The 72,089-nt window shown below is 32.6% G+C and overlaps 2 protein-coding genes across 2 annotated transcripts in view; both read right to left on the bottom strand.

The window, feature by feature from the left end:
• LOC143241769 (trypsin-1-like) overlaps positions 1–23,085 on the bottom strand; it is a 39,830-nt gene extending 16,745 nt beyond the window's left edge. The window contains exons 1-3 of the mRNA XM_076484995.1: positions 22,826–23,085; positions 18,139–18,555; positions 16,802–16,876 (exon numbers count right to left, since the gene is read on the bottom strand). Of these exons, the coding sequence (XP_076341110.1) occupies positions 16,802–16,876; positions 18,139–18,555; positions 22,826–22,970 (637 nt within the window). The 5' untranslated portion in view covers positions 22,971–23,085. The remainder of the gene's footprint in view (positions 1–16,801; positions 16,877–18,138; positions 18,556–22,825) is intronic.
• Positions 23,086–29,290: 6,205 nt separating this feature from the next.
• On the bottom strand, positions 29,291–68,577 carry LOC143241709 (ovochymase-2-like). Its single transcript, XM_076484938.1, has 16 exons — positions 68,457–68,577; positions 61,889–63,268; positions 61,387–61,499; positions 61,198–61,289; positions 57,752–58,029; positions 53,459–53,613; positions 47,699–47,860; positions 45,035–45,099; positions 42,009–42,094; positions 38,961–39,151; positions 35,436–35,553; positions 34,348–34,421; positions 33,612–33,727; positions 32,599–32,879; positions 30,094–30,233; positions 29,291–29,640 (listed from the first exon to the last, which is right to left on the bottom strand). The coding sequence occupies exons 1-16, from the start codon at positions 68,563–68,565 to the stop codon at positions 29,479–29,481; spliced, it is 3,522 nt and encodes a 1,173-aa protein (XP_076341053.1). The 5' UTR covers positions 68,566–68,577; the 3' UTR covers positions 29,291–29,478.
• Positions 68,578–72,089: the final 3,512 nt, after the last annotated feature.

Here is a 72,089-nt window from a genome sequence, read left to right as displayed (position 1 = left end):
TAAAATAACAATGTTGTACAGAAGTAAAGTAACTATGTTGTACAGAAGTAAAGTAACTATGTTGTACAGAAGTAAAGTAACTAAGTTTATACAAGTAACTATGTTATACAGAAGTAAAGTAACTATGTTGTACAGAGTAAAGTAACTATGTTCTACAGAAATAAAGTAACTATGTTGTACAGAGTAAAGTAACTATGTTCTACAGAAGTAAAGTAACTAAGTTTATAGAAGTAACTTTGTTGTACAGAAGTAAAATAACTAAGTTGACAAAAGTAAAGTAACTATGTTGTACAGAAGTAAAGTAACAACGTTGTGCAGAAATAAAGTAACTATGTTTATACAGAAGTAAAGTAACTATGTTGTACAGAAGTAAAGTAACTATGTTTATACAGAAGTAAAATAACTGTGTTGTACAGAAGTAAAGTAACTACGTTTATACAAGTAACTATGCTGTACAGAAGTAAAGTAACTAAGTTTATACAAATAACTATGTTCTACAGAAGTAAAGTAACTATGTTGTACAGAGTAAAGTAACTATGTTGTACAGAAGTAAAATAACCATGTTGTACAGAAGTAAAATAACTATGTTGTACAGAGTAAAGTAACTATGTTGTACAGAGTAAAGTAACTATGTTGCACAGAAGTAAAGTAACTATGTTGTACAGAAGTAAAGTAACTATGTTGTACAGAAGTAAAGTAACTATGTTGTACAGAAGTAAAGTAACTAAGTTTATACAAGTAACTATGTTATACAGAAGTAAAGTAACTATGTTGTACAGAAGTAAAGTAACTATGTTGTACAGAAATAAAGTAACTATGTTGTACAGAAGTAAAGTAACTATGTTCTACAGAAGTAAAGTAACTAAGTTTATAGAAGTAACTTTGTTGTACAGAAGTAAAGTAACTATGTTGTACAGAAGTAAAATAACCATGTTTTACAGAAGTAAAGTAACTATGTTGTACAGAAGTAAAATAACAATGTTGTACAGAAGTAAAGTAACTATGTTGTACAGAAGTAAAGTAACTAAGTTTATACAAGTAACTATGTTATACAGAAGTAAAGTAACTATGTTGTACAGAAGTAAAGTAACTATGTTCTACAGAAATAAAGTAACTATGTTGTACAGAAGTAAAGTAACTATGTTCTACATAAGTAAAGTAACTAAGTTTATAGAAGTAACTTTGTTGTACAGAAGTAAAATAACTAAGTTGACAAAAGTAAAGTAACTATGTTGTACAGAAGTAAAATAACTAAGTTTATACAAGTAACTATGTTGTACAGAAGTAAAGTACCTATGTTTATACAGAAGTAAAGTAACTAAGTTTATACAAGTAACTATGTTGTACAGAAGCAAAGTAACCATGTTGTACAGAAGTAAAGTAACTAAGTTGTACAGAAGTAAAATAACTAAGTTTATACAAGTAACTATGTTGTACAGAAGTAAAGTAACTATGTTCTACAGAGTAAAGTAACTATGTTGTACAGAAGTAAAGTACCTATGTTTATACAGAAGTAAAGTAACTAAGTTTATACAAGTAACTATGTTGTACAGAAGTAAAATAACTATGCTGTACAGAAGTAAAATAACTAAGTTGAACAAAAGTAAAGTAACTATGTTGTACAGAAGTAAAGTAACTATGTTATACAGAAGTAAAATAACTAAGTTGTACAAAAGTAAATAAAAGTAACTATGTTGTACAGAAGTAAAGTAACTAAGTTTATACAAGTAACTATATGTTGTACAGAGTAAAGTAACTAACTTTATACAAGTAACTATGTTGTACAGAGTAAAGTAACTAAGTTTATACAAGTAACTATGTTGTACAGAAGTAAAGTAACTAAGTTTATACAAGTAACTATGTTGTACAGAAGTAAAGTAACTAAGTTTATACAAGTAACTATGTTGTACAGAGTAAAGTAACTAAGTTTATACAAGTAACTATGTTGTACAGAGTAAAGTAACTAAGTTTATACAAGTAACTATGTTGTACAAGTAAAGTAACTAAGTTTATACAAGTAACTATGTTGTACAGAGTAAAGTAACTAAGTTTATACAAGTAACTATGTTGTACAGAAGTAAAGTAACTATGCTGTACAGAAGTAAAATAACTATGTTGTACAGAAGTAAAGTAACTAAGTTTATACAAGTAACTATGTTGTACAGAAGTAAAATAACTAAGTTGTACAAAAGTAAAGTAACTATGTTGTACAGAAGTAAAGTAACTAAGTTTATACAAATAACTATGTTCTACAGAAGTAAAGTAACTAAGTTTATACAGAGTAAAGTAACTATGTTGTACAGAAGTAAAGTAACTATGTTGTACAGAAGTAAAGTAACTATGTTGTACAGAAGTAAAGTAACTATGTTGTACAGAAGTAAAATAACCATGTTTTACAGAAGTAAAGTAACTATGTTGTACAGAAGTAAAATAACAATGTTGTACAGAAGTAAAGTAACTATGTTGTACAGAAGTAAAGTAACTAAGTTTATACAAGTAACTATGTTATACAGAAGTAAAGTAACTATGTTGTACAGAAGTAAAGTAACTATGTTCTACAGAAATAAAGTAACTATGTTGTACAGAAGTAAAGTAACTATGTTCTACAGAAGTAAAGTAACTAAGTTTATAGAAGTAACTTTGTTGTACAGAAGTAAAGTAACAACGTTGTGCAGAAATAAAGTAACTATGTTTATACAGAAGTAAAGTAACTATGTTGTACAGAAGTAAAGTAACTATGTTTATACAGAAGTAAAATAACTGTGTTGTACAGAAGTAAAGTAACTACGTTTATACAAGTAACTATGCTGTACAGAAGTAAAGTAACTAAGTTTATACAAATAACTATGTTCTACAGAAGTAAAGTAACTATGTTGTACAGAAGTAAAGTAACTATGTTGTACAGAAGTAAAATAACCATGTTGTACAGAAGTAAAATAACTATGTTGTACAGAAGTAAAGTAACTATGTTGTACAGAAGTAAAGTAACTATGTTGCACAGAAGTAAAGTAACTATGTTGTACAGAAGTAAAGTAACTATGTTGTACAGAAGTAAAGTAACTACGTTTATACAAGTAACTATGCTGTACAGAAGTAAAGTAACTAAGTTTATACAAGTAACTATGTTATACAGAAGTAAAGTAACTATGTTGTACAGAAGTAAAGTAACTATGTTGTACAGAAATAAAGTAACTATGTTGTACAGAAGTAAAGTAACTATGTTCTACAGAAGTAAAGTAACTAAGTTTATAGAAGTAACTTTGTTGTACAGAAGTAAAGTAATTATGTTGTACAGAAGTAAAATAACTAAGTTGACAAAAGTAAAGTAACTATGTTGTACAGAAGTAAAATAACTAAGTTGTGCAAAAGTAAAGTAACTATGTTGTACAGAAGTAAAGTAACTATGTTGTACAGAAGTAAAGTAACTAAGTTTATACAAGTAACTATGTTGTACAGAAGTAAAATAACTATGCTGTACAGAAGTAAAATAACTAAGTTGTACAAAAGTAAAGTAACTATGTTGTACAGAAGTAAAGTAACTAAGTTTATACAAGTAACTATGTTATACAGAAGTAAAGTAACTATGTTGTACAGAAGTAAAGTAACTATGTTGTACAGAAATAAAGTAACTATGTTGTACAGAAGTAAAGTAACTATGTTCTACAGAAGTAAAGTAACTAAGTTTATAGAAGTAACTTTGTTTTACAGAAGTAAAATAACTAAGTTGTACAAAAGTAAAGTAACTATGTTGTACAGAAGTAAAATAACTAAGTTGTACAAAAGTAAAGTAACTATGTTGTACAGAAGTAAAGTAACTATGTTGTACAGAGTAAAAGTAACTAAGTTTATACAAGTAACTATGTTGTACAGAGTAAAATAACTATGCTGTACAGAAGTAAAATAACTAAGTTGTACAAAGTAAAAGTAACTATGTTGTACAGAGTAAAGTAACTAAGTTTATACAAGTAACTATGTTGTACAGAAGTAAAGTAACTAAGTTTATACAAGTAACTATGTTGTACAGAAGTAAAGTAACTAAGTTTATACAAGTAATTATGTTGTACAGAAGTAAAGTAACTAAGTTTATACAAGTAACTATGTTGTACAGAAGTAAAGTAACTATGCTGTACAGAGTAAAATAACTAAGTTGTACAAAGTAAAGTAACTATGTTGTACAGAGTAAAGTAACTAAGTTTATACAAGTAACTATGTTGTACAGAAGTAAAGTAACTAAGTTTATACAAGTAACTATGTTGTACAAAGTAAAGTAACTATGTTGTACAGAAGTAAAGTAACTATGTTGTACAGAAGTAAAGTAACTATGTTATACAGAAGTAAAATAACTAAGTTGTACAAAAGTAAAAGTAACTATGTTGTACAGAAGTAAAGTAACTAAGTTTATACAAGTAACTATGTTGTACAGAGTAAAGTAACTAAGTTTATACAAGTAACTATGTTGTACAGAAGTAAAATAACTAAGTTTATACAAGTAACTATGTTGTACAGAAGTAAAGTAACTATGTTCTACAGAAGTAAAGTAACTATGTTGTACAGAAGTAAAGTACCTATGTTTATACAGAAGTAAAGTAACTAAGTTTATACAAGTAACTATGTTGTACAGAAGTAAAGTAACCATGTTGTACAGAAGTAAAGTAACTAAGTTGTACAGAAGTAAAATAACTAAGTTGTACAAAAAAGTAAAAGTAACTATGTTGTACAGAAGTAAAGTAACTATGTTGTACAGAAGTAAAGTAACTATAATGTACAGAAGTAAAGTAACTAAGTTTATACAAGTAACTATGTTGTACAGAAGTAAAGTAACTAAGTTTATACAAGTAACTATGTTGTACAGAAGTAAAGTAACTATGTTGTACAGAAGTAAAGTAACTATGTTATACAGAAGTAAAATAACTAAGTTGTACAAAAGTAAAGTAACTATGTTGTACAGAAGTAAAGTAACTAAGTTTATACAAGTAACTATGTTGTACAGAAGTAAAGTAACTATGTTTATACAGAAGTAAAGTAACTAAGTTTATACAAGTAACTATGTTGTAGAGAAGTAAAGTAACTATGTTGTACAGAAGTAAAATAACTAAGTTTATACAAGTAACTATGTTGTACAGAAGTAAAGTAACTATGTTCTACAGAAGTAAAGTAACTATGTTGTACAGAAGTAAAGTACCTATGTTTATACAGAAGTAAAGTAACTAAGTTTATACAAGTAACTATGTTGTACAGAAGTAAAATAACTATGTTGTACAGAAGTAAAATAACTAAGTTGTACAGAAGTAAAATAACTAAGTTGTACAAAAGTAAAGTAACTATGTTGTACAGAAGTAAAGTAACTATGTTGTACAGAGTAAAGTAACTAAGTTTATACAAGTAACTATGTTGTACAGAAGTAAAGTAACTATGTTGTACAGAAGTAAAGTAACTATGTTGTACAGTAGTAAAGTAAGTAAGTTTATACAAGTAACTATGTTGTACAGAAGTAAAGTAACTAAGTTTATACAAGTAACTATGTTGTAGAGAAGTAAAGTAACTATGTTGTACAGAGTAAAATAACTAAGTTTATACAAGTAACTATGTTGTACAGAAGTAAAATAACTAAGTTTATACAAGTAACTATGTTGTACAGAGTAAAAGTACCTATGTTTATACAGAGTAAAGTAACTAAGTTTATACAAGTAACTATGTTGTACAGAGTAAAGTAACCATGTTGTACAGAAGTAAAGTAACTAAGTTGTACAGAGAGTAAAATAACTAAGTTTATACAAGTAACTATGTTGTACAGAGTAAAAGTAACTATGTTGTAGAGAAGTAAAGTAACTATGTTGTACAGAGTAAAGTACCTATGTTTATACAGAGTAAAGTAACTAAGTTTATACAAGTAACTATGTTGTACAGAGTAAAATAACTATGCTGTACAGAGTAAAATAACTAAGTTGAACAAAAAGTAAAGTAACTATGTTTGTACAGAAGTAAAGTAACTATGTTATACAGAAGTAAAATAACTAAGTTGTACAAAAGTAAAGTAACTATGTTGTACAGAAGTAAAGTAACTAAGTTTATACAAGTAACTATGTTGTACAGAAGTAAAAGTAACTAAGTTTATACAAGTAACTATGTTGTACAAGTAAAGTAACTAACTTTATACAAGTAACTATGTTGTACAGAAGTAAAGTAACTAAGTTTATACAAGTAACTATGTTGTACAGAAGTAAAGTAACTAAGTTTATAAAAGTAACTATGTTGTACAGAAGTAAAGTAACTAAGTTTATACAAGTAACTATGTTGTACAGAAGTAAAGTAACTAAGTTTATACAAGTAACTATGTTGTACAGAAGTAAAGTAACTAAGTTTATACAAGTAACTATGTTGTACAGAAGTAAAGTAACTAAGTTTATACAAGTAACTATGTTGTACAGAAGTAAAGTAACTATGCTGTACAGAAGTAAAATAACTATGTTGTACAGAAGTAAAGTAACTAAGTTTATACAAGTAACTATGTTGTACAGATGTAAAATAACTAAGTTGTACAAAAGTAAAATAACTATGTTGTACAGAAGTAAAGTAACTATGTTGTACAGAAGTAAAGTAACTAAGTTTATACAAATAACTATGTTCTACAGAAGTAAAGTAACTAAGTTTATACAGAAGTAAAGTAACTATGTTGTACAGAAGTAAAGTAACTATGTTGTACAGAAGTAAAGTAACTATGTTGTACAGAAGTAAAGTAACTATGTTGTACAGAAGTAAAGTAACTATGTTGTACAGAAGTAAAATAACCATGTTTTACAGAAGTAAAGTAACTATGTTGTACAGAAGTAAAATAACAATGTTGTACAGAAGTAAAGTAACTATGTTGTACAGAAGTAAATTAACTAAGTTTATACAAGTAACTATGTTATACAGAAGTAAAGTAACTATGTTGTACAGAAGTAAAGTAACTATGTTCTACAGAAATAAAGTAACTATGTTGTACAGAAGTAAAGTAACTATGTTCTACAGAAGTAAAGTAACTAAGTTTATAGAAGTAACTTTGTTGTACAGAAGTAAAATAACTAAGTTGACAAAAGTAAAGTAACTATGTTGTACAGAAGTAAAGTAACAACGTTGTGCAGAAATAAAGTAACTATGTTTATACAGAAGTAAAGTAACTATGTTGTACAGAAGTAAAGTAACTATGTTTATACAGAAGTAAAATAACTGTGTTGTACAGAAGTAAAGTAACTACGTTTATACAAGTAACTATGCTGTACAGAAGTAAAGTAACTAAGTTTATACAAATAACTATGTTCTACAGAAGTAAAGTAACTATGTTGTACAGAAGTAAAGTAACTATGTTGTACAGAAGTAAAATAACCATGTTGTACAGAAGTAAAATAACTATGTTGTACAGAAGTAAAGTAACTATGTTGTACAGAAGTAAAGTAACTATGTTGCACAGAAGTAAAGTAACTATGTTGTACAGAAGTAAAGTAACTATGTTGTACAGAAGTAAAGTAACTATGTTGTACAGAAGTAAAGTAACTAAGTTTATACAAGTAACTATGTTATACAGAAGTAAAGTAACTATGTTGTACAGAAGTAAAGTAACTATGTTGTACAGAAATAAAGTAACTATGTTGTACAGAAGTAAAGTAACTATGTTCTACAGAAGTAAAGTAACTAAGTTTATAGAAGTAACTTTGTTGTACAGAAGTAAAGTAATTATGTTGTACAGAAGTAAAATAACTAAGTTGACAAAAGTAAAGTAACTATGTTGTACAGAAGTAAAATAACTAAGTTGTACAAAAGTAAAGTAACTATGTTGTACAGAAGTAAAGTAACTATGTTGTACAGAAGTAAAGTAACTAAGTTTATACAAGTAACTATGTTGTACAGAAGTAAAATAACTATGCTGTACAGAAGTAAAATAACTAAGTTGTACAAAAGTAAAGTAACTATGTTGTACAGAAGTAAAGTAACTAAGTTTATACAAGTAACTATGTTATACAGAAGTAAAGTAACTATGTTGTACAGAAGTAAAGTAACTATGTTGTACAGAAATAAAGTAACTATGTTGTACAGAAGTAAAGTAACTATGTTCTACAGAAGTAAAGTAACTAAGTTTATAGAAGTAACTTTGTTTTACAGAAGTAAAATAACTAAGTTGTACAAAAGTAAAGTAACTATGTTGTACAGAAGTAAATTAACTAAGTTGTACAAAAGTAAAGTAACTATGTTGTACAGAAGTAAAGTAACTATGTTGTACAGAAGTAAAGTAACTAAGTTTATACAAGTAACTATGTTGTACAGAAGTAAAATAACTATGCTGTACAGAAGTAAAAATAACTAAGTTGTACAAAAGTAAAGTAACTATGTTGTACAGAGTAAAGTAACTAAGTTTATACAAGTAACTATGTTGTACAGAAGTAAAGTAACTATGTTGTACAGAAGTAAAGTAACTAAGTTTATACAAGTAACTATGTTGTACAGAAGTAAAGTAACTAAGTTTATACAAGTAACTATGTTGTACAGAAGTAAAGTAACTAAGTTTATACAAGTAACTATGTTGTACAGAAGTAAAGTAACTAAGTTTATACAAGTAACTGTGTTGTACAGAAGTAAAGTAACTAAGTTTATACAAGTAACTATGTTGTACAGAGTAAAGTAACTAAGTTTATACAAGTAACTATGTTGTACAGAAGTAAAGTAACTAAGTTTATACAAGTAACTATGTTGTACAGAAGTAAAGTAACTAAGTTTATAAAAGTAACTATGTTGTACAGAAGTAAAGTAACTAAGTTTATACAAGTAACTATGTTGTACAGAAGTAAAGTAACTAAGTTTATACAAGTAACTATGTTGTACAAGTAAAGTAACTAAGTTTATACAAGTAACTATGTTGTACAGAAGTAAAGTAACTAAGTTTATACAAGTAACTATGTTGTACAGAAGTAAAGTAACTATGCTGTACAGAAGTAAAATAACTATGTTGTACAGAAGTAAAATAACTAAGTTTATACAAGTAACTATGTTGTACAGATGTAAAATAACTAAGTTGTACAAAAGTAAAGTAACTATGTTGTACAGAAGTAAAGTAACTAAGTTTATACAAATAACTATGTTCTACAGAAGTAAAGTAACTAAGTTTATACAGAAGTAAAGTAACTATGTTGTACAGAAGTAAAGTAACTATGTTGTACAGAAGTAAAGTAACTATGTTGTACAGAAGTAAAGTAACTATGTTGTACAGAAGTAAAGTAACTATGTTGTACAGAAGTAAAATAACCATGTTTTACAGAAGTAAAGTAACTATGTTGTACAGAAGTAAAATAACAATGTTGTACAGAAGTAAAGTAACTATGTTGTACAGAAGTAAATTAACTAAGTTTATACAAGTAACTATGTTATACAGAAGTAAAGTAACTATGTTGTACAGAAGTAAAGTAACTATGTTCTACAGAAATAAAGTAACTATGTTGTACAGAAGTAAAGTAACTATGTTCTACAGAAGTAAAGTAACTAAGTTTATAGAAGTAACTTTGTTGTACAGAAGTAAAATAACTAAGTTGACAAAAGTAAAGTAACTATGTTGTACAGAAGTAAAGTAACAACGTTGTGCAGAAATAAAGTAACTATGTTTATACAGAAGTAAAGTAACTATGTTGTACAGAAGTAAAGTAACTATGTTTATACAGAAGTAAAATAACTGTGTTGTACAGAAGTAAAGTAACTACGTTTATACAAGTAACTATGCTGTACAGAAGTAAAGTAACTAAGTTTATACAAATAACTATGTTCTACAGAAGTAAAGTAACTATGTTGTACAGAAGTAAAATAACTAAGTTGTACAAAAGTAAAGTAACTACGTTGTACAGAAGTAAAGTAACTATGTTGTACAGAAGTAAAGTAACTAAGTTTATACAAGTAACTATGTTGTACAGAAGTAAAATAACTATGCTGTACAGAAGTAAAATAACTAAGTTGTACAAAAGTAAAGTAACTATGTTGTACAGAGTAAAGTAACTAAGTTTATACAAGTAACTATGTTATACAGAAGTAAAGTAACTATGTTGTACAGAGTAAAAGTAACTATGTTGTACAGAAATAAAGTAACTATGTTGTACAGAAGTAAAGTAACTATGTTCTACAGAAGTAAAGTAACTAAGTTTATAGAAGTAACTTTGTTTTACAGAAGTAAAATAACTAAGTTGTACAAAAGTAAAGTAACTATGTTGTACAGAAGTAAAATAACTAAGTTGTACAAAAGTAAAGTAACTATGTTGTACAGAAGTAAAGTAACTATGTTGTACAGAAGTAAAGTAACTAAGTTTATACAAGTAACTATGTTGTACAGAAGTAAAATAACTATGCTGTACAGAAGTAAAATAACTAAGTTGTACAAAAGTAAAGTAACTATGTTGTACAGAAGTAAAGTAACTAAGTTTATACAAGTAACTATGTTGTACAGAAGTAAAGTAACTATGTTGTACAGAAGTAAAGTAACTAAGTTTATACAAGTAACTATGTTGTACAGAAGTAAAGTAACTAAGTTTATACAAGTAACTATGTTGTACAGAAGTAAAGTAACTAAGTTTATATAAGTAACTATGTTGTACAGAAGTAAAGTAACTAAGTTTATACAAGTAACTGTGTTGTACAGAAGTAAAGTAACTAAGTTTATACAAGTAACTATGTTGTACAGAAGTAAAGTAACTAAGTTTATACAAGTAACTATGTTGTACAGAAGTAAAGTAACTATGCTGTACAGAAGTAAAATAACTAAGTTGTACAAAAGTAAAGTAACTATGTTGTACAGAAGTAAAGTAACTAAGTTTATACAAGTAACTATGTTGTACAGAAGTAAAGTAACTAAGTTTATACAAGTAACTATGTTGTACAAAGTAAAGTAACTATGTTGTACAGAAGTAAAGTAACTATGTTGTACAGAAGTAAAGTAACTATGTTATACAGAAGTAAAATAACTAAGTTGTACAAAAGTAAAGTAACTATGTTGTACAGAAGTAAAGTAACTAAGTTTATACAAGTAACTATGTTGTACAGAAGTAAAGTAACTAAGTTTATACAAGTAACTATGTTGTACAGAAGTAAAATAACTAAGTTTATACAAGTAACTATGTTGTACAGAAGTAAAGTAACTATGTTCTACAGAAGTAAAGTAACTATGTTGTACAGAAGTAAAGTACCTATGTTTATACAGAAGTAAAGTAACTAAGTTTATACAAGTAACTATGTTGTACAGAAGTAAAGTAACCATGTTGTACAGAAGTAAAGTAACTAAGTTGTACAGAAGTAAAATAACTAAGTTGTACAAAAGTAAAGTAACTATGTTGTACAGAAGTAAAGTAACTATGTTGTACAGAAGTAAAGTAACTATAATGTACAGAAGTAAAGTAACTAAGTTTATACAAGTAACTATGTTGTACAGAAGTAAAGTAACTAAGTTTATACAAGTAACTATGTTGTACAGAAGTAAAGTAACTATGTTGTACAGAAGTAAAGTAACTATGTTATACAGAAGTAAAATAACTAAGTTGTACAAAAGTAAAGTAACTATGTTGTACAGAAGTAAAGTAACTAAGTTTATACAAGTAACTATGTTGTACAGAAGTAAAGTAACTATGTTTATACAGAAGTAAAGTAACTAAGTTTATACAAGTAACTATGTTGTAGAGAAGTAAAGTAACTATGATGTACAGAAGTAAAATAACTAAGTTTATACAAGTAACTATGTTGTACAGAAGTAAAGTAACTATGTTCTACAGAAGTAAAGTAACTATGTTGTACAGAAGTAAAGTACCTATGTTTATACAGAAGTAAAGTAACTAAGTTTATACAAGTAACTATGTTGTACAGAAGTAAAATAACTATGTTGTACAGAAGTAAAATAACTAAGTTGTACAGAAGTAAAATAACTAAGTTGTACAAAAGTAAAGTAACTATGTTGTACAGAAGTAAAGTAACTATGTTGTACAGAAGTAAAGTAACTATGTTGTACAGAAGTAAAGTAACTAAGTTTATACAAGTAACTATGTTGTACAGAAGTAAAGTAACTATGTTGTACAGAAGTAAAGTAACTATGTTGTACAGTAGTAAAGTAAGTAAGTTTATACAAGTAACTATGTTGTACAGAAGTAAAGTAACTAAGTTTATACAAGTAACTATGTTGTAGAGAAGTAAAGTAACTATGTTGTACAGAAGTAAAATAACTAAGTTTATACAAGTAACTATGTTGTACAGAAGTAAAATAACTAAGTTTATACAAGTAACTATGTTGTACAGAAGTAAAGTACCTATGTTTATACAGAAGTAAAGTAACTAAGTTTATACAAGTAACTATGTTGTACAGAAGTAAAGTAACCATGTTGTACAGAAGTAAAGTAACTAAGTTGTACAGAAGTAAAATAACTAAGTTTATACAAGTAACTATGTTGTACAGAAGTAAAGTAACTATGTTCTACAGAAGTAAAGTAACTATGTTGTACAGAAGTAAAGTACCTATGTTTATACAGAAGTAAAGTAACTAAGTTTATACAAGTAACTATGTTGTACAGAAGTAAAATAACTATGCTGTACAGAAGTAAAATAACTAAGTTGAACAAAAGTAAAGTAACTATGTTGTACAGAAGTAAAGTAACTATGTTATACAGAAGTAAAATAACTAAGTTGTACAAAAGTAAAGTAACTATGTTGTACAGAAGTAAAGTAACTAAGTTTATACAAGTAACTATGTTGTACAGAAGTAAAGTAACTAAGTTTATACAAGTAACTATGTTGTACAGAAGTAAAGTAACTAACTTTATACAAGTAACTATGTTGTACAGAAGTAAAGTAACTAAGTTTATAAAAGTAACTATGTTGTACAGAAGTAAAGTAACTAAGTTTATACAAGTAACTATGTTGTACAGAAGTAAAGTAACTAAGTTTATAAAAGTAACTATGTTGTACAGAAGTAAAGTAACTAAGTTTATACAAGTAACTATGTTGTACAGAGTAAAGTAACTAAGTTTATACAAGTAACTATGTTGTACAGAAGTAAAGTAACTATGCTGTACAGAAGTAAAATAACTATGTTGTACAGAAGTAAAGTAACTAAGTTTATACAAGTAACTATGTTGTACAGAAGTAAAATAACTAAGTTGTACAAAAGTAAAGTAACTATGTTGTACAGAAGTAAAGTAACTATGTTGTACAGAAGTAAAGTAACTAAGTTTATACAAATAACTATGTTGTACTGAAGTAAAGTAACTATGTTCTACAGAAGTAAAGTAACTATGTTGTACAGAAGTAAAGTAACTATGTTGTACAGAAGTAAAGTAACTAAGTTTATACAAGTAACTATGTTGTACAGAAGTAAAGTAACTATGTTGTACAGAAGTAAAGTAACTATGTTATACAGAAGTAAAATAACTAAGTTGTACAAAAGTAAAGTAACTATGTTGTACAGAAGTAAAGTAACTAAGTTTATACAAGTAACTATGTTGTACAGAAGTAAAGTAACTATGTTGTACAGAAGTAAAGTAACTAAGTTTATACAAGTAACTATGTTGTAGAGAAGTAAAGTAACTATGTTGTACAGAAGTAAAATAACTAAGTTTATACAAGTAACTATGTTGTACAGAAGTAAAGTAACTATGTTCTACAGAAGTAAAGTAACTATGTTGTACAGAAGTAAAGTACCTATGTTTATACAGAAGTAAAGTAACTAAGTTTATACAAGTAACTATGTTGTACAGAAGTAAAGTAACCATGTTGTACAGAAGTAAAGTAACTAAGTTGTACAGAAGTAAAATAAGTAAGTTTATACAAGTAACTATGTTGTACAGAAGTAAAGTAACTATGTTCTACAGAAGTAAAGTAACTATGTTGTACAGAGAGTAAAATTACCTATGTTTATACAGAAGTAAAGTAACTAAGTTTATACAAGTAACTATGTTGTACAGAAGTAAAATAACTATGCTGTACAGAAGTAAAATAACTAAGTTGTACAAAAGTAAAGTAACTATGTTGTACAGAAGTAAAGTAACTATGTTATACAGAAGTAAAATAACTAAGTTGTACAAAAGTAAAGGAACTATGTTGTACAGAAGTAAAGTAACTAAGTTTATACAAGTAACTATGTTGTACAGAAGTAAAGTAACTATGTTGTACAGAAGTAAAGTAACTAAGTTTATACAAGTAACTATGTTGTACAGAAGTAAAGTAACTAAGTTTATACAAGTAACTATGTTGTACAGAAGTAAAGTAACTAAGTTTATACAAGTAACTATGTTGTACAGAAGTAAAGTAACTAAGTTTATACAAGTAACTATGTTGTACAGAAGTAAAGTAACTAAGTTTATACAAGTAACTATGTTGTACAGAAGTAAAGTAACTATGTTGTACAGAAGTAAAGTAACTAAGTTTATACAAGTAACTATGTTGTACAGAAGTAAAGTAACTAAGTTTATACAAGTAACTATGTTGTACAGAAGTAAAGTAACTATGCTGTACAGAAGTAAAATAACTAAGTTTATACAAGTAACTATGTTCTACAGAAGTAAAGTAACTATGTTGTACAGAAGTAAAGTAACTAAGTTTATACAAGTAACTATGTTGTACAGAAGTAAAGTAACTATGCTGTACAGAAGTAAAATAACTAAGTTTATACAAGTAACTATGTTGTACAGAAGTAAAGTAACTATGCTGTACAGAAGTAAAATAACTAAGTTTATACAAGTAACTATGTTCTACAGAAGTAAAGTAACTATGTTGTACAGAAGTAAAGTAACTAAGTTTATACAAGTAACTATGTTGTACAGAAGTAAAGTAACTATGCTGTACAGAAGTAAAATAACTAAGTTTATACAAATAACTATGTTGTACTGAAGTAAAGTAACTATGTTCTACAGAAGTAAAGTAACTATGTTGTACAGAAGTAAAGTAACTATGTTGTACAGAAGTAAAGTAACTAAGTTTATACAAGTAACTATGTTGTACAGAAGTAAAATAACTAAGTTGTACAAAAGTAAAGTAACTATGTTGTACAGAAGTAAAGTAACTATGTTGTACAGAAGTAAAGTAACTAAGTTTATACAAGTAACTATGTTGTAGAGTAGTAAAGTAACTATGTTGTACAGAAGTAAAATAACTAAGTTTATACAAGTAACTATGTTGTACCGAAGTAAAGTAACTATGTTCTACAGAAGTAAAGTAACTATGTTGTACAGAAGTAAAGTACCTATGTTTATACAGAAGTAAAGTAACTAAGTTTATACAAGTAACTATATTGTACAGAAGTAAAGTAACTAAGTTGTACAGAAGTAAAATAACTAAGTTTATACAAGTAACTATGTTGTACAGAAGTAAAGTAACTATGTTCTACAGAAGTAAAGTAACTATGTTGTACAGAAGTAAAGTACCTATGTTTATACAGAAGTAAAGTAACTAAGTTTATACAAGTAACTATGTTGTACAGAAGTAAAGTAACTACGTTGTACAGAAGTAAAATAACTAAGTTGTGCAGAAGTAAAGTAACTATGTTTATACAGAAGTAAAGTAACTATGTTCTACAGAAGTAAAGTCACTATGTTGTACAGAAGTAAAGTAACTATGTTATACAGAAGTAAAGTAACTATGTTGTACAGAAGTAAAGTAACTATGTTGTACAGAAGTAAAGTAACTATGTTGTACAGAAGTAAAATAACTAAGTTGTACAGAAGTAAAGTAACTATGTTTATACAGAAGTAAAGTAACTATGTTCTACAGAAGTAAAGTCACTATGTTGTACAGAAGTAAAGTAACTATGTTATACAGAAGTAAAGTAACTATGTTGTACAGAAGTAAAATAACTATGTTGTACAGAAGTAAAATAACTATGTTGTACAGAAGTAAAGTAACTGTGTTGTACAGAAGTAAAGTAACTATGTTTATACAGAAGTAAAGTAACTATGTTATACAGAAGTAAAGTAACTATGTTGTACAGAAGTAAAGTAACTATGTTAAAACAGTAGTAAAATAACTGTGTTGTACAAAAGTAAAGTAACTATGTTGTACAGAAGTAAAGTAACTAAGTTTATACAAGTAACTATGTTGTACAGAAGTAAAGTAACTATGTTGTGCAGAAGTAAAGTAACTAAGTTTATACAGAAGTAAAATAACTATGTTGTACAGAAGTAAAGTAACTAAGTTTATACAGAAGTAAAGTAACTATGTTGTACAGAAGTAAAATAACTATGTTGTACAGAAGTAAAGTAACTATGTTGTACAGAAGTAAAGTAACCATGTTGTACAGAAGTAAAGTAACTATGTTGTACAGAAGTAAAGTAACTATGTTGTACAGAAGTAAAGTAACCATGTTGTACAGAAGTAAAGTAACTATGTTGTACAGAAGTAAGGTAACTATGTTGTACAGAAGTAAAGTAACTAAGTTGTACAGAAGTAACGTAACTATGTTGTACAGAAGTAAAATAACTATGTTGTACAGAAGTAAAATAACCATGTTGTACAGAAGTAAAGTAACTATGTTGTACAGAAGTAAAGTAACTATGTTGTACAGAAGTAAAGTAACCATGTTGTACAGAAGTAAAATAACTAAGTTGTACAGAAGTAAAGTAACTATGTTTATACAGAAGTAAAGTAACTATGTTGTACAGAAGTGAAGTAACTTTGTTGTACAGATGTAAAGTTACTACTGTTATATACATTTGTTACAAATAGCCTTCTATTAACATTTATTTAATAATTATTTTTATCTGTAGTTGTTATAATAGCCCACTCTCAGGTTTTATTTAATAATTACAATACACGACACTTGCCATCCAAATCCAGTCCTTCGGATCAGCAGCAGTGCCACCAACAATCCTTGTGTCATAGTTTCTTCCACACACTGTTGAGAATAGATAACCAGTTGCTCATAAAGTTAGGAAGATATTGGATAACCACTTGTAATCAATTTCATAATACTTTAGGGTGTTTACCTAATTTATATCACCCTGTTTGATGCAACTGTTAATGAATTAGTTTTCATATATTTAAAGACGTTTTGAACAGAAATATTACCAAAGAAATGAAGACATTGGCATGTTTGTGTTCTGCGTTAACTATTAGACTGGAGAAAAACTAGCCATCCACCAACACCATCCGCCTGTCTTTGTGCTTATCTAATTGAACTCTGAGATTCGAACGTCAACCTTATTAGCACCAAAATGCAGAGAGTGATTATATGGTAATGGGTCGTGAACCATGGATCTTCGGTTTTACAGCTCGTTATACTAATAGGGGCTTAAGAGAACAAGGAGTTATAAATATTGAGGTTACATAAGACCATGTTTCGTCCTTAGCCAGTAACCCCAATTTAAACTTCATCGTCTCTAACGATATTATTATAAAATCTTTCACACCGTCGCCATCTGGTGGTACTGAATTATGTAATTAAAATAGTTAATTAAAGCGTTTGTTTTCATGAAAAAACAACTCAGTTGGCAGAAATTTGCCGTTCTAAGTGATTGACTGTCACACTTATAACGCAAACACAGCTTGAAATGAGGAGGTTAATATTTTTCGATACAAAACAGATTTAAACCCAGTTCATCATCCCCAAATCCAGAACTGTAGCAACAGGAAGACAATGAGGGGTGGTGATGGATCGTGGCCTAATGGGTAGCATATGTCGTGCTATAGATTCGAGAGTTCATGTTTTGAATCCTAAGAACTTACATCGTGAGTTCTTCATTCGATCAGAAGATTGTCGCCCATTAAGGGAATGGTGGGTGTTTTGTTAGTTGCTTTCTCTCTAGCTTGTTTGTTTGTAATTAGGAACAAAGCTTCACAATGGGCTCTTTGTGCTCTGCCCACCAAGGATATCAAAACTCTCGCGTTGTAAGTCCGCAGACATACGGATGTGCCACTAAGGAGCATTTCTAGTTTATAGGTTAAGTTTAGAGACTACTAGCGAAGATAGCTTTCCGTTCAGATTTGTATAAACACACGAAACAAACAAAAAGTCCGTAAATATATATACGTGTGTGTGTGTATGTATGTGTATTGGCTTCCTAGCTAAAAAACTCGTTTATCTCTAATTTTACATTTTTATAGCAAATCCTTTTTAACACGTTAATAATAGAGGTCTGTTAATTTTTCAGTCCTTACCTGCGGAAATTGGCTTGTTTGATGAAGGTGTTGTGACGGGTTGAGGGCGTGGTGTAGACTGTGGGCCTGAGAGTTCATAATAATTAGGACAGCAGACTCCTACGTACGTGTTTTGGATGAAGCACATATACTCCAGAAAAGCTGTAAAACTAATAACGATTTCCGGTAGAGGGCACTGCCGGAGATAAGTACAACTACCTCGCTGGCCCCCTGGTGTGAGGCACGATTGGAATCGCTCACCAGCCCTTGCGTTCGGGTTGTATAGGGCTGATTTCTTATTTTGCACAGGCAAATCATCCACAATATCCAACAGCTGATTTTCAATATTCTTCAAGGACCCCTCAAGATCACCAAAATTGCCCTGCGCCGGAACTGGCGATTCATTGTTTACCTTTTTCGCTAGTCCTGGCGGCAAACCTTCAAAATAAAAATAGTAGGACATTATTGTTGTTTGTGTTGTATTGAAAACTATTACTATTGATATAAAAAACTGTTGCTAGGTTTATAGTAGTTAATATATTTATATTCTTTCACACGTATATTGAATAATTGTTTTTAACTTCCTTTCAGTCTAGTTTTATTCTATAACGAAGGATCCATCAGCGGTTCCATCATCATCGGTTCAAAAGGCTTGTGAAAAAGAAATAATAAAGAAAAAAAACTTAGAAAGAAAATTACTGAGTTATGTATTTGATGTCAAGAAAAATGACGGGTTCGAATACCGGTCGCACCAAACGTGCTCGCCCTTTCAGCTGTGGGAGCGTTATAATGTGACGGTCAATTCCACTATTCATTGGTAAAAGAATAGCCCAGGAATTGGCGGTGGGTGGTGATGACTAGCCGCCTTCCCTGTAGTCTTACACTGCTAAATTAGGGACAGCTAGCACAGATAGCCCTCGTGTAGTTTTGCGCGAAATGGAGAAACAAAGAAACAAACAAGACAAATGAAAACCTTGAGTGAGATAACTGTGTATTGAAGAAACTCGTGTTGTATAACCTCCCCTTCTTAACCAAGAGATTTTCTTATAATAAATGTGTTCAATGGATTTGTTTGTATTTAAGTACAATCTGTTTGTTTTTTTTTTAGAAAATCGTGTTGTATAACCTCCCCTTCTTAACCAAGAGATTTTCTTATAATAAATGTGTTCAATGGATTTGTTTGTATTTAAGTACAATCTGTTTTGTTTTTTTAGATTAAACACATAGCTAGACAATGGGTTATCTGTGTTCTTCTCATGAAGCCAAGGTTTGTGATGACCGTGGTAAAGACAGTGATGACAAGAGGACGAGAGTTTCTCTGTCAAGTATATCACCTTGTCGCTGGGATCTGTAAATCCAAGAGCGCCAGTATGTTGTGGGGGGTAAACGAGAGATCCCGGAGAAAACCCACTTTCTCAGGAAAGTTGTCGAATAATGTACTTGTCCTGTGCCCAGAGTTTAAGCTAAAACAACATAAATGGATTATTAAACCTTTCCGAGTGTTTTTAGGTTTAAGGTTTCTTTCGTGGTTTGGAATTCATCGTACGGAAACATTGTTTTGCATAATGTCTTGTCATTGTTTGGAAGGTGGCAGTTAGGGGGTCTTTTTTTCTGCTTTACTGTACTACTTAAGAGCAAGGAATGATAGCCTTTATTGTTTGAATGTTTTGTGTAAGTAACTCGTTCGGGTAGGTTTTGTGAGTCTTAGGGCTAGTTTGAGAACTCTGTCCTGTTGTAACTGTAACTTGTTTTTGATCCTACTTAAAGTGTTGAAGGTGACTTGACACCCGTATTCTATGTCAGGACTTATGTAGGTTGAATATATTTTTATCATTGTTTCTGAGCTTGGAACCTTTGTTTCTTCTTGTGATTAATCTTAAATGTGAAATACATTTACTGGTGGATTTGTATATGTGCTTGACATATTCAGCCCATGTAAGACGGCTGTCGAAGGTTATACCTAGAAACTTAACTGTGGTGTATATTTTTATTTCAGCATTGTTAAGTTTGATTTTAGCTTTTTTTGACATTTTTGGAAAATTTGTTGAGGCGATGTCTAAATATAACCCCTGTCATTTTGAGTAGGTTGAGAGTTTTTCTCCAATTATTACAAAAGCCAATTATGTTTAGGGATTTTTGAATTTATCGGCAGCTATAAGGGTTTTTGCAAGGTGCTCCAAACAGTGATATTGTTAGCATCACGTGAGAAATATGCATATGTTAAGTTTGGAGAGGAGATTTATTAACAAAAAGTATGTGAAGAAGTGGCGAGAGTCTTGTGGGACTCCTGATGTAATGTTGAATGGTTGAGAGGACACAGTCTTGTGGGACTCCTGATGTAATGTTGAATGGTTGAGAGGACAGAGTCTTGTGGGACTCCTGATGTAATGTTGAATGGTTGAGAGGACAGAGCCTTGTGGGACTCCTGATGCAATGTTGAATGGTTGAGAGGACAGAGCCTTGTGAGACTCCTGATGCAATGTTGGATGGTTGAGAGGACAGAGCCTTGTGGGACTTCTGATGTAATGTTGAATGGTTGAGAGGACAGAGCCTTGTGGGACTCCTGATGTAATGTTGAATGGTTGAGAGGACAGAGTCTTGTGGGACTCCTGATGTAATGTTGAATGGTTGAGAGGACAGAGCCTTGTGGGACTCCTGATGTAATGTTGAATAGTTGAGAGGACAGAGTCTTGTGGGACTCCTGATGCAATGTTGAATGGTTGAGAGTACAGAGCCTTGTGGGACTCCTGATGCAATGTTGAATGGTTGAGAGGACAGAGTCTTATGGGACTCCTGATGTAATGTTGAATGGTTGAGAGGACAGAGCCTTGTGGGACTCCTGATGCAATGTTGAATGGTTCAGAGGACAGAGTCTTGTGGGACTCCTGATGCAATGTTGAATGGTTGAGAGGACAGAGCCTTGTGAGACTCCTAATGTAATATTAAATGGTTGAGAGGACAGAGCCTTGTAGGATTCCTGATGCAATGTTGAATGGTTGAGAGGACAGAGCCTTGTGAGAGTCCTGATGCAATGTTGGATGGTTGAGAGGACAGAGCCTTGTGAGACTCCTGATGCAATGTTGGATGGTTGAGAGGACAGAGCCTTGTGGGACTTCTGATGTAATGTTGAATGATTGAGGATATGGAGTCTTGTGGAACACCTGGTGTAATGTTAAATAGTTGATAGATGGTGTTATTAACTTTTATGGAAGTTTGATGTCCATCTGAGGATTTGTCATTTACTTTCATATTATGTATCAGAAGACGTTGTGCCAAACAGAATCGAAGGTTTTGTTTTCGTCTAGAAACAGCAGTAGTGGCATTACTGTTATTAAATGCTATGTGGATGTATTCGATTGGTTTGGTTATGTGGTCTAGTGTTTTTCTAACTTTACTAGAAGAGTTTGAAGTCAGGTTACGGTTTTCACAATATAGAAGTCTGATGTAATACGTTCAAGCAGCTTAGGAAAGCTGGTACAGCGGTAAGTCTACGGACTTAAAACGCTAAAATCAGGGGTTGGATCCCCTCGGTGGACTCAGCAGATATAGCCCGATGTGGCTTTGCTATAAGAAAACACACACACGCAGCTTAGGAGCCTGATTGGTCTGGAGTTGTTGGTGCTTGATTTATGAATCCGAGTAACAAATGGTATGAAAAATGTATCATGATGTTTTATAGATGTATTAATACATTGGTTGAACCGTTTTTTAAGTTTTACATTATGGATATTGTTATGACTAGGTGCTGAGTTTTTTAGTAATCTTAGAAGGAAGAAATTTGGAACGATTTTAGTTTAATTCTTTTTGCCACATTTTTGGTAATATAATCCTTTTTAGCCACAATTTTAGTATAATATAAATACTTGGTTTTAGTTTATTCATATTTTCATTTTAATGGAAACATTTGGGTCTGATCTTGTTATACGTACTTAAACTACATCTTGAAAATAATTTCGGAACCTCTGTCTGATTGTTTTACGTATCTATTAATTGATTTATGCATAAAATTATTTTTAAAGCTATTCTTCTTTGTATTTAATGTTATGCTGTACATTAAAGAAACTTACGACTGTTTGTTTTGTTGTTGTTTTTTAATTTCGAGCAAAGCTACACGAGGGCTATCTGCGCTAGCCGTCCCTAATTTAGCAGTGTAAGACTAGAGGGAAGGCAGCTAGTCATCACCATCCACCGCCAATTCCTGGGCTACTCTTTTTCCAACGAATAGTGGGATTAACCGTCACATTATAACGTCCCCACAGCTGAAAGACGAGCATGTTTGGTATGACGGGGATTTGAACCCGCGACCTCAGATTACGAGTCGAACGCCTTAACCCACCCGGTCATGCCGGGCCTACTTTCGAGTGAAAGCAAAATCCAGCTACAACTGCGATAGAACTCATGGTACAAATGAACTTATACTAAGTCCACAGTCTCTTCCCCAAACTTCGATTTTCTAATCCCATCCAACGTTTGTATTTACAAACACTGGTTTGTTACCTTGTTATTCCCTAGATTCTTGAACAATTATTGTTATTTGTCTTTGTTCATGCACAACTATTAAAATCCTGATCTAGAAATATAAGTGGTCATCACTGATAAACGTGGTGAAAGTAACATTTGTTGTTGTTAATTATTTTTCTACAGTAAAAGTGTCTAAATCTCTCTTATTGGTTAATGGTTATTGGTTTTACCATAGAAACATCATTACCTTTCTTTCTGACTCCTTCAACGTCCTTAAAAATTACACAAGAAACTGCAAGACACAGAATCACGAACGTCTTCAGAGTTGGTCCTGTACCCATGTTGATGAACTTGGGACTCACGAACGTCTTCAGAGTTGGTTCTGTACTCATCTCGATGAACTTGTTTTATCTTGAAGTAAACAAACTTCCAGGTGGTCTTTTGAAATTTGTTTTAAGCTTTGGACTGAGTTCTGGCCCCCCAACAACTAACCTTGACCGACCTTGGGTCAGACTAATAACTGATGGAAAAACTGAGTTGACATACAAAACATGAGTGGGCATGCGCAGTAAAGTCAACCTAAGGAACCATGTGGACTCCTTTATAAATAAATGGTAAATATATTTGTTGTAGCTTCGTCATATAGATATTTAGCTATTTCAGTTTACTAACACTTCATTATATAAATAGTCTTCAAATATTGTGAAACCACTATGCGGGGTAAGTGTAAAATAACTAAGAAACTAAAAATATACACCGATAGAATCAGGGTTCAGTTATTATCTTGCAACGTTCACCTGGTTGCCACTGGTAGAAATTTAGATGGTCTATTATTAGATTCAGTAACAACATTATTTGTACATATCAGATTTTGATACTGGATTTTTACCTGGATTAAAACATTTTTAACACCCCAGCGAATATTTCCTAACATATACAGATTTTCTGAAGTAAATAAATAGTTTGTTTGTTTGTTTGTTTCAAAAGTTTGGTTAAGATTACACCTTCAGACTTACAATTAAAATGTTTTGATAAAATTAAAGGTATGTTAGAGGTATCATATGTCGTGGAATTTAGTTTTTGTACATTAATTTATTTCACTATGTACCTACTCAGTTTGTCATGTAATATTGGTTGCACTGATTTGTTAATTTTCAAGCTTTATCCATGCAGTTAGGTCATTTTAAATGAAAAGCTAATACCAATTAAATACAGTAATACCCCAGTACAAGCCCAAGGTTCGACAGGAAACACCTCTGACATAACGCAAAAAAAAAGTGACGTAAAATAAAATATCCCATTAATTTTTTGTGTCAGTAACGTCGTGTCACGAGAAAAGTCCTTTTTCTCCTAAAACAATTAATTTAAGAATGTTTTTGTGGTTTGTTTGTTTGTTTGTTTTGAATTTCACGTAGAGCTACTCGAGGGCTATCTGCGCTAGCCGTCCCTAATTTAGCGGTGTAAGACTAGAGGGAAGGCAGCTAGTCATCACCACCCACCGCCAATTCCTGGACTACTCTTTTACCATCGGATAGAGGGATTGATTGTCACATTATAACGCCCCCACGGCTGAAAGGGCGAGCATGTTTGGTGCGACCGGGATCCGAACCTGTTTTTGTGGATGAAAAATAAGAGTATTTCAGTTCATTTTCTCTACTTGACCAGCGTTATGTTTCCAGAATTACAAGAATTCTGTTCTTGACCAGCGTTATGTTTCCAGAATTACAAGAATTCTGTTTCTTGTGGATGACAACGCAGGCATCTCATTACATAGCTTTGCGTTAAGAAGTCCAGGAACAACAACTTCTCTGGTTGTGAACATTAAATATTTATTTGTTATTTTGTATGTAAGCAATAAACATTTCTTATTTTTGTTGCTACAAACAACAGCTAGATTTTTCATGGTTCGTCTTGTTTTTGAGGTTGTAAAATATTTATTTTGTACTTGAGCATGTGTTAGCCGTATATAAGAGATTTCGTAGCGGGTGATCTGTGGTCGAATATATTTTGCGCAATTTAAGTTATGGATGGTTTAAAGCCGACAGGAACCCTTTAGAATGAATGGAAAGTGATAAGATGCTAAATGACAAACACCCTTCGTTTAGTAATTCAAAATTAGGGGCAACAGTAGATAGACCTAGTAGCTTTGACATCACTAAATAGAGTTGTAGAGGATAGACATTTTTGTCTTATATTTCTGTTTATAGAAGATAGACACTCCTATCTTATCTAGCCGAACGCAACTCAACGATTAGCGCGCGGAACTAGGGATCTGTGAGTGTGTGTTTTTTAATAGCAAAGCCACATCGAGGGGAATTGAACCCCTGTTTTAGCATCGTGAATCCTCAAACATACCGCTGTACTAGCGAGTGAAGGGGATCTCTGGGACATTCAACCAGTGTGTATGTTGAAACAATGACGTTTAGATATACTGTTTGACCTCAGTAGCCCGAGAGAAAGGGAGGTGTTGACTGAAAATAACAAACAAGTTTTTATTTACGTCTGTTGTTTGGACGGATCGTAACACTCGTGAAGTGTGTTCAACAGATTACTAAATATTTTTATTACAATATCTGTTTGATTTCGTCAACATCTTTAGTTCAAAAATTCCGGAAATTATGTTTTACTCACACGATTTGAAGGAGAACATTTGATATCACACTGAAAAAAAAACATAATAAAGCATTACCCACTATATCAACGGGAAATATCTATTTGTTTATTTTTAAACTAAATATACCTTAATATCATAGGAACTTTCTAGTTCATCATGTGTTACAACTACTTCAGTATTCTTTATATGTCCCTAGTTGATCATGTTAAAACTACTTCAGTATTGTTTGTATGTCTTTAGTTGATCATGTTACAACTACTTCAGTATTGTTTGGATGTCTTTAGTTGATCATGTTACAGCTACTTCAGTATTGTTTGTATGTCTTCAGTTGATCATGTTACAACTACTTCAGTATTGTTTGGATGTCTTTAGTTGATCATGTTGCAGCTACTTCAGTATCGTTTGTATGTCTTTAGTTGATCATGTTACAACTACTTCAGTATTGTTTGTATGTCTTTAATTGATCATGTTACAACTACTTCAATGTTGTTTGAATGTATTTAGTTGATCATGTTAAAACTACTTCAGTATTGTTTGTATGTCTTTAGTTGATCATGTTACAACTACTTCAGTATTGTTTGGATGTCTTTAGTTGATCATGTTAAAACTACTTCAGTATTGTTTGTATGTCTTTAGTTGATCATGTTACAACTACTTCAGTATTGTTTGGATGTCTTTAGTTGATCATGTTACAGCTACTTCAGTATTGTTTGTATGTCTTTAGTTGATCATGTGTTACAACTACTTCAATGTTGTTTGAATGTATTTAGTTGATCATGTTAAAACTACTTCAGTATTGTTTGTATGTCTTTAGTTGATCATGTTACAACTACTTCAGTATTGTTTGGATGTCTTTAGTTGATCATGTTACAGCTACTTCAGTATTGTTTGTATGTCTTTAGTTGATCATGTGTTACAACTACTTCAGTGTTGTTTGAATGTATTTAGTTGATCATGTGTTACAACTACTTCAGTACTGTTTGTATGTCTTTAGTTGATCATGTTAAAACTACTTCAGTATTGTTTGGATGTCTTTAGTTGATCATGTTACAACTACTTCAGTATTGTTTGGATGTCTTTAGTTGATCATGTTACAGCTACTTCAGTATTGTTTGTATGTCTTTAGTTGATCATGTTACAACTACTTCAGTATTGTTTGTATGTCTTTAGTTGATCATGTGTTACAGCTACTTCAGTATTGTTTGTGTCTGTGGTTGTTATGTGTTACAACTACTTCAGTATTGTTTGTGTCTGTGGTTGTTCGTGTTACAACTACTTCAGTATTGTTTGTGTCTGTGGTTGTTCGTGTTACAACTACTTCAGTATTGTTTGTGTCTGTGGTTGTTCGTGTTACAACTACTTCAGTATTGTTTATAACTGTTGGCCAAAATCTTTAGGCTAGTGAAGATAAAGAAATAAATGTGCATTCATTGTTAGACTGAATCACTTATTTAAGTAGAGCTACGAAAGATGAAAATAAGAAACGGGAAAATAAAAAAAAACAACTTTAATGTGGAAAATGTGAACACTATGAAATTAGGCTAAATACTAGCTGATAAAAAGTTTAAGGCCATACCAAAAAGAAGTCCTAAACAGGGTAGGAAATGCCCAACAATAAGTCTCAGTAGTGAGTTCCACGGCAGTCATTACGAATAACTTTGGTATGGTCGATATAAGCGTTTGCAGAAGGCTTGTAGAATGGTATTCCAAGTGGTGAAGATAGCCTCACGAAGATCATGCACAGTTTGGAATTGACGTCCATTTCTATAGACTTCCCTTGCCAATGTAGCGAGATGCTGTTTGACGACCTGCATAACCTGAAGCTCCAACATTCCATGAAAGGAGAAAGCACCCAGAGCATGATGGAACCTCCTCCACTGTGTCGTGTAGAAAATGTCTCCGTGGGATATCCTTATCGTGCCAGTAACGTTGGAAGCCATCTGGACCATCCAGGTTACATTTTTTCTCATCAGAGAACAAAACCTTCTTTCACTTCTGTACGTCCCATGTTTGGTGCTTCTCAGCAAAGTTTACTGAGCTGTTTTGTGGTGTGGAAGGAGGCATGGCCTTTGAAGAGGTTTACGGTTTTTAAAGCCTTTTTCTCGTAGATGGCGTCTTATTGTTCTTGAGCTGCATTCTGCAATTGTAATGTCCTTAATCCGGTTCGACGATCGGTTGGTGTCTTACCGGACAGCCCGTCAATTCTCCTGTTCAACGCCGGCGAAGGTTTCTTGGGCCGACCACTTGAAATTCTCGTTCCATATCCCTCAGGGTCTTTTAAGAAATTTACAATATCAGTTTTACTACACCCAATCTCACCAGCGATGGCATGTTGAGAGAGACCTTGCTTTTGCAGCTCAACAATTCTGTCAACTTTTTAGCCTTTGCCATGATTTTACCCAATGTAACACAGGATATGTCAGTGGGAGATGTTTCAAGGTTGTTCCTGTTATTTTTACCACTGTTACATCATGTTCCACAGTTGTTACTGTTAAAATTACCACTGTTACATCATGTTTCAAGGTTGTTCCTGTCAATTTTACCACTGTTACATCATGTTTCAAGGTTGTTCCTGTTAATTTTATCTCTGTTACATCATGTTTTAGAGTTGTTCCTGTTAATTTTACCACTGTTACATCATGTTTTAGAGTTGTTCCTGTTAATTTTACCACTGTTACATCATGTTTCAAGGTTGTTCCTGTCAATTTTACCACTGTTACATCATGTTTCAAGGTTGTTCCTGTTAATTTTACTACTATTACATCATGTTTCAAGGTTGTTCCTGTTAATTGTACCACTGTCACATCATGTTTGAATGTTGTTCCTGTTAATTTTACCTTTGTTACATCATGTTTCAAAGTTGTTCCTGTTAATTTTACCTTTGTTACATCATGTTTTAGAGTTGTTCCTGTTACTTTTATCTCTGTTACATCATGTTTCAAGGTTGTTCCTGTTACTTTTATCTCTGTTACATCATGTTTTAGAGTTGTTCCTGTTAATTGTACCACTGTTACATCATGTTTTAGAGTTGTTCCTGTTAATTGTACCACTGTTACATCATGTTTTAGAGTTGTTCCTGTTAATTGTACCACTGTTACATCATGTTTTAGAGTTGTTCCTGCTAATTGCACCACTGTTACATCATGTTTTAGAGTTGTTCCTGTTAATTGTACCACTGTTACATCATGTTTTAGAGTTGTTCCTGTTAATTGTACCACTGTTACATCATGTTTTAGAGTTGTTCCTCTTAATTGTACCACTGTTACATCATGTTTGAATGCTGTTCCTGTTTGAACTGGCATAATAGTTACTTTTGCTACTTTGTATTCTAAACTTATTTGTATGTGATAGAAACTGGTAGAATTAATATTTGAGATGAGCCAGTTGTGGCCGGTAAGCATTTCTCATGATAGTCAGAAAGATAGACAATTTCATACTGAAACCAACACTTTCTGTTTACCATTTTAAGCTGTGGCAAATAACCTGTTACTTTTGTTTAATGTTGTAAACTTACTTTTGTTAGAACATAATTAGTGGTTGTTTTATCTGTTTATTAAACTTACCTAACGTAATTTGCTACAATTCATAATTTACAGCACAGTATTTAAAACCATAAATTTATGAAAATCTCCTAACTTTCTATAAACATAATTTCATTCTGGCCTCAGTATTAGTGGAGCTATATAGAACTGATTACTATTGTTTGCTTCTGGGAAGAATTTGGGCCCTTAAATAAACTTACATTCATTTGTCAGCATTCTAAAACAACACGATAACTACCTGCCACTATATACTTTCTATGTCAAGGCTTATCTGGAAGTGGAACTTTTAAACTTTCACAACTGAAAATTCTAAAGCTGAACTTGTATTCATCAGTTGATATATGAGATGTCTGAACATTTGGCACTGAACTAAATATTCACTACTTAACTATTCGTAAAATTCCTATGTGCTCAGCACTTGACAAAATGCCTCAGTATTTGGTACTTAACTATCTGTTGTAAAATGTAAACATGAATTAATCAAATTGTCTACTTGTCCAGAGTGTGTTGAACTTAACCATTCTGTCAACATGAATATATGAATACTTTTTATGAATACTGTTACAACTAGGATAATTTCTTTATTTTTTACTTCATACTTTATGTACAGAAACACAAATCAATGACTACTTCTCCACAGAAAATGAGGGTTACACAAATCAGCACCAACACAAACATGTCACCAAGTTTCATTTGTAGCAGTTTTAAAGACAAGTTCTAAACTTCTGATCATAACCAAATATGTCACAATTCAACATTATCTCTTATCCAGTCCATGTAATTTGTTATTCGAGTGTACACACCTGGATATCCTGCCTGGGCACACTGACTCCCAAAAGACACAATGCCAACCAAGGTCCATCTCTTGTTCCTGTCTCTTACCATAAGAGGACCTCCTGAGTCACCCTATATCATTGGAAGAAAATATTGAATTTGATAGTATTTAATCACTCAAAGTTGGAATTAAATAACAAAATTACAAATATTTATTGAAACAAAAAAGAATTTGTTTGTTCATAATTAAGCACAAGCTACACAGTGTGTCATCTGTACACTGCCCATCATGAGTGTTGAAACCCAGTTACATTATAAGTACATAGGCTTACTGCTATTTCCATTGGAGCCAAAACAGAAAAGTCCACACAAGAAGACAAAGAGCGATACTGACGTCACCCTTACCTGACATGCGTCCTTCCCACCTTCTAAAAAGACAAACAGCGATACTGACGTCACCCTTACCTGACATGCGTCCTTCCCACCTTCTAAAAAGACAAAGAGCGATACTGACGTCACCCTTACCTGACATGCATCCTTTCCACCTTCTAAAAAGACAAAGAGCGATACTGACGTCACCCTTACCTGACATGCGTCCTTCCCACCTTCTAAAAATCCTGCACATAAAAAACCATCCGTAATTGGCTGCGTGTACCGTTTATTACAGTCATTGTTGTCCCAAATAGGCATCGAAACTTGGTGTAAGGTTCCAGTTTTGTGTTGTCCTGTGTAGAATAGGACAACTTTCAATAACATGCAAACCATAATAGTAATTATTCATATATCAAAGTTAAAACCTTTAGTTAAGTCCAAACACCAACATTAGTATAATTTAGACTTAATTATTAGTCTTAACTTTCAAAAACTCCAAAGTTTGTTTAATGCTTGAATCCAAAAGGTGCAAAAGACATATTATAAAAGAGTGATACATCTGAGACAGGATGTCAAACGTTCGTTCACTAATACTGTATGTGGATCGTTCATACATTAATATTGTATGTGGATCATTAGTTCTGTAGCAGGGAATACCCCAAAACCTATCCTTATACTGGAAGTCAACTGTTAGTTCTGTAACAAGGAATACTCCACAGACTATCCTTATACTGGGAGTCAACTGTTAGTTCTGTATCAAGGAATACTCCACAGCCTATCCTTATACTGGAAGTCAACTGTTAGTTCTGTAGCAAGGAATACTCCACAACCTATCTTTATACTGGAAGTCAACTGTTAGTTCTGTAACAAGGAATACTCCACAGCCTATCCTTATACTGGAAGTCAACTGTTAGTTCTGTAGCAGGGAATACTCCACAGACTATCCTTACACTGGAAGTCAATTGTTAGTTCTGTAGCAGGGAATACTCCACAGCCTATCCTTATACTGGAAGTCAACTGTTAGTTCTGTAGCAGGGAATACTCCACAGCCTATCCTTATACTGGAAGTCAACTGTTAGTTCTGTTGCAAGGAATACTCCACAGCCTATCCTTACACTGGAAGTCAACTGTTAGTTCTGTAGCAGGGAATACTCCACAGCCTATCCTTATACTGGAAGTCAACTGTTAGTTCTATAGCAGGGAATATCCCAAAACCTATAAATATACTATATGTCGATCATTTACCTTGAATTTTATTAGCCATAAAATAATTTTCCAATAAACTAAATGAAGTGATGTTAGGTAAGATCAGTAGAAATGCTACAGAAGGACAAGAGGGACATATCCCCCCCTCCTTCCTACAGACATAAAATAAATAAACTGTGCATAACGTGAAGTCCCAGTTCATCTACTTCCATTGGTACTAGACTAAATGGGAATAAATCTTAAGAAAATACAAACATCAGGTTGTCAAATATAGAATAAGGTTTGGATATGAAAATAACTGATAGTTTTTAGTACATCTCAACCAGACATTCATATACTGTACGACATTTTACGTGAACTAAAAGAAACCTCAGATATGTTACAAAGTTCCAAGTTAGTTTACTCCAGAACAGAAGATCTCATAGATAGTCTTATAACATTGCCACCAGAAATTACTTGAAATATTGATGTAGCTATCAGTTACAGAACACCATGCTCTCACAAATGGAAGATCTTGTTGTCCTAACCACACTTGGGGAGCGGGACACCAAACAAAGTTTATCTTATATGAAATTAAATATCTTGTTTCCAACCATTAATAGTTTTCTTGGAGAGTTAAATGAACAATCCGGTGAGAAAAACCTCCCAATATTCTGCTCCCTGTTGGCAGTTGGTCCTAAATCTGAATAGTTTGTAGATTTCAGACTATTAAACCTCTTACAACTCATTATAGACTGAATCTTGAAATCATACAAATGAAAGTAAGTCAAGCTAAGGGAATGAAAGAAGATTCATGTATGACATTTGAGGCAATCAGCAAGCTTACAGAACATATCAAACTTCTATTTATGTCTTTTACTGAACTTTATAAATAAAGCAATAACTCTCCCAGTTAGCACAGATGGCTGTGACAGAAGCTTCAACAAGCTAAAACTGATCAAAAACCACCTTAGAGCCAACATGGCAGATGTAGAGTCTTACAGTAATTAACATATCCATCTTGATGAGACTATTAACAGGTTTGTTGTTAGGTTTCTAAACACAAGGATAACATTTGGTAGATATTGTTTGATAATTCTCATTTTAAAGGGACTTGTCCACCCAACCTCCTCACCAAAAAGATATACCAGAAATGTTAGAATGGTCAAGAAACCTTTCAATCCTTTCAAAGGTACTGAGAGCTTTGAAACTCAAAGTACTTTTGAACCCCAGGGGTAGCTCAATATAACCTGGGGTAAACAAGTCCCTTTAAAATTACAGAGTATAAGTTATTTTCTCCTGTGTCCCAAGCCCTCCCCCTGGTGATGGTACCACCACTGGGTAAGAGATATAAATAATTATCCAGTAAAGATGCTGATAATTTACATATAACTTAATTATCTGTACAAATATTTACGAACAGGTTTCATGAATACTGCACAGGTATTGGCCATTCATTCCTTTTATTTTTCTAACTATTTATCAGAATTTAGACCCGACAATGCCCACTTAGACCGGACAATAGCCACTTACCATATTTTGTTGCTCCCCAGCCAAGCACAGTGCCAACACTTCCAACCAGAGCGCTAGCACGAAACTCATCCGACTGTGGTAAACAAACTGGGGCTATCAGGTCATTATATTCCACATGCTCTTTCAGTTTAATCAAGCCAATGTCATTGAGGAACCCATTCCTTGAAAATTGTGGATGCTGTACAATTGTCTGAACTTGGTAGTCTTTAGGAGAAGCAAAATCATTGTTGGAGTACAGATTGTGTTCTCCAAGTCTGACTATTAGTTGATTTGGTCTGTACCTAGATGATTCACACAAAGAAAATCACAAATTTTAGACCAATTGGCTTGTAATGTTTCCACTAGCTTTAGTGCTTAAAGTGTAATTTTTAATAACATTTCTTACACTTTTGATACCTGCAAGTTATAGTATTGAGTTTTTGTTGTTAAGCAGTACAATCCTTTTACCCTTTTCTTAAAATAATCAAAACATTGGCCTCATTCAAATTTATTTCCTTAGAGATAATTCACATTTCTTGGCCCAATTTAACTATTTCAACAGACTTCTAATTAAAGTTTAAAAACAATCCAAAAATATAGTTTTTATACATCATTTAGTTACATATTTAATACTGTCTAAAAATATTGGTCTAATTTATTTAATATGTATTCTCTCATTGAGGTAACTGGTAAAATATTTTATAACCTAGAGACATTTATGGCTTCAACATTTGAAAACATTACTATAATAGTAATGCAATAGTTTCTATAACCTGGCCTAACAAACAATTATCTTTACAATCTGAGAAATAATTTTAGAGGGCTTTCAAATGTCTATATATAGTCCGAACTGCTTGCTATGTTCGAAAATTACGAGTTAAGGGTTGATTTAAATTTTAATATAAGACCAGTTTTCCCAAATAAAGCTACTAACATTAAAAAATTAGAGCTTACTGTTAACATCAGTTACTAAACAAAGTTGGTTTTATAAATAAGTTATCTCATTTCTCCTAACACAAACAAAACATTCTCACCTGAAACCTAATGGGTGAGATACACAGTGCCCGGCTGTCAAAACAACATGATCGTTGATTAGAGCGCCACCACACCAAAACGTTTCTGAGCTTCTTGTACGTAAAAATATTGCGACCTTCATAATAAAAAAAACAACAATTATTATGTTATAATAATTTTAATTAATTGATAAAACATTCACATTTTAATTATTTTATTATTTTAGGAAATATAATTTTTAGTATATATAATTTCATAAAGTATTTTTTTTTTCATTTTTGGTAGCACAGGGTAATAAAATATATTAATTACATTTCTTATTCGTTATAAATCTATTGTGGATGAAACATCACTACTCCTTTAAATAATGTAACTGAAATTAAATAATATACCTAAACTACGTGTGAAATAAGTTAGTTATTAAATTTCAGAAGTAAAAAACTGAAGGTTTGTGATGCATCATTTGGAACAGACCGTGACACACGTCATATTAAACAAGAAACACCGAAAATAGTTCACAAGGGTTAATTCTATGTATTGAAATATGAAAAATAGTCATATTATGTATACAAGTTTAAATAAGTAACATGTCACTTCATCTTATGTATGAAACGAAAGTACTTTGATTAATTAGATAATATATATGGTTAGATTGTGTTGAGCATTTATCAGTTAAACTGATATGGTTACTTGATGTTGGCCGAATAAACATAGCATGTTTAGCAATTCCGGAGTCATTTATTTTAAGTGTTATACCATCCAAGGCCACTGTCCAGGGCTAGTTTCGAAACCACCAACAATCCTTGAAACTCTGTCTCCTATTCCACATGCTAGAGTGCAAAAAGATAATAAATTTATATATTATATATATAAATGTTTATATTATCATTCTTAAATTATTTAGGATTACAAACAACGGCATTACAAAATGTATTGAAATTTGTAAAAAAATATGAACACAAAACTTACAAGAAAAACATTTTTTCACGCGAAATTAACTTCTTAAACAACAGATTTAAACATAATATTATATCACACTAACAGACAAAAAAAGGCTTAGAAAATATACACAATTCCATATAGTGAAGAAGTACAGTAAACTCATGATGTGCAATACAAATGTGGAGTACAGTAAACTCATGATGTGCAATACAAATGTGGAGTACAGTAAACTCATAACGTAGAAAACAAATGTGGAGTACAGTAAACTCATAACGTAGGAAACAAATGTGGAGTACAGTAAACTCATAACGTAGAAAACAAATGTGGAGTACAGTAAACTCATGACGTAGAAAACAAATGTGGAGTACAGTAAACTCATGACGTAGAAAACAAATGTGGAGTACAGTAAACTCATGATGTAGAAAACAAATGTGGAGTACAGTAAACTCATAACGTAGGAAACAAATGTGGAGTACAGTAAACTCATAACGTAGAAAACAAATGTGGAGTACATTAAACTCATGACGTAGAAAACAAATGTGGAGTACAGTAAACTCATGACGTAGATTAAAGTCTGACTTTGACTAATCCTTTCCATAAAATGGGATGAAGTTACATAACACAAAGTCTGGCTTTGATTAGACACTTCTATAAAATAGGATTAAGTTACATAACACAAAGTCTGACTTTGACTAAACCTTTCCATAAAGTAGGATTAAGTTACATAACACAAAGTCTGACTTTGAATAGACTCTTCTATAAAATAAGATTAAGTTACATAACACAAAGTTTGACTTTCAATAGTTCCTTTTATAAATTAAGATTAAGTTACATAACACAAAGTTTGACTTTCAATAGATCCTTTTATAAATTAGGATTAAGTTACAAAACAAAGGTCTTACTCTGTCTGGATCCTTCTGGAAATGGTCGTGGCGAATCAATCGATAATGATTGAATGGTGGTCGTGGTTGACGGTCTGTTTGTTGTTGTTACAACCACAGGTGGAAGAACTGGATACAACTGTGAAGGTGGAATAAAAAAATAGTCAAATCTCGTCTTTACTTTCTCAGTTTTCTAAGTGTCACTCAGTAGGTAAAAGATTAAATCTAGGTGTTTATATTCGGATTGGGCATTATCTTACAAATGTAAGGTTTCCTGTAACATAAGTAGAGATTGATGCTTGTTTCTTTGTTTCTAGTAAAACTACAAAGTACAAAATGTGCTATCGGTGCTGTGCCCACCAAGGGTATCGAAACTTAGATTTTAACGTTCTAAGTCTTCACACTTGCCAACTGAGAGATATAGATTAATGACTCTATCTAAATATTACCAGCACACGGTTTTTATATATATATATTTAAACAAAATCTGAAATTCGTCATAGCTGTAGTCACGCACACGTACATATGTATCGTAAACCATTATATCATGTATCATTCATGCCCGTGTATTTGAATTATAGGCGTAAAACTTGAGATAAAATTATTTAGAAAAAAACTACCTAAATATACTTATTGATATGTACAAACACATCAAATATTTTCATTTGCTTTAATTATATGGATTTTATGTTTAAATCGTTTATTTTGTTTGTGTTTACTTATACATGAACTATGTGGCACAGAAAGTCGATGAAATTCTCTTGTTCTAGTTGTCTTGTATCTTTGTTCTATATAATAAAAAGATGTAAAAAAATGTTCAGCCGACAAGTGTTCTTCTTAAAGAAAATAAACTAACATTGGTGGTCAAACTGGCAGCTATTCTTATCAATGCTACAAGTGTAGCTACCAGTTAGGCCACCAAGTTTAATTTCATGAAAAAGATTTCATTCAGTTACACACTCAGTCCTTTTGTGGCCGAACATTTTTACACCAAATGTGGTTTTGATTACATATAATAAATTTTAATCAAAACGCACTCGATAGCAACCAACAAAAGCTTTATGATTGAAACCTTTTATTCGGAATAGATCTTTACTTCAGAGAACCAACCATATTCTTAAAAATATATGGTGGTAGTTTTCTTCTCTAAAACAATATTAATAACTTCCTTTATAGTAACGCCATGGAATTTAGATTAACAGTGTCTTGTCATCACCCACCTCCTCCATGCAATCGGTGCAACCGTATCAAACATAATTATTTGCAATAACAGCTTAAACTAATATTACGTCACGCTAAACTCTCTTTAATTTCGATAATTTTATAAAATTTAGTAAATGTGCGCTGGAAAGTAGCCAATAAAAAATAACCGTCTATCTGCATGCTTATTTTCAAAATTTTAGCAAGAAAGTGTTAATCTAGTTTGCTTGACTTAATCCAACCCCAGATTAAGGCATGATTTTAACGGGCTGAAACCCAGGGACTCACACTAATTAAGGGGCCTCAAGCTATGACTGTAAATGTATTTCATGTAGAGGTTCCGTCTCGAGGGGGCCTCTAGAAGTTGTGAAAAGCCTGGGTGCAAGAAAACCCTTGATCTGGCCTTGGCCTAACCAATACTTATATATCTACACGTCCTTTCACCTTATAATTTTGCTGCTCTAAACCAGCATTCTTTAATCCGAGTGACATAAACTAAAATCTGTCCACTTTCACTCTCAGATGAAATTGTAGTAAAAATGTTAGACGATAGTTCTCATGACTTTTTGCGTATATGTGCGAAAAATGTTTCGTCAAATTTGAGCGGTTTTAATTGAATATATTAGCTTTCATTTACACCGAATAAGACATAATTGTAGGTTGAATAGTTCTGTATCAGAGTTAAAAGAAAAATCCATAACAGTTAAGTATATTTCTGTCAAATAAAGTTTTCGTATTTTTCGTGGGCCTGGCATGGCCAAGCGCGTAAGGCGTGCGACTCGTAATCCGAGGGTCGCGGGTTCGCGCCCGCTAAACATGCTCGCCCTCCCAGCCGTGGGGGTGTATAATGTGACGGTCAATCCCACTATTCGTTGGTAAAAGAGTAGCCCAAGAGTTAGCGGTGGGTGGTGATGACTAGCTGCCTTCCCTCTAGTCTTACACTGCTAAATTAGGGACGGCTAGCACAGATAGCCCTCGAGTAGCTTTGTGCGAAATTCCAAAACAAACAAACAAACAATACTTTTCGTGCAAAGAAAAAATATAGGAAGAAACCTAATAAAAATTGGAGATAGTAAATATAAGATATTCCTAAAAATATAGGAAAAAACCGAATACAAATTGGAGATAGTAAATATAAGGTATTTCTAAAAATATAGGAAGAAACCGAATAAAAATTGGAGATAGTTAATATAAGATATTTCTGAAAATATTGGAAGAAACCGAATAAAAATTGGAGATAGTAAATATAAGATATTTCTAAAAATATTGGAAGAAACCGAATAAAAATTGTAGATAGTAAATATAAGATATTTTTAAATACATTGCCTTAACATTTGGTACGTGAAGTAAGACTCCAGTAAAAAATATCTAGTGAACATATGTGACACACTGGATTACTGTAGTCCGAGCTACAGAAGATGGGAAATCGTTATTGCACTTACTGAACGACACATTAGTAGCCGAAAAGATGTTGTAACATGACATTCTGGTTAAAAGGGTTAATGACCATGACATCTTTACTTGACTAAACTGGCAACGTCTGAATGCTACAAACAACTAATGCTGTGAGAGAACATAAGATCACAAGGTCACGCTGTCAAAAGGAAAATAAAATGATTTCATCTGGTCAGTAATCTACCAGTGTTAGAATAGCTGATAATGAACGTTTGCAGTAGTTAGATATCGAATGTTGTCATCTTACCTGGACATCGCGCCAAATTATGGTTCATGTGAGCCACAAATATTAATTTCACAAGCAGCCATATTTACTTGCAGGTTACCAGCGAAACCAGTAAGTACTCTTGGCGTAACAATAACGTATTTGAAAGTATTGAATGGTCTGCTGTCCCGTTTCGCGATACAGCGCTAGTGGTCAAATACCATAGAAAATTGAGGACGAACAATTCACTTTTTAGAAATTAAAGTTCAAAGATAGCTTGAATATGTAGGTACATGACCACTTAATGAATTTGTTATAAAACTTTCTTTCGCTATAATTCAAGTCGTCTCCAAACATTACCATACAGGCAGTCTCCAAAATATAAAATAATATACTGGCCAGGAAGAATCCCTCATGTCTTCGTGTACGATGGGAACAATAGAGCCTGTTTATAAATAAATTAAAGATAAGTTCTCCTCGTGATACATATTCAAGAAAAATTCATCATGAACAGAAACGATACCCTCACGTGCGTAATAAACTCCTGACCACGCCCATGTCTGACCATCTGTTAATGACACTGAAATTAACACGCAAACTGTTCAAAATAATGTGTAAAAAAAACACTGAACGGGCATAGTTTCAATGTCATTAATTTAGGAAAAATAACACAAAACTAAACTTACCTGTTTCCTCGGACAACAGACACCAGGACGGAGAAAGTCACCAAAACAAACTGATTGTTGAAGTTTGATTATGTCCATGAGGAGGTAACTACAATCAGATATCGTTCCGCAAAACCCACTTTGACCATTTGGCGTTCTGCAGTCAGCTATGGTCAAAATACGTGACTGATAGACGCTAGTGGCAGTGTCCTCTAGAGAAGTTGGACAATTATTGAAACAAACATGCTAAACCTAATCTATAGCGTAAAACAAAAGAAGTAGACACATGTTTGAATAAATTGTAATATAAATACTATTATACAGCAATATTTTAAATTATCCTTGGTTCTAATAAACAATAAATACATTGTTTTACAATAACATGATCTGAGTAGCGTACTTAAATAAAAATAAAATCTCAGCAGTTTAGCTTATTACTTGTACAGTATTAGCCAAGCCACATTAGCGGAGAATGTATTCATTCACAATGTTGTTACGTATTATATATAATACTTATACGTGTGTTGGGAGGGAGAGACATTTGGTTAAAATTATATGAAGTCCAGTCCATATACTATTATACAGGCTATGTTTACTTTGACATAAGTAATAGGCCTAGATGCACAAATAAAGCTTCAAAACAAATTCTACATCTATATTTAGGTCTAACGGACATCGACTAGGTTGGATAATGTATTTGGTGCATTTTTAAAAGCAATGATTTTAATTTTTACTTTTTTAGCGAGCATGCAACATGTGATATTGCCTGGGCTAGTCCTTCGAATCAAAACCGCCCTAGGCCTAGCCTCAAATGCGTTTCAGTTTTACCCGCGAAACGTATGCCTAGCTAAACTAGCTTTATTAGGTAAACAAAACAAACAGGTAACTTAGTGAACTACCTTCTTGTTAAATATTTATTTGTGAATTTCTCTTTCTCGCCTAAACATGAATTTTAGTGAGGAAGAAATGAGGTCTAATGTTTATTTGATTCCATGAAATATTTCAGTTTCACTAAATGAACTAACTAAACTACCTACGGGTCGTATTCATAACTAATTTTTGCTCTCTCTATATATCAACCAATATTTTTTTACCTCCAACTTTTCGGGTGTAGGTCTACCATTTTATTGGACTCGCTCCCTACTGGAATAATCTGTTGTTTAGATACTGAAACGTCAGATTTATCAATATTACAACCATCTTATTGGATGTCAGGGTTTATTTACGAAAAGGTTTTAACGTGAAACTTTAATTCATTGAAACTGTTGTAACGTAACATATATAAACTCTTCAGACTACGTACAGAAGTTAGTATTTTAGGTTAAACTGAAAACTACAGTATAAAATAAAACGTAGATAGATCCAGAGCTTTCAACACCATGTTCATACCAAATAAACAAGAACTTCAGACAATAGTTATATACACCAGTAAAAAATGTCACCACCATATTCTACAAATTTAAACTACACATTAGAATAAAATACTGAAATCATCTTGTTATAATAAGTCACCAATAGCATAGGTTTGCGACAGATTCGTTTGGATTATCTGCTGTATTCACTTCGTAAACTTACCGCTATGCCATCGAGGTGACTAAGTTTGTGATATGTCACATAACTATCAATAAATAATTAAATCATTAATATACAGACTCCTCTGTGCACTGCCATATTGTTTTCGAAGAAATTTGGGCCCGGCATGGCCTAGCGCGTAAAGCGTGCGACTCGTAATCCGAGGGTCGCGGGTTCGCGCCCGCGTCGCGCTAAACATGCTCGCCCTCCCAGCCGTGGGGGTGTATAATGTGACGGTCAATCCCACTATTCGTTGGTAAAAGAGTAGCCCAAGAGTTGGCGGTGGGTGGTGATGACTAGTTGCCTTCCCTCTAGTCTTACACTGCTAAATTAGGGACGGCTAGATAGCCCTCGAGTAGCTTTGTGCGAAATTCCCAAACAAACAAACAAACAAATCGAAGAAATTCCAAAGTTAAATACAATGGAAGTTTGATTGTAGTTATGATATAAATTGTAAATAAGTTTCAGTAAATGTAATCTGGTATATGTTGCGTTGATAGAAGTACAGTGCAACATACAATATTCAGTTGTGGTGGCACATATTATTAAAATATAAAAAAAAAAACTACATGACGAGCTGTCCAACTTTACTCGTATTTTATGACTTATATCGAGCTTTGAAAATATCTTTTCATCCGTACCCCTCATCGCTCAATGTTAGATTGTGGGGTTTGGTCTGAATTTCGCGCAAAGCTACACGAGGGCTATCTGCGCTAGCCGTCCTTAATTTATCGGTGTAAGATTAGAGGGAAGGCATGTTTGGTGCGACGGGGATTCGAACCTGCGACCCTCGGTTACGAGTCGAGTGCCTTAACCACCTGACCATGTGGGGCCAGGACTTATAACATTAAATAAATCGGGTTGCGATGATACCCACGGTAAGAAGAGCACATAGACTGCCCGTTGTCTAGCGTTGTACTTAAAGAAGAGCACATAGACTGCCCGTTGTCTAGCGTTGTACTTAAAGAAGAGCACACAGACTGCCCATTGTCTAGCGTTGTACTTAAAGACAAAATTGATGTTATCTATGACTAAACATACCTTTTATTTGAGTTATTTCGAGTTATATTTGTTTGAGGATTATATCATTTACTCTAACTGTGATTTTCAACCATACTATGTGCTAACTTCGCCCCAGGAACATTTTTTTCCGTCAATGTGACATCTTGGTCAGTTGGGCGAAAAACTTGGAATGTAAGTTCGCACACTATTATTATAAGCAACGTTATTAAGTAATCGACTTGCGTATGAATTAACTACCTTGTACAAAGCTACACAACAGATTATCTATTTCTGTTCACTGTAGGTATCAGAACCAGGTGTTAGCTTATAATCCTTCTCTCAGATTCACAACTGAACCACTTGGAAGGGACAAGCTGGTCTTCACACAAGTTCACAATACCCATAACTGCCACAACCAAACACATTGTGAAATACTTTTCACAACTACAAAGTCTATGACATATTGAAATCTATGTAAACTCTTGTTTCACGTACCTTGGCGATTCCCTAGGTGGCGAGAAGCCCATGTCCTGTTGAGTGTAACAAGGTAACAGAAAAACAAAACCCACATGACGCTAGCCCTGAAAATTAAATATTATTAAAAAACAACAACTTTAAACCAGATATCATTAGCTAACAATAACCTGGATATTAACAGATAATAATCTGAATGTAAATTAATAAACTGGATAGAAACGTCTATGTCAGTTTATACAATTAGTTATTTTCATACGTAAAGCTATAGATTAATAATAATAAATTATTAATTATTTTAACTTCAAAGAGACAGAGATATTAAAAAGGACATTTTTATTTTAAATTATTTTTTGTAAATGTCTAAAGTTTTATCTGTTTTCTGTCGTTTATTGCAAAGAATATACAAATCTATTAGAGAGAGCAATTTGAACTAATCAAATTTTAAATAACACGCTGACTACGTCATGAGAAACATTCGAGTACAAAATATTTATAATAACTTGTTGACAATGCGATGCTGACATTACTTCAATGTTTTGTGTAACTAGACTACAATGTATAAAATAAATAACAAGTTGTTATAGTTTACCAGTTGTATGAACGTGTCTGTCTTCTTTCGCTACACTATGATTAAAAACCAGGCAGACTTCACACCTGTGGTAACACAACAGAACTCGAACAAGTAAAAGTCGACACTTTCTATCGGGCAGGTCATTCCGTGTTAGTGGCTTACATTTGGCATCTTCTATCGACCAGTTGTAGAAGGGATTTAGGCTGGAAAACCCGTGGCGCTCGAAAATTAAATAACTTCCCTTCGGACCTAATCGACCAATAGTGGCTTTTGTTGTTTAAAGGATCTATCTCTTTTTTAACTTTCTCGTCAGATTAATGTGGATGTCCGTTACGAAAGCCAAGAGTGTAGTAGTGTGTATTCTTGTGTGTTACTAAAAAAACCCTTCGAATTGTTTGTAGTTTTTTCACCCAAAGATTATTCAAAATCATTTCGATGTTGTCCCGATGAAGTAAAAGTGATTTCGTAACGTTTATGTTTCCCAGGCATTCAATAACACAACGTTACGTTCATTTGTATATATTACTCCTGTTAAAAACACATTTACGTAATAACAAGTTACATAATTTGTTATCGGGTCAAAGCCCTCTGCATCGAGATTGTTTCTCTACTAAATAAGGTCATAATTCGATGTTTCCCTTTCACTTTCGAATCCTCAAAACAAAACTGCTTTGTTAACAATCCACGTTCTTTTATACATCCAGGAAATGTAATTAGAAATACAATAATGTTGTGTTTGTACCATGCAGGATTTCAACTTGTTTTAATAATGTTGTGTCCGTACGTTTCTACCATGCAGGATATCAACTTGTTTTTCATGCATCATTTAATATTTTCAGAAATCAAAACGTAAACAAAAAGTGAAAACACAGGCTGTATTTCAGTACAGTTTTGTATCACTCTTTTAACGCACTTGCATCGAGTGACTCCGACATTTTTAAAATGGCACAATTAACTACCAAATAATGAACGCATTAACAACTAGATATAAAATAATAGATGGCCTCTTATACAAGTCTGATTCTGTTTATATTAATATCCTTGAACCATATTTATAAAAATAAACTACCAATGTAGATTTTGGTTTAAACTTTCTTGAAGCTGTCGAAAGCGTATGACGTAACGCGCTTGATTTTAATTTTTTTTACACTTGTGTAGCTAAGTTTCGAGTGGCAGTCTCTATTTACATTTTACTCGGACAATATACGATATCATTTTAGCTCATATTACGTGAAACTTTAAAACGTTGTATTTATAATATTTAATAATCACGAGATTCGTGATTTAATGAGAGACTCTTCTTGGCCAATTCTCTTTCTCAGTACAACAATCGTGTAGGTGTCACTCGTCGTTTTGGTGTGAATGTTTCGCGTATTAAAGAAAGAACCGAAGAATCACCGAGTTCTTAGAACTTCCACAAGGGTTAACTGGTTTCAGCTCGCGAGACCTTGAAACAAACATTCAGAAAGATGTAAAAACCTAAAGCAGAGGTCAAGCCTAACGTGAGAAGGGGGCAGACAGCTTCAGTCCTAGTGCTCGGGTAATATGTGATAAAGAATGTGTTTTCATTTTCATAATATACTTCGGAAAATCGCTTTGCCTAAAAAAAAAACAACTTTTTATTCAAAACATATAAAATGTCAACACATTCAGCACACCAGAAAAATTCTTCACATGCCCATAAAAGTACCACTAATTTATGAAGTCTTAAAAAAGGCTCGCCCTTTCAGCCGTGGGGGCGTTAGAATGTGACGGTCAATCCCACTATTCGTTGGTAAAAAAGTAGCCCAAGAGTTGGCGGTGGGTGGTGATGACTAGCTGCCTTCCCTCTAGTCTTACACTTCTAAATTAGGGATGGCTAGCACAGATAGCCCTCGAGTAGCTTTGCGCGAAATTCAAAAACAAACAAACAAGTAAACTGTGACGTCATCTCGTCCTGTTCGTTCATCTACGTGTGGTTGTGGGAAAGTTGAAAAACAATTGTTAGTAAATTGGCCAATCAGAATAGACTTTTCTTTATCACCAAAATAGCTGAATTTCAGCGTTTGAATAATTCATTTGCTGTTGTTCAACTCGTGGATAACCAGCGTTATTTATGAGAAATTAATTATATTTTTAAAAGCTTGCACTCCCTGTATTATGCATTAAAATGAGTTGATAAAGCGTTTGGCTTTTCATTTTCAACACTCACACGCGACTAAAACACTGATTTTGTTCTGTCTCATATCACTGTTTCATCAGTTCCGTACCTGAAACAACTTCAGTTGGTGAGACACCGTTACCAATGTCAGCCATTTTGTTCATTTCTCAAATTCAACCTGTCCTCACGTTTCTTACACGTTGCAATGCGAACTGACATTACGTTCTTGTGAAACATACATAAAAATATTATACAGTGACATCTGGTGTTAAGTTTTACAGTGCAGGAACCCTGGCAAAATATTATACAGTGACATCTGGTGTTAAGTTTTACAGTGCAGGAACTCTGGCAAAATTTGTCAGATGGGTGACGTTACCATCAAAACCTAATGTCCGTATCTATCAAATTATTTTCAAAAAAAGAATATACATGTAACACGAACTACGTGAGACTACTTATATTAGTAATAAAATGAAAACACCTGTAGAATCAAGTAGTTTAACTTAGCAATAAGAAGAGCGAAACGTTAGACTGACATTGAGGAACAGAGAAAGAAGAGTGGACATCGAAAAGTTTCACTTAATCAGCAGTGTAAAATTATTAAATTATCTTTATATCAATATTTCAGTGGTTGAAGCTGCTCTCCTATATTACTACACTCCTGTATCGCTACAATCCTGTTTCACTACGCTACTCTTGCATCACTACATTTCTGTTTCACTACACTCTCGTATCACTACAATCCGGTTTTACTACACTCTCCTTCACTACAATACTGTTTAACTACACTCTCGTATCACTATAATCCTGTTTCATTACACTCATGTATCACTATTATCCTGTTTCACTGCACTACTCTTGTAACACTACACTCATGTATCACTACAATCCTGTTTCACTACACTCTCGTATCACTATTATCCTGTTTCACTGCACTACTCTTGTAACACTACACTCCTCTATCACATTCCTGTATCACTACAATCCTGTTTCACTACATTCATGTATAACTACAATCCTGTTTCACTAGATTCCTGTTTCACTACAATCCTGTTTCAGTACATTCCTGAATAACTACAATCCTGTTTCAGTACATTCCTGTATAAATACAATCCTATTTCACAACATTCCTGTTTCACTACGATCTTGTTTCACTACAATCCTGTATAACTACAATCCTGTTTCACTACAATCTTGTTTCACTACATTCATGTATAACTACAATCCTGTTTCATAACATTCCTGTTTCAATACATTCCTGTATAACTACAATCCTGTTTCACTACATTCCTGTATTGCTACAATTCTGTTTAACTACATTCCTGTATCACTACAATCCTGTTTCACAACATTCCTGTATCACTACAATTCTGTTTCACTACATTCCTGTATAACTACAATCCTGTTTCACTACATTCCTGAATAACTACAATCCTGTTTCAGTATATTCCTGTTTCACTACATTCCTGTATAACTACAATCCTATTTCACTACATTCCTGTATCACTACAATTCTGTTTCACTACATTCCTGTATAACTACAATCCTGTTTCACTACATTCCTGTATAACTACAATCCTGTTTCCCTGCATTCCTGTATAACTACAATCCTGTTTCACTACATTCCTGTATAACTACAATCCTGTTTCACTACATTCTTGTATAACTAATCCTGTTTCACTACATTCCTGTATAACTACAATCCTGTTTCACTACATTCTTGTATAACTAATCCTGTATAACTACAATCCTGTTTCACTACATTCTTGTATAACTAATCCTGTATCACTACAATCCTGTTTCACTACATTCCTGAATAACTACAATCCTGTTTCACTACATTCCTTTATAACTACAATCCTGTTTCACTACATTCCTGTATAACTACAATCCAGTTTCACTACATTCTTGTATAACTAATCCTGTATCACTACAATCCTGTTTCACTACAATCCTGTTTCACTACATTCCTGTACAACCACAATCCTGTTTCACTACATTCCTGTATCACTACATTCCTGTTCCAGTACACTTCTGTTTAACATTTAAAAACGTTTTCAGACAACTGTACTAAGAGGTTCATTTTTATTTTGAGGGTTATAATAACCACATGTGGAAAATTAAAAACGTTTTCAGACAACTGGACTAAGAGGTTCATTTTTATTTTGAGGGTGTTAACAATCACATATAGAAAATTAAAAACGTTTTCAGACAACTGTACTAAGAGGTTCATTTTTATTTTGAGGGTTATAACAACCACATGTGGAAAATTAAAAACAAATTACTAACACAAGGTGAAGACAAGTTTGAGTCATCTCCAGTCTTCACAGATGAAAGAAGTTGATTTCATCATCCAAATTGAAATGTAAAAGTTTTATTAATACATTTAATAAAAGGTTATGTACGAAATGTATATTTTGAGAGAGATAAAAATCAATGTATTGTTCAAACAACTTGGATTTTGTAACTTATCACAGCATGTACATTGGGTTTCTTTTTCTTACAAATGTTGACTTCACTGTAGATACAATACCCTTCGTCAACAATAGATGCTAAGTGTTTACGTACATACATAAAGTAACATTGAAAGTTTTAAGGAACAATTTATTATTTGTGAAAGATATTTATTAAAAACTAATAATAAATATACCAATGACAAGATATGAACAAATTGATCCAACACATGGAACATCCATGATTAAATCAGTTATACTGTGCCAACAAAGTTCATCCACTAGTTAACTTACACTGACCACAGTTACAAAATGTAAGAAATGTTTTACATTTTTACACCGAAATATACAAACAGAACTCTAGTTGTGTACTGTATATTATACCATTTCCTTAAGAACACACATGAAATCTAAGGTTTTCAATCTAAATGGAACCTTCAGTCATGTTGACAAGTGTGGTGAGTTACTAAAACTTTCACTATTATCTGAGACATAACAAAAGACATGCAAGGCTTAGGAAAACCACAGCAGAAAATCATCAGAGGCTATTCACACTGATGATCTGATTAATCCAACCAACGAAGGATGACACGTTCACGTAAACACCTGGTACGTCTTTCCGACCACAACCAAATCCCCACGATACCAGTCCAGTGAGTTCATAATAGCCATCTGCTTCACACACCAGTGGGCCACCACCATCACCCTGTACAAAAGGTTTCTTTTAATTTTGGCTGATATACAAGTAATTTAGAACTGACAGATTCATGATAAAGTCATATTTATTAAGTGAAAAGTACGTAGCTGTTTTGAACTTAAAATAACAGTACATAAAAATAGTAACTAACGGGTTATTTATTAACAGGTTGCTTTATATACTTGTAAAGCAAATACAAATGAAGTATAGAAATATAACTGTAATTGGCTGAGTTTATAGCTACAAACAGAAGGCAGTTGTATCTGTTAACATCCTTAGGTTAGATAAAGAAATAAATACATCAATTTGTCACAGTATTTCAACCAATGAGATTTCAGTGGAGTAAAAATAAGTCTCATTAAAATGAATTTTTCATAAAAAATAAAGAAACAAATAAAAAATAATTTAATACCTTCAACTGTAATCAAACCAGTGAAACTATTAAACATAAAAACTATGATTATTGGTGTAAAATATAAACACAAACTCACACTGTGATATTAGTAGGGTTAACCCTAACGAACACCTACAGGGATTTTTAAAGGTAAAAAGGAAATTCTAATACGTGATATTCCGTGAGCTTAATAAAATTACGCAGCTTAATATTATTTAAACTGCACCACTTTATTAATGTACAACTGTAGTTTCATTTCGCTTGGCTCACACTTTAACACACCATATTTTGTTCAGCATGAATCAGTGTTAATTGTGTTCAATTAATCTGAAAATGAACACTAAGTCACACTAAACATATTATTATGTAGTAAATTATTATATTATCTTTCCTTTAGAGTTAGATCAGAAATAAAGCTTTCTTTACTTTAAAAACTGAAATCAAGACCACCACAATATAAACAACAAACTAATGAAACTAAAACCACCACAATGTAAACAAAGAAATAAAACTAAACCCAAGACCGCCATAATGTAAACAACAAAGGAATAAAACTAAAATCAAGACCACCACAATGTAAACAACAAAGGAATAAAACTAAAACCAAGACCATCACAATGTAAACAACAATGGATTAAAACTAAAACCATGACCATCACAATGTAAACAACAAAGGAATAAAACTAAAACCAAAACCATCACAATGTAAACAACAAAGGAATAAAACTAGATCCAAGACCAACACAATGTAAACAACAAAGAAATAAAACTAAATCCAAGACCACCACAATGTAAACAACGAAGGAATAAAACTGAAATCAATACAACCACAATGTAAACAACAAAGGAATAAAACTAAATCCAAGACCACCACAATGTAAACAACGAAGGAATAAAACTGAAATCAAGACAACCACAATGTAAACAATGAAGGAATAAAACTAAAATCAAGACCACCACAATGTAAACAACGAGGGAATAAAACTGAAATCAAGACCACCACAATATAAACAACAAAGGAATAAAACTAAATCCAAGACCACCACAATGTAAACAACAAAGGAATAAAACTAAATCCAAGACCACCACAATGTAAACAACAAAGGAATAAAACTAAATCCAACACCACCACAATGTAAACAACAAAGGAATAAAACTAAAACCAAGGCCACTACAATGGAATCAACAATGGGATAAAATTAAAACCAAGACAACTACAGTGTAAAGAACAACACTGTAACAAAGCTAAACATGATTAAATGTGAAGAACTTTATAACAAAACCTAAATATGAACAATACTACATCAAAAAAAAACTAGAAAAAATAACAAATACAAAGTGAACCAGCATGGGATATCAGTGAAGGAAACAGTAAAATAAAACTATGAACTAAGTCACGAAGAATGAACAAAAAAAACAAATAGAAAACAACCGGTCTCCATATGTTTGAGCAAAAATAGGATAGAGAAGAGAAGGAAAAAGCATACGCTCAACCACTGTACATTAACTGGTATAAACAGGATAAAGTAAGAACTCAACCACTGTACATTAACTAATATAAACAGGATAAAGTAAGAACTCAACCACTGTACATTAACTAATATAAACAGGATAAAGTAAGAACTCAACCACTGTACATTAACTGGTATAAACAGGATAAAGTAAGAACTCAACCAAGGTACATTAACTGGTATAAACAGGATAAAGTAAGAACTCAACCACTGTACATTAACTGGTATAAACAGGATAAAGTAAGAACTCAACCACTGTACATTAACTGGTATAAGCAGGATAAAGTAAGAACTCAACCACTGTACATTAACTAGGTTAGACAGGATAAAGTAAGAACTCGACCACTGTGTACTGTCTGGTATAGACAGGATAAAGTAAGAACTCAACCACTGTACATTAACTAGGATAGACAGGATAAAGTAAGAACTCAACCACTGTGTACTGATATAGACAGGATAAAGTAAGAACTCAATCATTGTACATTAACAAGGATAGACAGGATAAAGTAAGAACTCAACCACTGTGTACTGACTGGTATAGACAGGATAAAGTAAGAACTCAATCATTGTACATTATCAAGGATAGATAGGATAAAGTGAACACTCAACCACTGTACGTTAACTAGTATAAGCAGGATAATGTAAGAACTCAACCACTGTACATTAACTAGGTTAGACAGGATAAAGTAAGAACTCAACCACTGTATACTGACTGGTATAGACAGGATAAAGTAAGAACTCGACCACTGTGTACTGTCTGGTATAGACAGGATAAAGTAAGAACTCAACCACTGTACATTAACTAGGATAGACAGGATAAAGTAAGAACTCAACCACTGTGTACTGATATAGACAGGATAAAGTAAGAACTCAATCATTGTACATTAACAAGGATAGACAGGATAAAGCAAACACTCAACCACTGTACCTTAACTAGTATAAACAGGATAAAGTAAGAACTCAACCACTGTACATTAACTGATATAAACAGGATAAAGTAAGAACTCAACCACTGCACATTAACTGATATAAACAGGATAAGGTAAGAACTCAACCACTGTACATTAACTGATATAAACAGGATAAAGTAAGAACTCAACCACTGTACATTAACTGATATTAAACAGGATAAAGTAACAACTCAACCACTGTACATTAACTAATATAAACAGGATAAACTAAGAACTGAACCACTGTACATTAACTGATATAAACAGGATAAAGTAAGAACTCAACCACTGTACATTAACTAATATAAACAGGATAAAGTAAAAACTCAACCACTGTACATTAACTGATATAAACAGGATAAAGTAAGAACTCAACCATTGTACATTAACTAATATAAACAGGATATAGTAAGAACTCAACCACTGTACATTAACTAGTATAAACAGGATAAAGTAAGAACTCAACCACTGTACATTAACTGGTATAAACAGGATAAAGTAAGAGCTCAACCACTGTACATTAACTAATATAAACAGGATAAAGTAAGAACTCAACCACTGTACATTAACTAATATAAACAGGATAAAGTAAGAACTCAATCATTGTATATTATCAAGGATAGATAGGATAAAGCGAACACTCAACCACTGTAATGCTAACTAGTATAAGCAGGATAAAGTAAGAACTCAACCACTGTACATTAACTAGGATAGACAGGATAAAGTAAGAACTCAACCACTGTATACTGACTGGTATAGACAGGATAAAGTAAGAACTCGACCACTGTGTACTATCTGGTATAGACAGGATAAAGTAAGAACTCAACCACTGTACATTAATTAGGATAGACAGGATAAAGTAAGAACTCAACCACTGTGTACTGATATAGACAGGATAAAGTAAGAACTCAATCATTGTACATTAACAAGGATAGACAGGATAAAGTGAACACTCAACCACTGTACTTTAACTAGTATAAACAGGATAAAGTAAGAACTCAACCACTGTGTAGACAGGATAAAGTAAGAACTCAACCACTGTGTACTGACTGGTATAGACAGGATAAAGTAAGAACTCAATCATTGTACATTATCAAGGATAGATAGGATAAAGCAAACACTCAACCACTGTACGTTAACTAGTATAAGCAGGATAAAGTAAGAACTCAACCACTGTACATTAACTAGGTTAGACAGGATAAAGTAAGAACTCAACCACTGTACATTAACTACGATAGACAGGATAAAGTAAGAACTCAACCACTGTGTACTGATATAGACAGGATAAAGTAAGAACTCAACCACTGTACATTAACTAGGATAGACAGGATAAAGTAAGAACTCAACCACTGTGTACTGACTGGTATAGACAGGATAAAGTAAGAACTCAACTACTGTGTACTGTCTGGTATAAACAAGATAAAGTAAGAACTCAACCACTGTACATTAACTAATATAAACAGGATAAAGTAAGAACTCAACCACTGTACATTAACTAAGATAGACAGGATAAATCGAACACTCAACCACTGTACATTAACTAATATAAACAGGATAAAGTAAGAACTCAACCACTGTACATTAACTAAGATAGACAGGATAAATCGAACACTCAACCACTGTACATTAACTAGTATAAACAGGATAAAGTAAGAACTCAACCACTGTACATTAACTAGTATAAACAGGATAAAGTAAGAACTCAACCACTGTACATTAACTAAGATAGACAGGATAAATCGAACACTCAACCACTGTACATTAACTAGGATAGACAGGATAAAGTAAGAACTCAACCACTGTGTACTGACTAGTATAGACAGGATAAAGTAAGAATTCAATCATTGTACATTATCAAGGATAGACAGGATAAAGCAAACACTCAACCACTATACATTAACTGGTATAAACAGGATAAAGTAAGAACTCAACCACTGTACATTAACCAGGATAGACAGGATACAGTGAAACACAAACAAATGTACATTATGTAGGATAGACAGGGTAAAATGAAGCACAAACTAATGCACATTATCTAGGATAGACAGGGTAAAGTGAAACACAAACACACGTACATTAACTAGAATAGAGAGGATAAAGTGAAACAAAAACAAACATACAATATGTAGGATAGACAGGGTAAAGTGAAATAAACAAATGTACATTATCCAAGATATACGGGGTAAAGTCAAACACAAAGAAACGTACATCATGTTGGAGAGACAGGGTAATGTGAAACACAAACAAACGTACATTGTGTAGGATAGACAGGGTAAAGTGAAACACAAATAAATGTGCATTCTCTAGGATAGACAGGGTAAAGTGAAACACAAACAAATGTACATTATCTGGGATATATGGGGTAAAGTGAAACACGAACAAATGTACATTATCTAGGGTATACGGGGTAAAGTGAAACACAAATAAACGTGCATTGTGTAGGATAGACAGGGTTAACTGAAACACAAACAAACGTACATTAACTAGGATAAAGAAGATAAAGTGATACAAAAACAAATGTGCATTATCTAGGATAGGCAAGGTAAAGTGAAACACAAACAAATGTTCATTATCTGGAATAGACAAGGTAAAGTGAAACACAAAGAAACGTACATTATCTAAGATAAACAGGGTAAAGTGAAACACGAATAAATGTGCATTATCTAGGATAGACAGGGTAAAGTGAAACACAAACAAACGTATATTAACTACGATAGACAAGGTAAAGTGAGACACAAACAGAGAGACATACCCTACAAGCATCGTGTTCTTTTTCTCCACCGGCACAGAAACTGCTGGCTGGTAGAATGAAAACCTTTTCACTCACTGCATTTATCTTGCTGGTACACTCCTGATCGGCAACAATCGGAACTTCAACCTCTCGCACCTTAAGACTAATAGGGCCGGCTACAGAAATATAAAAATTATTTTGTTTTTGAAAATATTCAACTTGGTACATGGACATAAACTTATTTGTTCTGTCTTTAGAAAAAATATAGTCATTACTGGATTAATGGCATCATCCAGTCTTTCCTAATATTCAACTTGGTACATGGACATAAACTTATTTGTTCTGTCTTTAGAAAAAAGATAGTGATTACTGGATTAATGACGTCATCCAGTCTTTCCTAATATTCCTGACACACTCCATGGATGAACTTAGTTCACATAACCTTTCCTGTGACGAACATATTGAAGATAACCTAGTACTATATAAAAACACCTTCTTTATCAACTACTAGTAACAAATGTTTATTTAGATCCAAATGAAACTTTAAATGTTTATGACATATTACTCTCATTGAGGGACATCCTCTCTCTATGTGGTATATGGTTCTCATGTACCCAGCCTTTGGAACGAAACCTTAAGTACCTATGCTGAATGCAATAATTTCACATTCTCTTAAGATTGATTTTTGCACTTAAAATATCTTACTAGATAGGTTATCACGGGTTCTGACCTATATAAATAGACTTATTTTAACAGGAGTTCATAACAACAGTACATCAGTGTAAACACATCAACTTGACAAGTGTAACTACGGAGGTTACCACATTACTTTAGGATAAGGAAGTCACCTTCACCAATATGTAACTACAGAGGTTACAACATTACTTTAGTGTAAACAAATCACCTTTATAAACATAACTACAGAGGTTACAACATTACTTTAGTGTAAACAAATCACCTTTATAAACATAACTACAAAGGTTACAACATTACTTTAGTGTAAACAAATCACCTTTATAAACATAACTACAGAGGTTACAACATTACTTTAGTGTAAACAAATCACCTTTATAAACATAACTACAAAGGTTACAACATTACTTTAGTGTAAACAAATCACCTTTATAAACATAACTACAGAAGTTACAACATTACTTTAGAGTAAACAAATCACCTTTATAAACATAACTACAGAGGTTACAACATTACTTTAGAGTAAACAAATCACCTTTATAAACATAACTACAGAGGTTACAACATTACTTTAGTGTAAACAAATCACCTTTATAAACATAACTACAGAGGTTACAACATTACTTTAGAGTAAACAAATCACCTTTATAAACATAACTACAGAGGTTACAACATTACTTTAGTGTAAACAAATCACCTTCATAAACATAACTACAGAGGTTACAACATTACTTTAGTGTAAACAAATCACCTTTATAAACATAACTACAAAGGTTACAACATTACTTTAGTGTAAACAAATCACCTTTATAAACATAACTACAAAGGTTACAACATTACTTTAGTGTAAACAAATCACCTTTATAAATATAACTACAGAGGTTACAACATTACTTTAGTGTAAACAAATCACCTTTATAAACATAACTACAAAGGTTACAAAATTACTTTAGTGTAAACAAATCACCTTTATAAACATAACTAGAGGTTACAACATTACTTTAGTGTAAACAAATCACCTTTGTAAACATAACTACAGAGGTTACAACATTACTTTAGTGTAAACAAATCACCTTTATAAACATAACTACAAAGGTTACAACGTTACTTTAGTGTAAACAAATCACCTTTATAAACATAACTACAGAAGTTACAACATTACTTTAGAGTAAACAAATCACCTTTATAAACATAACTACAGAGGTTACAACATTACTTTAGAGTGAACAAATCACCTTTATAAACATAACTACAGAGGTTACAACATTACTTTAGAGTAAACAAATCACCTTTATAAACGTAACTACAGAGGTTACAACATTACTTTAGTGTAAACAAATCACCTTTATAAACATAACTACAAAGGTTACAACATTACTTTAGTGTAAACAAATCACCTTTATAAACATAACTACAGAGGTTACAACATTACTTTAGAGTAAACAAATCACCTTTATAAACATAACTACAGAGGTTACAACATTACTTTAGTGCAAACAAATCACCTTTATAAACATAACTACAAAGGTTACAACATTACTTTAGTGTAAACAAATCACCTTTATAAACATAACTACAAAGGTTACAACATTACTTTAGTGTAAACAAATCACCTTTATAAAGATAACTACAAAGGTTACAACATTACTTTAGTGTAAACAAATCACCTTTATAAACGTAACTACAGAGGTTACAACATTACTTTAGTGTAAACAAATCACCTTTATAAATGTAACTACAGAAGTTACAACATTACTTTAGTGTAAACAAATCACCTTTATAAACATAACTACAGAGGTTACAACATTACTTTAGTGTAAACAAATCACCTTTATAAACATAACTACAGAAGTTACAACATTACTTTAGAGTAAACAAATCACCTTTATAAACATAACTACAGAGGTTACAACATTACTTTAGTGTAAACAAATCACCTTTATAAACATAACTACAGAGGTTACAACGTTACTTTAGTGTAAACAAATCACCTTTATAAACATAACTACAAAGGTTACAACATTACTTTAGTGTAAACAAATCACCTTTATAAACATAACTACAAAGGTTACAACATTACTTTAGTGTAAACAAATCACCTTTATAAACATAACTACAGAGGTTACAACATTACTTTAGTGTAAACAAATCACCTTTATAAACATAACTACAGAGGTTACAACGTTACTTTAGTGTAAACAAATCACCTTTATAAACATAACTACAGAGGTTACAACGTTACTTTAGTGTAAACAAATCACCTTTATAAACATAACTACAAAGGTTACAACATTACTTTAGTGTAAACAAATCACCTTTATGAACATAACTACAAAGGTTACAACATTACTTTAGTGTAAACAAATCACCTTTATAAACATAACTACAAAGGTTACAACATTACTTTAGTGTAAACAAATCACCTTTATAAACGTAACTACAGAGGTTACAACATTACTTTAGTGTAAACAAATCACCTTTATAAACGTAACTACAGAAGTTACAACATTACTTTAGTGTAAACAAATCACCTTTATAAACGTAACTACAGAGGTTACAACATTACTTTAGTGTAAACAAATCACCTTTATAAACATAACTACAGAAGTTACAACATTACTTTAGTGTAAACAAATCACCTTTATAAACATAACTACAGAAGTTACAACATTACTTTAGTGTAAACAAATCACCTTTATAAACATAACTACAGAAGTTACAACATTACTTTAGTGTAAACAAATCACCTTTATAAACGTAACTACAGAGGTTACAACATTACTTTAGTGTAAACAAATCACCTTTATAAACGTAACTACAGAGGTTACAACATTACTTTAGTGTAAACAAATCACCTTTATAAACGTAACTACAGAAGTTACAACATTACTTTAGTGTAAACAAATCACCTTTATAAACGTAACTACAGAAGTTACAACATTACTTTAGTGTAAACAAATCACCTTTATAAACATAACTACAGAGGTTACAACATTACTTTAGTGTAAACAAATCACCTTTATAAACATAACTACAATAGTTACAACATTACTTTAGTGTAAACAAATCACCTTTATAAACATAACTACAGAAGTTACAACATTACTTTAGTGTAAACAAATCACCTTTATAAACATAACTACAGAAGTTACAACATTACTTTAGTGTAAACAAATCACCTTTATAAACATAACTACAGAAGTTACAACATTACTTTAGTGTAAACAAATCACCTTTATAAACATAACTACAGAGGTTACAACATTACTTTAGTGTAAACAAATCACCTTTATAAACATAACTACAGAGGTTACAACGTTACTTTAGTGTAAACAAATCACCTTTATAAACATAACTACAGAGGTTACAACATTACTTTAGTGTAAACAAATCACCTTTATAAACATAACTACAGAGGTTACAACGTTACTTTAGTGTAAACAAATCACCTTTATAAACATAACTACAGAGGTTACAACATTACTTTAGTGTAAACAAATCACCTTTATAAACGTAACTACAGTGGTTACAACATTAATTTATTGTAAATAAGTTACCTCGGAATCTGTAACTAAGATAATATTCTATCTAAACTAACGCATTACTAAACACAAAACTAACCCTCGTCTCGGTAACCGTATCCGGTAACAGTGCACCATTTACCAGATTGTCCAACAACACCTCTGGCGGGAAGACACACCAAACATGTGTCATCATTAAGACGTGCTTCTATTTTCAGCTTCAACAGTGCAATATCGTTGTCTAATGTTTGGCTGTTGAAGTTGTGATGAATGTAAGTTGTATCCACCCGGTGAGTCTCAGCTCCTGGATTTTCAACTTGCCTACTTAGATCAAAGTCTCCAACTCTCACATAAATATAGTCTCGAGTTTTCACCAAGCTGAAAAGTAATTTATCTTCTACAATATTTTAGCAAAATTCACAATTGTACCTAAAATGCAATTTCATACGCAAGTAAAGTATTCACTTCAATCGATCATTACAAAAAGAACACGTGGGGAATTTATTGTTGATGCTAAAACCAGTGATTGTTGTAAGAACACAGTAAAACAAAAGTGGTTAAAAACAAGAGATACACACTGCTGGCCAAAATCTTAAAGCCAATGAACATAAAGTAAAAAGATGCATTTTGCCTTATTAGACTCAACCACTTATTCGAGTAGAGCTTCGAAAGACGAAAATAAAAAAAAGGAAAAATAAATTTTTAGCATTTAATATGGAAAATGTAAACACTATGAAATTAGCCTAAATACTAGCTGATCAAAAGTTTAAGACCACACTAAAACGAAGCGTTAATCGGTAAACACGTGACAAAATTTAGTCATTTGTGTTCAAGCATTAGCGTTGTCAACATCTTCCACTGACATCTCCTGTGTTACATTGGGTAAAAACATGGCAAAGGCTAAAAAGTTGACAGAGTTTGAACGTGGTAGAATGGTCGAACTGCAAAAGCAAGGTATCTCTAAACGTGCCATCGCTGGTGAGATTGGGCGTAGTAAAACTGCTGTTGCAAATTTCTTAAAAGACCATGAGGGATACGGAACGAGAATTTCAACTGGTTGGCCCAAGAAAATTTCGCCGGCGTTGAGCAGGAGGATTCGATGGGTTGTCCGGCAAAACACCAGCCGATCGTCGAACCAGATTAAGGCCCTTACGGACGTAGAATGCAGCTCAAAAACAATAAGATATACGAGAGAAAGGCTTTAAAAACCGTAAAGTCTTCAAAGGCCACGCCATCTTCCACACTACAAAACAGCTCGGTTAAACTTTGCTGAGAAGCACCAAACATGGGACATACAAAAGTGGACGAAGGTTTGTTCTCTGATGAGAAAATCTTTAACCTGCATGGTCCAGATGGCTTCCAACTTTACTGGCACAATAAGGATATCCCACCGGAGACATTTTCTATACGACACAGTGGAGGAGGTTCCACCATGATCTGGGGTGCTTTCTCCTTCCATGGAACAATGGAGCTTCAGGTTATGCAGGTCGTCAAACAGCATCTAGCTACATTGGCAAGGGAAGTTTATAGAAATGGACGTCAATTCATGATCTTCGTGAGGCTATCTTCACCACTTGGAATAACATTCCAGCCAGCCTACTGCAAACGCTTATATCGACCATGCCAAAGCGAATTTTTTCAGTTATTCGCAATGACGGCCGTGCAACTCACTACTGAGACCTCTTGTTGGGCATGTCCTACCCTGTTTAGGACTTCTTTTTGGTATGGTCTTAAACTTTTGACCAGCTATTATTTAGGCTAATTTCATAGTTTTCACATTTTCCATGTTAAATGCTAAAAACAAATTTTGGCCAGCAGTGTAAATATTATTAAATTATCGCATGTTATTTGTTGTTGTTATGTAATTGTTATATAAACGAATAACATGTACAAAGCTTTACCAAACACAAACTGTTGCTATTCGAAATAAAGTGAAATCCACAACATAAGTTTTTAATAAAATGTTCTCTCTCTCGTCCCCCGCTGACACAACGGAAAGTCTTCGGATTCACAACTTTAAAATCTGGGTTTTGATTCCTCTTGGTGGATACAGCACATTACCAGATGTGGCTTTACTATAAGAAAAGACGCACACTCTCTTTCTATTAAATAAATGGAAGATTCGTATGCTAATTTTTTGTTACAACTTCAATGGAAAAGAAATATTGAATAAAGTGTCACTGTTTCAAAAATATAATTACAATGGGGACATTTTTATCTCAATTTGTGACATTTTTTAACTCTTTGCTTTAATAGTTTGTATATATCTGGAGTGATCAATATAAGCTTCACAAAATCGATCCCAGATGGCTCTGCGGTGGGTTTGAAAGTGTTAATGCTGAAATCTGGTTTTGATATCCACGCTAGGCACAGATAGCCCATTGTGTAGGAGATTGCGATAGCGCCTTAACTGTCAGGTCATGAATTTGTTAGTATAACGTAAAAATGTTGTTCAACATCATATTATAACGTTTTATTTAAGTAATATTTGTAGCTATTTGAATAACTTAGACACCCAAGTATTTCCATGAGATACAAGATTTTAAACAGATAAATTACAAGTCATTGCCAGTCCAATTAGTAAGTTGTTGAAATTAAAGAATTATTATAAATGTTTGGTTGATAGAGAACTTTTCTTATTCAGTTATAACACATTTCTATTCAAACCAACAATGTCACAGAAAGTAATTATCAATTTATTTAGTATATGAATACACCACGGGTTTCTCTTTGATTATAATATTATACTATTTATTCTGAATTCCGTTTTTAATATGTATACGTGTAGGTTTTACAAAATATGTGAGCGAGAAACTCGTAAAGCCCATTTTGTTACAGCTGTCTCTGTTGTCCCCAGTGGCTCAGAGGCTTATAGCGGTAAGAATCGGGTTTCTACGTATAAAGTTGGCAGAGCACCAACAGCCCACTGCGTAGCTTGAGTTTTACATCAGAGACACTCCTGTTAAAATCTTTGTTCTGTGTGTAGTGCTGCATATCTCCCCCTTAATATTGTGTATTAGACCTACTGGACAGGAGTATTATAACATATTGTGTATTAGACCTACTGGAGAGCAGTATTATAACATATTGTGTATTAGACCTACTGGACAGGAGTATTATAAAATATTGTGTATTAGACCTACTGGACAGGAGTATTATAAAATATTGTGTATTAGACCTACTGGACAGGAGTATTATAAAATATTGTGTATTAGACCTACTGGATAGGAGTATTATAACATATTGTGTATTAGACCAACTGGACAGGAGTATTATAAAATATTGTGTATTAGACCTACTGGAGAGAAGTATTATAACATATTGTGTATTAGACCTACTGGAGAGCAGTATTATAAAATATTGTGTAATAGACCTACTGGAGAGGAGTATTATAAAATATTGTGTATTAGACCTACTGGGCAGGAGTATTATAAAATATTGTTTATTAGTCCAACTGGAGAGGAGTATTTGATTTAATATCCTGGAATTGTTACACAGTCCTCGGCTGATTGAAACTATGAATGTAGCTGTTGTTGACATACTTACTTGCTAACACAATGAGCAGCCGTCAACACCCACTGATTTCCAATCAAGGCACCACCACACAGATATTGATTCTGAGCGCTGATCAACGCTACCTAAAGGAATATTATCGAATTAGTGTGTCAGTTAAACTTATAGGGTATTAATGTTAATTGTAGAATGTTAAACATAAATCATAGATCAGTATCTTACCTGCCAACACCATTCCCCTGGTTCGGAATCTCGACCCCCAATAACCCTCGCCCCCCTTCTGCGTTTTGTCCCCTTAATTCCACACACGTGAGGATTAGGCCCTCTAGTGGTTGCTGCAGAAGAGAGAAAGTGGACTAATCTTGGGTGACAAAAATACACACACTTTTAAACGTAATACAGTTAATATTTGGTATCTATTATAACTAGTTTAAGTGTTGTTGTAACATACGGTATAAAACCCACATTAACTTCTTCGAATTTAAAAAGACACCTATTGTAAGAGACATTTAAGTAGTCCGAATTTATTCTGTAAAAGCTCAGCGGATACAGTTACTATATGCTTGCATATTTAGAACGTTTCACTAGCTGCAGTTACCATGTGCTTACATATTTAGAACTTTTACCAGCTACAACTACCATATGATTGCATATTTATAACTTTTTTCAATTTGTATTGAATACTATGGGAAGATGAATGGAACTAAAATATGATAGCCCTTACGTGTTTTTATTTGCAGTCTTGTAGATGGAGCCACTGCTGCAGAACTTGTCACTGATGACTGCAGACCTTGTTGGTAACGTTGGATCTCTGCTATGGGAGAGCAGCAAATTTGATCTCGTTTTGAGCAACTAAATCCCAGATAGACATCACTGTTTCCAAAACACGTAAATCGAAATAAGGGTGTAATGCAGGAACCTGGACAAGAAACTCTGTTAGTTGGTGAGACGATGTTTATCTCTTCAGCTAGTTGGCTGAACTTTTCCTGAGAAACTAAAGATCCAACTGTTTCTTCATCAATCTGTTGCTTCTCAGATGGCCTTGGAAGTACAGGTCTGATAGGGATGAATCGGTTTGGATGAGGTTTACTTTGTGGACGATGAGAAAACTGAGGAAGGACAGGACCTTGAATTCCTGAGATATGAGGGCGAGATGGGCGCTCAGGTATGTGAAGATTTTGGTTACCAGAAGTTGAAGGTTGTAATGGCCGATGAAAGAAGGTTGGCAACTCTTGGTCTATATTTTGATCTCCATTCTGGAAAATAAAACAGCAAATTGTTCCAGTAGCACAACCGGTTGCATCAGGTAGTTGTCCTGCTCGTTTGTTACAGAATCCACGAAGAAATGTTGGTATACAGGTTCCTGGACACGGACTGATAGAGGGCTCGGTTGTTGTGGTTGTTGTTTTAGAAGTCTGTGAAGGAGGGACACAACACTGACCACCGTCAGGACAGTAGAATTTAGGTGCTACTTGATCACATAGAAGGCTAAATAGTGGGGCTACGCATGTCCCTGGACATTCTGGTTGAGGCGGAAGGGTAGACTGTGAGCTAGTTTCGACAGGCTTCGAAGAAAATATAGTGGTGTCGGTAGTAGGACTGGACGTTGAAGCGTCAGATATGCAACAAGACCTATCATTCGTACAAAATGCATCTTCTGCGATAGTCCTGCAGTAGAGAACATATGCACGTTCTATACATAACCCTGGACAAGACTTAATCTGTACACCTACTTCTGATATTTCTGGTTTAAACTTTAAATCTGTCGATGATTTTGTTGTTGAGAGAGTTGCGTCTGTTTTAGGTGGCAGGATCGTTAGAGATTCCAGAACGGTATTTTCTGACAAGCCATTAGTGGTAGGTATACTGCTGGACAGTTGAGGTTGTCCTGTATCATCAGAAAAAGAAATGTTCGAATCTTCTTGAAGAGATGGCGAAAGTTCCACCGGAGTTCCAAAGTTAAAGATCCGAGGAACACAACATCGTAAATATGAGAAACCACAGTCTGTAGTCTCAAGCACTTGATCACAAAAGAACGAAGTCAAGGTGTGCATACATTCCCCTGGGCAACCAATGGTTGAGTTCGTCAGAGTGTTTATAACATCTTTCATAAAAAGAAAATAGTCCGTGAATACTTAATAAAACCTTTGTAAAACAAGTGGTTCGTAGATATTTATTTATAAGATAGTAACTGTTTTAGTTCGAAAACAGTTTTAAATAATTTGTTAAGTCTCTATGTCTACATTATTAAATTGATTTAAATAAATAAACGATCTCTATATCACTAAGCGATAAGTTTGAGGACTTACGACAATAATATTCAGGTTTTATTAGCGCAGCACAAACAGCCTTTTGAGTGTGTTTACACTGTGGAATAACATAATTCTTTTCTTACACTTCATGTTTTCTAATACTTCACAGTAATTTTGCGAATAAAGACGTGGAAACAGTTGGCATTTGAGCTTATATTTCTAGGAATAATGGGTTTAACGAAATATCCAAGCCAGACAGCAATTAGGCGGTCAAAATATATGGCCCATCTCGTGAAATGTTTCGATCCTTTTGTCTTGGAAATTGACACAATAGATCTTTTCATTGAGCCTAAGATAAAGTCTCGCGCCAGTCGTTTCGAATATCATGTTTTGCTCCGATAAGCAACTAAACTAACAGACCATAAGTATCTTTTGTCACACACCACGGACCTAAATTAATACTACGCCTACATATAGCAAGTTCAACTGTAAAGAAGACAACAGAACCACAGATGAAAATCCTGGGAATGAGGTGCATTGACAAAACCAAACTCCATGGGGAACTGAAACTGTCCAGGAAAAGATTTTCTGTCAATTTAGTGGAAGTTCTACGTCTCTTGTCTTGTATTTAGTTCTTGTGTCAATAAAACATTAGTTATCACACATTTTGATTGGCAATAAAGTCGAACAGGACGTCAGAGTGATTCTTGTACTGGACTACACTTACCTGTCTAGACTTCATCAGTGTTTAACATTTTCTATGGATCACAATAAAGTCAATACGAATAGGACGTCAGAGTGATTCTTGTACTGGACTACACTTACCTGTCTAGACTTGTTGGGTTTTTATATCTCCATCAGTGTTTAACATTTTCTATGGATCACAATAAAGTCAATACGAATAGGACGTCAGAGTGATTCTTGTACTGGACTACACTTACCTGTCTAGACTTGTTGAGTTTTTATATCTCCATCAGTGTTTAACATTTTCTACGTAATGTTACTGTAGTTGTTTTCATCGTTCTTGGGTTAAATTTGTGATTTAACAGTTTACGTTTAGTCGCTATCGTATACAATGTTCTGTTAAGATTTATATCAGTGTGCAATGGTTTGTTTTAGGATATATCGTTATATCAAAAACTCTGTTATTCTGGTACCAGTGTCTAACGGTATGTTTTAGGAGATATAGTTATGTTTAAAACTATGGCAATCTAAAACATCAAATACAAGATAAGTCCACTTTTAACGATAAAAACACACGCCAAATACGAGAAAAGTCCACTTTAACAACAAAAACACACGTCAAACACAAGATAAGCCCAATTTTAACGATAAAAACACACGTCAAACACAAGATAAGCCCACTTTTAACAATAAAAACACACGCTAAACACAAAATAAGCCCGTTTTAACAGTAAAAACACACGTCAAACAAAAGATAAGTCCACTTTTAATGATAAAAACACATGTCAAATACAAGAATAGTCCACTTTTAACGATAAAAACACACGTCAAACACAAGATAAGCCCACTTTTAACAATAAAAACACACGCTAAACACAAAATAAGCCCGTTTTAACAGTAAAAACACACGTCAAACAAAAGATAAGTCCACTTTTAATGATAAAAACACATGTCAAACACAAGAATAGACCACTTTTAACACTAAAAACACACGTCAAACAAAAGATAAGCCCACTTTTAACGATAAAAACACACGCCAAACAAAAAATAAGCCCACTTTTAACAGTAAAAACACAAGATAAGTCCACTTTTAACAGTAAAAACACACGTCAAACTAAAGATAAATCCACTTTTAACGATAAAAATGCATGTCAAATACAAGATAAGTCCACTTTTAACAGTAAAAACACACGTCAAACTAAAGATAAATCCACTTTTAACAATAAAAACACATATCAAAAAAATATAAGCCCACTTTTAACGATAAAACACACGCCAAACACAAGATAAGCCCACTTTTAACGATAAAAACACGTCAAACAAAAGATAAATCCACTTTTAACGATAAAAACGCATATCAAATACAAGATAAGTCCACTTTTAACAGCAAAAACACACGTCAAACTAAAGATAAATCCACTTTTAACAATAAAAACACACGTCAAACAAAAGATAAGTCCACTTTTAATGATAAAAACACATGTCAAATACAAGAATAGTCCACTTTTAACGATAAAAACATACGCCAAACAAAAAATAAGTCCACTTTTAACAGTAAAAAGACACGCCAAACTAAAGATAAATCCACTTTTAACGATAAAAACACAAAATAAGCCCGTTTTAACAGTAAAAACACACGTCAAACAAAAGATAAGTCCACTTTTAACGATAAAAACGCATGTCAAATACAAGATAAGTCCACTTTTAACAGTAAAAACACACGTCAAACTAAAGATAAATCCACTTTTAACTATAAAAACACACATCAAAACAATATAAGCCCACTTTTAACGATAAAAACACACGCCAAACACAAGATAAGCCCACTTTTAACGATAAAAACACGTCAAACAAAAGATAAATCCACTTTTAACAGTAAAAACACACGTCAAACTAAAGATAAATCCACTTTTAACAATAAAAACACACATAAAAAAAATATAAGCCCACTTTTAACGATAAAAACACACGTCAAACACAAGATAAGCCCACTTTTAACGATAAAAACACACATCAAAAAAATATAAGCCCACTTGTAACGATAAAAACACACACCAAACACAAGATAAGCCCACTTTTAACGATAAAAACACACGTCAAACACAAGCCCACTTTTAACAATAAAAACACGCGCTAAACACAAAATAAGCCCGTTTTAACAGTAAAAACACACGTCAAACAAAAGATAAGTCCACTTTTAATGATAAAAACACATGTCAAATACAAGAATAGTCCACTTTTAACAATAAAAACACACGTCAAACAAAAGATAAGCCCACTTTTAACAATAAAAACACACGCTAAACACAAAATAAGCCCGTTTTAACAGTAAAAACACACGTCAAACAAAAGATAAGTCCACTTTTAATGATAAAAACACATGTCAAATACAAGAATAGTCCACTTTTAACGATAAAAACATACGCCAAACAAAAAATAAGTCCACTTTTAACAGTAAAAAGACACGCCAAACTAAAGATAAATCCACTTTTAACGATAAAAACACAAAATAAGCCCGTTTTAACAGTAAAAACACACGTCAAACAAAAGATAAGTCCACTTTTAACGATAAAAACGCATGTCAAATACAAGATAAGTCCACTTTTAACAGTAAAAACACACGTCAAACTAAAGATAAATCCACTTTTAACTATAAAAACACACATCAAAACAATATAAGCCCACTTTTAACGATAAAAACACACGCCAAACACAAGATAAGCCCACTTTTAACGATAAAAACACGTCAAACAAAAGATAAATCCACTTTTAACGATAAAAACGCATGTCAAATACAAGATAAGTCCACTTTTAACAGTAAAAACACACGTCAAACTAAAGATAAATCCACTTTTAACAATAAAAACACATATCAAACAAAAGATAAGCCCACTTTTAACAATAAAAACACACGTCAAACAAAAGATAAGTCCACTTTTAACAATAAAAACACGTCAAACACAAGATAAGTCCACTTTTAACAATAAAAACACACATCAAAAAAATATAAGCCCACTTTTAACGATAAAAACACACGCCAAACACAAGATAAGCCCACTTTTAACGATAAAAACACAAGATAAGCCCAATTTTAACGATAAAAACACACATCAAAAAATATAAGCCCACTTTTAACGATAAAAACACGTCAAACAAAAGATAAATCCATTTTTAACGATAAAAACGCATGTCAAATACAAGATAAGTCCACTTTTAACAGTAAAAACACACGTCAAACTAAAGATAAATCCACTTTTAACAATAAAAACACATCAAAAAATATAAGATCACTTTTAACGATAAAAAAAACACGTAAAATACAAGATAAGTCCACTTTTAACAGGAAAAACACCCGTAAAACTAAAGATAAATCCACTTTTCAAATATAAAAACACACGTCAAACAGAAGATAAGTCCATTTTAACGATAAAAACCCATGTCAAACAATGTGTATTAGCTTCTTCCTTTTAGTATATTAGTTGACAATTGGTATTAGCTGTCTTCCTTGTAGTACGTTAGTTTAAAATTTGGTACGGACTTGCTCATAACTTGTAAACAACAAATTTTTTGTTTTAACTGCTATGAAAATCCCAGGATCTGTTGCGAGATTCATAGTCTCCTTTATGATTCCATCTACCTATGAAAGTTCTCGATTAACCCAAATTACTTCTAAAACTATTATAGAAGGGGTCTATCTGAACCGACCCCTTTTAGAACACCCACCAGTGGTACTTGAGTGCGTGTACCACGTTTGGTAACGTTAGTTTATGAGCGGGATAGAAACATAGTTTCAAACATGACGTTCCGGAAATCCTGAATAGGACCAGGAACACAAATCTGATAACAAACCCGAGTTCGAAGACCTTGAAAACCTTTGTTTTAGACCCTTATCATCCCTGGGTGACCTTATCGGCATGTTTTAGCCCTCTTGGTAGGGTGGGAGACAGGAGGATATACCCTACAGATAACTAAGTCCTGAGCCACCACCAATCCGTGTACGAAATCTGTAATTGATTGCTCCAAAACGTGAACTAATTAATATAAGACTGTGACTGTATAACTGGTGTAAATATTGCTCATATAAAAACATGATATTTTGTTATTTATGTTTGTGCCCCTCGAGCAGGCGAACGTCCATAAACTGAACTGCAAAGTTAATGCTAAATGTGTAAGTTATTATATAATTAAGTTTATCGTAATAGGAACTGGAAGTGCCTCTGTTTCATTTGTTGCATACATCAAATATAAATTTTTCAGGAAATATAATTTTACACTGAGACATCACTTTCTTTGTCTGGTACCAAAGTAGCTAGCTATTATCATCGGTAAAACATGATTGTTGGTTGACTGTCTTACCTGTGAGAACGTTTGTTTCTTTAGTGGTCACATTATCCTGACCTTGTCCAGCTAAAAACAAGACGCCGTCACACAGAAACAGTACAGTCACCAACAGTCTGGACATCATGTCAGCTGAGACTTTCTGTTGGAAGTCGAGTTCTCAAGTGTCGATAAAATGGGAACCTCTTACCAGAAACAAATAACGAAGGATTCAATACAAAGTTTTCTGGTTGTGTAACAGATTGTAAAAATATAATACACACCGCCCTCGTCTCAGAAACAATAGAGCATATTGAATTTAGTTGTCATGGTGACCTTTTAAGGTCAGTTGAACTAATCACTTGGTTTCTCAAGAGTGGAGTTATAGTGGCAACTTCACCTCGCCACAGAATGTAGCCACGGGCAACACACGTTCCAGTTAACATGTTAGTACACTATAAATCAGCCCGACTTTCACAAGTATCATTACTTAAGGTGTTTCCCCGGTCAACAACCTTATTAATGCCCAAGGCCAAGCCGTCTTTAATAAACACCTAAAGGTCACTACAGTTTTTTAACTCGGCCACAAGAACTTGGCGCTTCATCATTTTTCTCACGGAAGTTACCAGCACGTGTTTCCATGTCAGGAAAAATTATACTTTGTGAGATTTAACAATTTTATTAATGTTTTAGTTAAGCCTAAAACAAACTTATCGAACATTCTTCTTCGTCCAGAACTCTATCTGCTGTGTAAATGGTTGGTAAAATACAATATTGAAAAACATACTGTTTATTGCCGCAGTCTATAGTAATATATATATATTCTCTACTTTGAACGGAGTTTGCTTAGAATTACAGTAAATAATATGATTTCATGTGCTACATTGTACGTATTGTTGGTCCGGCATGGCCAGGTGGATAAGGCGCTCGACTCATAGTCTGAAAGTCGCAGGTTCTAATCCTTGTCACACCAAACATGCTCGCTCTCTCAGTCAAGGGAGCGTTATAAAGTCACAATCAATCCCTCTATTCGTTGGTAAAAGAGTAGCCCAAGAGTTAGCAATGAGTGGTGATGACTAGCTGCATTCTCTCTAATCTTACGCTGCTAAATTAGGGACGGCTAGTTCAGATAGTCCTCGAGTAGCTTTGTATGAAATTATACCCAAACCAAGTATTATTTTGTATTATAAAAGTGTTTGTTTCAAGTGTATTTCATCCTAGATCGATAAACTCATGTGAATTTAGTGTTAGATCCAGTTCACTTAATAATATGAAAGTTGCATCAATATTCTCAATGTGTTAGACCCAGTTCACTAAATAATAGTAACGTTATATCAATATTCTTAACGTGTTAAATCCAGTTCATTTAATAATACTAAAGTTACTTCAATATTCTTAACGTGTTAGATCCAGTTCACTTAATAATACTAACGTTACATCAATATTCTTAACGTGTTAGATCCAGTTCACTTAATAATACTAACGTTACATCAATATTCTTAACGTGTTAGATCCAGTTCACTTAATAATACTAACGTTACGTCAATATTCTTAACGTGTTAGATCCAGTTCACGTAATAATACTAACGTTATATCAGTATTCTTAATGTGTTAGATCCACTTCACTTAATAATACTAACGTTACATCAATATTCTTAACGTGTTAGACCCAGTTCACTTAATAATACTAACGTTGTATCAATATTCTTAACGTGTTAGACCCAGTTCACGTAATAATACTAACGTTATATCAATATTCTTAATATGTTAAATCCAGTTCACTTAATAGTACTAACGTTACATCAATATTCCTAACGTGTTAGATCCAGTTCACTTAATAATACTAACGTTACATCAATATTCTTAACGTGTTAGATCCAGTTCACTTAATAATACTAACGTTACATCAATATTCTTAACGTGTTAGACCCAGTTCACTTAATAATACTAACGTTACATCAATATTATTAATGTGTTAGCCCCAGTTCACTTAATAATACTAACGTTGTATCAATATTCTTAACGTGTTAGACCCAGTTCACTTAATAATACTAACGTTACCTCAATATTCTTAATATGTTAGATCCAGTTCACTTAATAATACTAACGTTGTATCAATATTCTTAACGTGTTAGACCCAGTTCACGTAATAATAATAACGTTACATCAATATTCTTAACGTGTTAGATCCAGTTCATTTAATAATACTAACGTTACATCAATATTCTTAACGTGTTAGATCCAGTTCACTTAATAATACTAACGTTACATCAATATTCTTAACGTGTTAGACCCAGTTCACTTAATAATACTAACGTTACATCAATATTCTTAATGTGTTAGACCCAGTTCACTTAATAATACTAACGTTGTATCAATATTCTTAACGTGTTAGACCCAGTTCACTTAATAATACTAACGTTACCTCAATATTTTTAATGTGTTAGACCCAGTTCACTTAATAATACTAAAGTTACATCAATATTCTTAACGTGTTAGACCCAGTTCACTTAATAATACTAACGTTACCTCAATATTTTTAATATGTTAGATCCAGTTCACTTAATAATACTAACGTTGTATCAATATTCTTAACGTGTTAGACCCAGTTCACGTAATAATACTAACGTTATATCAATATTCTTAACGTGTTAGATCCGGTTCACTTAATAATACTAACGTTACATCAATATTCTTAACGTGTTAGACCCAGCTCACTTAATAATACTAACGTTACATCAATATTCTTAATGTGTTAGATCTAGTTCACTTAATAATACTAACGTTACATCAATATTCCTAACGTGTTAGACCCAGTTCACTTAATAATACTAACGTTACATCAATATTCCTAACGTGTTAGACCCAGTTCACTTAATAATACTAACTTTACATCAATATTCTTAACGTGTTAGATCCAGTTCACTTAATAATAGTAACGTTATATCAATATTCTTAACGTGTTAGATCCAGTTCACTTAATAATACTAACGTTATATCAATATTCTTAATATGTTAGATCCAGTTCACTTAATTATACGAACGTTACATCAATATTCTTAACGTGTTAGACCCAGTTCACTTAATAATACTAACGTTACATCAATATTCTTAATGTGTTAGACCCAGTTCACTTAATAATACTAACGTTATATCAATATTCTTAACGTGTTAGATCCAGTTCACTTAATAATACTAACGTTATATCAGTATTCTTAACGTGTTAGATCCAGTTCACTTTATAATACCAACGTTATATCAATATTCTTAACGTTTTAGATCCAGTTCACTTAATAATACTAACGTTATATCAGTATTCTTAACGTGTTAGATCCAGTTCACTTATTAATACGAACGTTACCTCAATATTCTTAACGTGTTTAAGTGAGGATATTTGATGGATGATAAATAATCCAAATTTTATTGACACATTATCTTACAATAGTATCATCTTGATAAAAAATATATTGTGAACATTGTTTACTAAAGTTTTAAAATAATATCGTATTTACACAAGTGTTCATTCGAAAACTGGCTAACAACTAAAGTAAAGAAAACGATTTTAAAGTTACATATTAATATCAAGAACTATCACTGAAATTAGCCGATGTACACTATCGGTGAATTCTGAAAACAATTATTATTCCTTCGACTTAATGTTCGTAACACTTG

This window comes from Tachypleus tridentatus, unplaced genomic scaffold (genome assembly GCF_004210375.1).
Source record: "Tachypleus tridentatus isolate NWPU-2018 unplaced genomic scaffold, ASM421037v1 Hic_cluster_1, whole genome shotgun sequence".
Classification (NCBI taxonomy): domain Eukaryota; kingdom Metazoa; phylum Arthropoda; class Merostomata; order Xiphosura; family Limulidae; genus Tachypleus; species Tachypleus tridentatus.
The sequence above is the reverse complement of the archived record's forward strand: the minus strand, read 5'-3'. Positions and strand labels throughout refer to the sequence as shown.

Bases quoted from the DNA above. Each gene is read 5' to 3' on its own strand.
- LOC143241709 (XM_076484938.1), bottom strand. From the start codon at position 68,565: ATGATGTCCAGACTGTTGGTGACTGTACTGTTTCTGTGTGACGGCGTC. The intron at 53,614-57,751 runs GTTAGTTTTGTG...ATATTTCTGTAG, and splicing joins ATACGGTTACCGAGACGAGG to CCGGCCCTATTAGTCTTAAG. The intron at 35,554-38,960 runs GTAAGTTTAGTT...CCACCTTCACAG, and splicing joins TCTGTTGTCCGAGGAAACAG to TTGTATCCAGTTCTTCCACC.